The sequence below is a fragment of the Cervus canadensis genome, chromosome 19 (assembly GCF_019320065.1).
Source record: "Cervus canadensis isolate Bull #8, Minnesota chromosome 19, ASM1932006v1, whole genome shotgun sequence".
NCBI classification, from domain to species: domain Eukaryota; kingdom Metazoa; phylum Chordata; class Mammalia; order Artiodactyla; family Cervidae; genus Cervus; species Cervus canadensis.
Window position 1 is genome coordinate 59,416,933 of NC_057404.1, and position 60,948 is coordinate 59,477,880.

The 60,948-nt window shown below is 36.4% G+C and overlaps 1 protein-coding gene across 1 annotated transcript; it reads left to right on the top strand.

Annotated features, from left to right (window-relative positions):
- Positions 1-26,143: 26,143 nt before the first annotated feature.
- On the top strand, positions 26,144-60,285 carry BBS7 (Bardet-Biedl syndrome 7). The gene is made up of 19 exons (XM_043438373.1): positions 26,144-26,348; positions 28,169-28,234; positions 30,335-30,397; positions 31,875-32,050; positions 33,296-33,482; positions 35,184-35,256; positions 35,687-35,803; positions 37,129-37,259; positions 40,955-41,039; positions 41,827-41,929; positions 43,539-43,731; positions 45,072-45,146; positions 48,547-48,612; positions 53,373-53,512; positions 54,825-54,989; positions 58,176-58,285; positions 58,402-58,505; positions 58,656-58,779; positions 60,015-60,285. Exons 1-19 carry the CDS (start codon positions 26,313-26,315, stop codon positions 60,146-60,148), a joined length of 2,148 nt encoding a protein of 715 aa, XP_043294308.1. The 5' UTR covers positions 26,144-26,312; the 3' UTR covers positions 60,149-60,285.
- The last annotated feature ends 663 nt before the right edge of the window (positions 60,286-60,948 follow it).

Below are 60,948 nucleotides of genomic sequence, written 5' to 3' on the forward strand. Positions count from 1 at the left end.
TGAAGAGTGTTACCGATTACAAAGAGTTCTAAAGGATCAAGAGAAAGAGAAGTGAAGAGGAATGCTCAAGAAAATTCAGATGCTCCTGGGATGCTGGTATGATGGAAGATCAGCAGAAAGGAGAGCTTTATGGGAGAAGAGACTTGTGAAGGTACTTTAGAAATCTCTTTAAGAAATGTGGGCACATTGCCTAATATCCGGAAGGAATATTGGCTGAAGGGGTGGCTGACTCAGAAGCTGCAGGATCTACAGCCTACAGGTGCCTCCTACTCTGACCATGTGGAAATGTCAAGATCTATTATCTTACACTAATTTTAGCCACACCACCTTTAAAGTAAAATTAAGTAAACAGTATGATACGAAAAAGGCTGCATTTTATTTGGTACTATAGTATTCTTTTAAGAATATTATTTTAGGTAAAGCAATCTATAAACACATCTCAAAATATTTTTCTAATAGTTATATCTGTGACATCGGCAAATTGTTCCAACATAGTTGATCTGTTGATCTTTTTTTTTTTGAAATAAAATGATTTGGATGGCATGTGATTTGCTGGGTAGGGAAGGGAAAGTAATATACAGATTCTCAGTCCCAAAAAAAGAAAAAATTGACACAGCTTTTTGAAATCTGACAGATATTCTAAACTATACTCAAAATGACCAAATAAGCCAGTTTTCATGATCTCTATTATATAGTTGAAGGAATTAGGCTTACAATAGTTAAGGATGAATCAAACTCATAATTACTAAGTGATGAAGACCAATTTTAAGCTCATTTTTATGAGTTTTTTCTCAATGTTCTTTTCTTCTATAATATATTGCTTCTTCATTGAGGCTTATATTATGAACTTGATTATAACCTTTGCTAAGGACCAAATTGCAGCCATCTGAACATCTGGTACTTCTTTTCTCTGGCACTATGGTTTCCTTAAAGAGTTGGTAGCTGGAATACTAATTTCAACTCTGACAATAATTAACCACCAGCAGTGATTTTCATAGTCACATTTTATGAGAGGTTGCTACCAAAATAAAGATATTTGGATTTAAGATTAGTCAGAGCAGCCATTTCACTGTGATATACAAAAAAAGTAAAATATTTTTTATAAGAATAAAAATTTTATTTTCAATTTACTTTTCTTTTTGTGTCTAAAATCATGTTGACATGTATTTGACCTTTTTTTTTTTTTTGAGTTACTTTAGATCAGGATAAGAAATAGATTGTATACTATATAAGTATTTTAGAAACATTAGATAATATAAAAATGTAAAAGAAAACTTTTTTTTAAAAAATTATCTATCATCTATTTTTCCACCACCCAAAGTCAACATTAATGTGTACAGCATTTTAGTATATTTCCTTGAGTCTCAATGTGTTAATCTTTGCATGCATAAATTCTTTTGACAAATAGATATCGATGTCTCCTCTGTGCCAGACTTTGACCCAGACCCAAGCATTGAGCCTACACAATACACCAGATAAATGAGGTTCCTGTCTTCATTAGGCCAGTCTCCTGCTACCTCTCTTTGTCTCTGCCTCTCTCTCTTCAGTACACACTGACATGAATATGAGCATAGTAATATACCAGAGTATCTTTCTATTTCCTAGAATTATACTTTGGGTATTTCCCTATTTGAGGGCTTGTCTGGTGACTCGGTGGTAAAGAATTTGCCTGCCAGTGCAGGAGATGTGAATTCAGTCCCTGGGTCAGGAATATCCTTTGGAGAAGGAAATGGTGAACTACTCTAGTATTCTTGTCTGGGAAATCCCATGGACAGAAGAGACCGATGGGCTTCGTTCTATGGGTTGCAAAGAGTTGGACACAGCTTAGTGACTAAATGACATTTTCCTATTTTTAAATAATTCTTATGATGTAATCCTAACAGTGGACTGTTCAAACCATAACGGGCCACTCCCCTATCATCACAACTCATAATATTATATTATCAATGTAATGACTCAATTTTTATATCTTTTATTAATTACTTTCTGATCACTAAAGATGCTAACTTTATAAAATCTGAAAAATTCACAAACTGGAACAAAAGTAGTCACCCATTCTACCATCTTTAAATAATCATTGCTTATAATTCAATAAGATTCTATATCTACTGTTAACAGATTTGTCATAGAGCCTTGCGCTATGTTTTTAACCTATGTGCATTGTGCTATGTTTTTAGTTTTAATTGAAATTGTACCAACACTTTTCAAATTTATTCCCTAATTAAAATTCTTTTTAAAAATTCCAGTGGTTTTGAATACACTTCTTAATTAATAATGCCTGAAACTGTGAGTTAAATTTTGCCTATTGAGTCATTTTTTGCATTTTGTTTATTTACAATCTTTTAGCTATTGTGACGGTGAATTTTTTTTCATGATTTTATTAACCAAGGTCAGTTTCTTTTCTCTTCATGTGTATATGCAAATATATATATGTATAATATCTTTTAGAGCTAAATTTTTCAAAAGTTGTATAGACTTCTTAAATGTTGAGCTATGATGTAATACTGAATGTCTTCACTGATGCTTTTTTTTTTAATTAACTTTTAATGGAATATGGTTATTTTCCAGGGCGACACTAGTTTACACTGTACAGCTTCATGCACATACACCCCCTCGTTTTTGGATTTCCTTCACATTCGGGTCACCACAGAGCCCTGAGAGGGGGTCCTTGAGTGCGGACAGCTTACATATTGCAGTTGTAAACTCACACATGCAAGCAGAGGTATTGTATAACTTCATTGTCAGCATAAAATATAATTTAGATTTACTTTTAGGTATCTTTATGAAATGAAATTAGTACTATGTGTACAAAATCCTTCATTCAATGTATTCACATAGACCATAACCAACATCAACAACTTACTGTACCAACCTCTGTTCTGCCTTAATGGCTGTTATGTGAATTTGTGTTGGTGCTCCCCTGTTGCCAACCAGCAATAATAATGCACTTGATCCAACCGCTTCTCAATTTTCAAAGGTCTTCCTCCATAAATACCCCATTTTTCTCTTGCATGATCATAGTACTATATTATTTCCATCAACAAATATAAATTATCTTTCTTTAAAAATAATCAACCTACCTCACATGTCTACTTCTCTTTATAACAAAACTGTCTTGAAGAGTTGCTAATGCAAACTGTACTCATTTTGTATATTTTTGTTTTTTCTTGGGCCCTCTTCAAACAGGCAATTTATTTTCCCTATTGTCCTATTAGTACAACTGATGATATCCAAGTTGCCAAATCAACTGCAGTTTCTCAAAGTCTCTATAACTGAGTTATCAGCTGCACTAGATGTAGTTGGTTACCTTATTTTTTATTGAAACAATAATTTCACTACTTCTAAGGGCCATACTCTCTTTTGGTGTTTCACTTTACATATTTGGAAACTCTTTCAGCTGGTTTCTTCTCATTTTCTAGACCTTTGACCTGTTTCAGATCTCAGTCCAAGAAATAATCTTTTTTATAACTGCCTTTATTACCTAAATTTTTTCATTTAAATCTTTAGTCTAAGATTATGTACACATGATAATTAACACCAGATGTGTTTCTCCCAAGTCAAATTTCTTTCATGAACCACAAATCTGTGTATTCAACTGGCCACCCATCTTCTCCACTTGATGAATAATGGGTAACTCAATATTGAATTTCTAAAATCAAACTCCCTTAGCTTCTCATCTGGCTCTGTTTTGATTATGCTAATCATCAAATGCATTTGCCTAGATAAAAAGCTTTGATTCTTTCTCTTACAACAACCAATTCAGTGGCAAATTATATAATCTCTACCTTGAACACCTGTACTGTGAACTAATAAGCAAATATATCAAAGTCACAAGACAAAGGTCCATAATATTGTACAGGAGGCAGCTAATAAATCCATCCCAGAGAAAAAGAGGAGCAAGAAGGTTAAGTAGTTATCTGAGGAGGCTTTACAAATAGCTGAAGAAAGAAGAGAAGTGAAAAGAAAGGAAGAAAGAGAAAGTACACCTAACTAAATGCAGAGTTCCAGAGAACAGTAAGGAGAGACAAGAAGGCCTCCTTCAATGAAATATGCTAAGAAACAGAGGAAAACAACAGAAGCAGAAAGAATACAGATCTCATCAAGAAAACTGGAAATATCGATGGAATATTCATCCAAACATGGGCACAATAAGGGACAGAAACCTTAAAGACCTAATAGAAGCAGAAGAGATCAAGAAGAAATGGAAAGAATACACAGAAGAACTGTACAAAAGAGATCTTAATGACCCAGGTAATCACGATGGTGTGATCATTCACCCAGAGCCAGGCATTCTGGAGTGTGAAGTCAAGTGGGCCTTAGGAAGTACTGCTATCAATAAAGCTCATGGAGGTTATGGAATTCCAGCAGAGCTATTTAAGATCCTAAAAGATGATGCTGTCAAAGTACTGTACTCAATATGTCAGACGATCTGGAAAATTCAGCAGTGGCCAGAGGACAGTGCTCAAGGTCAGTGCTCAAGGTCAGTGCTCAAGGTCAATTCCCAAGAAGTGCAGTGCAAAGAAGGTTCAAACCCCCGGACAACTGTACTCATCTCTCAAGCTAACAAAGTTATGCTCAAAATCCTGCATGCTGGCTTCAATATTGTAAATATCTTTGTTACAATTAAATTAAAAAAAAAAAAAAACAGAATCTTGGACATGGAGTTGTTAAACCTTCACTGAGAAGCGTAGATCAGGACTTGTTCACTAGGTTGGCAGCAGAGGGCAGAAAGAAGTATAAAGGGAGGGCTATATATGGATGTGTTCACCTTCATACTTTGATGATAACCATGGATGTGTGTGCATCTCTTGGCTGTGCTATAGGGGTGCACTGTTAAGTAATTCAGTGGAAACATACCTCTTTGCTAATACTTTAATAGTTTAGATCAGATAATGAATCCTCTTAGAAGCACTGTTTTTTGTACTCTGATGCTTTATGTCTCATTTTTAATTGAACATTAAGGGATTATAATATTTTAATCATAACTCTGTCAGTATCTTTATCTAGAGGACTATTGCCATTTTTGTGCTTTTCTGAAATTTTTGTTGCCAAGAAAGGCAGTATTACATATTTTTCCTTCCAGATTGAATTGGTGTAGTGTATTCTTAGTTATCAAAATATTCATAATTTTGGGACTTTGAAATGGTAAATACTCATGATGTGTGAAACAGCATGATACATAACTGTGTGATCTGACTTACATAAAATGGACGCTTAGTTGTCAAAATACACGAATGAGACATAGAAAGATACATCAATGGTAAACTGCTTGTGATTATGAATGGCTGTTTTTTGCCTCTTGTGTTTTTTGGTTTCCTCCTATACACATGTTAACTTTTAAGAAATAAATGTTATTCAAAAACCCTTAAAAAAGAAGATGTGGTGTATACATATAATATTTCATTCGTTTCACGAAGTATTTCCCTTTGCAGCAACATGGATAGACCTAGACAATAAACTTAGTGAAGTAAGTCAGATAGAGAAAGACAAATGCTACATGATATAACTTCTATGTAGAACTTGCTTCCCTGCAGTTCAGCTGGTAAAGAATCTGCCTGCAATGCAAGAGATCCTGGTTCGATTTCCAGGTTGGGAAGATCTGCTGGAGAAGGGACACCCACTCCAGTATTCTTGGGCTTCTCTGGTGCCTCAGCTGGTAAAGAATCTGCTTGCAATGCGGGAGACCTGGGTTCAATTCCTGGGTTGGGAAGTTCCCCTGGAGAAGGGAAAGGCTACCCATTCCAGTATTCTGACCTGGAGAATTCCATGGACTGTACAGTCCATGGGGTTGCAAAGAGTCAGACACAACTGAGCAACTTTCACTTTCACTTTTCATACATAGAACTTAAAACATAAAACAAATACACACACACACACACACACAAACATATATATATATAAAACAAACTCACAGACAGAAAACAAGCTGATGATTACCAAAGAGGAAAAGTAGGAGGATAAATTAGTGATGTATGATTAACAGATACAAACCACTATACATACAATAGATAAGTAACAAGGATTTATTGTATAGAAAAGTAAATTATATTTGATGTGTTGTATTGACCTATAATGAAATCCAATCAAGAAAAAAAAAAATAATTGAATCACTATGCTAGGCACCTGAAACTAATACTGTAAATCAGCTATTCTTCAATTAAAAAAAAAAAAACTCATATTTATGAATTTCAATAGTTAATGTCTTGTAAAACACATATAATCTACATCATTTTATGCTATAGGACTATTTTTAATTAGAAGCTTGTTTTACAGAACTTTTTAGTGGTTTCAAGTTTTCCTTTACATAGAGTGCAGTGGCTCTATGCAAGTGCTCTTATCCTTTGCTGCCACCTGGTGGTTATAGAAAAAAATGAAGTGAAGTGAAGCTCAGTCGTGTCCACTCTTTGCGACCCCATGAACTGTAGCCTACCAAGATCCTCCGTCCATGGGATTTTCCAGGAAGAGTACTGGAGTGGGTTGCCATTTCCTTCTCCAGGGGATCTTCCCGACCCAGGGATCGAACCCCGGGATTCCTGAATTGTAGGCAGACGCTTTACCATCTGAGCCACCAGGGAAGTCCATAGAAAAAATAATCTAGACAATTTCACTTCCCTAATTTTTTTTAGGTTAACCATCTAGGGGAATTTAGAAAATCAGACTTCTTTTTAAAATTAAATATTAGATCACAATCTTAAGAAATAATTTTTAGAGCAAATAAAATAGTGAGACATACTTTCTTGTGCTAAAATATACATACACACAGATATGTATACATTGTGGACACATACACAAATAATATAGCCCTGTCTATATATAATATATATATACAACCTATATATATATATGATATAACTTATACGTAGAACTTACTACATATAATACACAAACTATCCAAAGCTATACATATCTACAAGGTACATATAAAATCTATATATTTATTTGTAATAGAAATATAGATGTGATATATGGATATATAATATCTTTTTATATATAGCTGTATATATAGGGGCTTCCCGGATGACTCAGCAGGTAAAGAATCCACCTGCAATGCAGGAGATGCAGGAGACACAGGTTTGATCCCTGGGTCAGGAATATTCCCTGGAGGAGGGCGTGGCAACCTGCTCCAGTATTCTTGCAGGAAAAATCCCATGGACAGAGGATCCTGGTGGGCTAGGGTGTATGGCGTCACAAAGAGCTGGACACGACTATAGCCACTGAGCACACCTATATAGAGAGAGACAAAGCTATTTGCTATTCACAATTTACCGAAATTTTCAGTCTCTCTCGGTTTATGAGAAAAAAATTAGGAGCAGGAAAATGAAGAGGGCATTACAGTCTTTACCATGGATCACTGATGCTCCTGTTCCCATCCTCCAGGGTGAGCTACGGCTGTAACCCAGGAGTTCTTCCGACGCTCTGCTCCCTCTCTTCCTCCCCAGCTGTATTCCTATATATAAGACTCACTGAGAGAGCAAAAAGTTCTTACCATTCCGTATTGTTGTTGATTACTGGCTGTGTCGTGTCTGACTCTTTTGAGGCCCCATGGGCTACAGCCCGCCATGCTCTTCTGTCCATGGGATTTTCCCTGTAAGAATACTGGAGTGTGTTACTATTTCCTTCTCAGGGGATCCTCCCAACCCAGGGATCAAACCTGTGTTTCCTGCATTGGCAGGCGATTCCTTTTCCACTGAGCCACCTGGGAAGTCCATTATTCTGTATAAGAATATACAGAATACTGATGAACCATCAATATCAATACTGGTTATTTTAAAAATTATAAACCAATTTTTCAAGAGAGTGTTGGCTTTAGACAACTTATAATCAGAGTGACTACAGAATTTAGAATCTAAATTGGACAGCTTTGAGTCTGAAAAGTTGAAGTATAAATAATCACACCAAAATAATCAGTTTACTTTGGGGTGTCCAGCTAACTAAAATATACCAACATGCTACCTAACAATATGCTAATTTAAATTGTTACATGCAAAGTGGGCTTCCTGGGCATGTAATCTGTAGTCTCACAGGTCACCATACTCAGAAGGAGCATATTTTTTTTAATTCTTTTCTGTTGCTATTTTGAAATTCTTAATAACTTTTGAACATAGGGCCCAAACTTTCATTTTGTACTGCATCTTGCCAATTATGAAGACAATCTTGGATACAGAATTTTAAAATTACCTCACTCTATCTCATAAGAAAATTTGGCTATCTATATCATATTTCCTCCCTCATCAAAAAAAGTCACACCATTCCAAAATAAAACTTCTACAGACACTTTGTCTAATTCATAAATACACATTAAAAACAAGTTGTGATTTCCTCCACAAGTAAATTACATAGAATAAATATTCCCTTCTTTTGTTCTATGTAGTCTTGTTCTATGTACTATGTTTTTTACTCTATATTTCCCCATTATTAACTTAAAACAAATTTTAAAAATATTCTTTAAGTTTAAAAACTTTTAATATACTACCACTTCTCATGCTGTATCATTCTGATAAGCACAGATTTGAGTTACTGTGGTTTAGTTAAATAATGCCAGTTCCCCAATAATGCTGTTCAAATTTAACTTACCATGCTCTGTTCACTGTGAAAAGTAACACAGATTCCTATGCAAAGATCAGATATGCCTAGGCAGGATCAAGATGGTGGAGAGGAAAACCCTTAGCTCATTACCTTTCATGAACACACCAAAACTACACATAGAACAGTTCCCTTTAAGAATGACCTAAAAACTAGCAGAGGACTCTTCCACAACCAAAGATATAAAGCAAAAGACACGTTGACCGTAGCAAAAGGGGAAGAGACTGATCTAATCAGGACCCACACATGCCCCATCCCCCTCAGGAAGCCACTCAGAGGAAGGAGGCTCAGGGATTTTCCCTAAGGAGCAAAGATGCAAGCCCCACATTGGGTACCCCAGCCCTGGGGCCTGGCACCAGGAAGGTGACTCCATTACCTGGCTTGTAAGTCAGTAGAGCTTACAGAAGGGATGTGGGAAACCGAGACCCTTCTCTTAAAGCATGCATGCTCTTGCTCCCCAGTCCCAGTGTGAAGGCAGCAGACTATAACGTACCTGCTGTTCTGGCCAGCCTGCCGAGAGACCAGCTGAATGCACTCCCCGGACTACACCAGGCTATGGCTCCTGCCTTCTGCTAATGCGGTAACTGTCAGCACCTGGGAGACTGACCCATGCAGCTGAAGTCATGCTCTCTCTACCCTTCCTGGGCCCAGTCCATTTCTACCAAGGCAGTGGCCCCACTAACACCCTGGAAGAAATCCTGGCCTGTGCAGGGCTCCAGTTCCTATTCCCACCCCCAACTCTGCCAGCTCTTTCCAAAACAAAAAAGCCCCAGCTTGCACTTACTTCAGAGCCAACCCTCTCACCGTGGCCCCTATCACATAAGGCTATGCCTTCAGGACCAAGATTAGATCATTGGTTTGCCTCATTTCATAGAGACAGATAAACATTCAAACATAATAAGACAAGAAATAAGTTCTAAATGAAATAACAAGATTAAATTTCAGAAAATAAAAACCTTAATAAAGCAAACATAAACCATTGACCTGAAAAAAAGTTCAAAGAAATGGCCATAAAAACATTAAGTGAATTTGGGAAAAGCATAAAGGAATACAGAGCTGTAATAAAGAATTTTAAAATATATAGATATAGATAGAAAAGCAATCAGAGCTGAAAATAGAATAAACAAAGTGAAAATACACTAGAAGGAATCAACAGAAGTTTAGTGATACAGAAGAAAAATAAATAACCTTGAAGACAGAAGGGGAAAAGTCACCCTATAAAAACAACAAAAACAAACAAAAAAGCTAACAGTATAGTTTAAGGGACCTGTGGAACATCAGACATACTAACACTCACATTATAGTGGGCCTAAATGGAGGAGAGAGAAAGGGCCAGAAAACATATTTGGTGGAAATAATGGCAGAAAACTCCCCTAACTTAAAGAAGGAAACAGGTATCCTGGTCAGGAAGCACAGAGTCCCAAACAAGATGAACCCAATGAGACCTGCACCAATATATATCAGAATTTAAATGATGAAAGTTAAAGATATGGAATTTTAAAGATAGCAAGATGAAAAATGAAAACAGAGAGTCATATACAACAGAATCCTCATAAGACAGGATTCTTAAGCTGATATTTCAGCAGAAGCTTTTCAGGCCCAAAGGGAGTGGCATGATAATATTAACAGTACTGAAAGTTAAAATAAAAGAAAAAAGACAACTCAGCAGGGAATTATTCACAATTGAAGGAGAGATGAAGACTTTTTCAGACAAACAGAAACTAAGATTTCATCACCACTGAACTAGCCTACAAGATATATTAAAATGTCTTTAAAGAAAATTTTTAAAAGGCCATAAAAATAAGAAAATATGTTAAGGAAAAAATTTCACTGGTAAAGGCAAATACATAGTATAGATAGTGGACAAACCACTGCAAAAAGCTAGTACAAAGGATGAAACACAAAAATTATAAAAATAAACTATTACTACAATAAATAGTTAAGAGTTACAGATAAAGATTCAATACATTACATCAAAAACATAAAAGTGGGGTGGTTTATATTATGACAAACATGTAGAGCTCTTAGAATGTGTTTGAACTGAATTTCAATCACTGTAAAACAAATATAGTTAAAGATTAGATGTATCTGTATGGAGCTTCCCAGGTGGCTCAAGTGGTAAAGAATCTGCCTGCAATGCAGAAGACCCAGGTTCCATCCCTGGGTCAGGAAGATCCCCTGGAGAAGGAAATGGAGCCCACTCCAGTGTTCTTCCCTGGAGAATCCCAGGGACAGAGGAGGCTGGCAGGCTACAGTCCATGCGGGTCACAAAGAATCAGACAGGACTAAGTGACTAATACACACACACACACACACACACACATAAACACAATGATAACTTTAAAAAAAAAAATGATGTACTATAGAACCAAAAAAAAAAAAAATAGAAGCACAAATATACCACCAAAAAATCATCAAGCCACAGTGGAAGAGACTCAGAAGAAAAAGAATAGAAAACAACTATAGTAAAAAGCAGAAAGCAAGTAACAAAATAGCAATAAGTGCATAACTATCAATAATCACTTTAAATGTAGATGGACTAAATACTCAAGTCAAAAGACTTATAGTGGCTGATTGGATAAAAATCAAGACCCACCCATATGCTGCCTATGAGAGACTCACTTAACTAAAGAAACACACAAGCTGAAAATGAAGGGATACAAAAAGATATTCTATGCAAATGAAAATAAAGTTGGGGTAGCAATGTTCATATCAGATAAAATGGACTTTAAGGCAAAGTCCATACCAAAAGACAAGAAGGGCATTATATAATGAAAATAGGTTCAATCCGAGAGGAATGGGTTCAATTCAATTGGAATGGAAGGGCAGCTCAAGGATGGAGAGAAAGGGAAGAAAGAAAAAAGTAGGCAGACCTTCACACAGCCCTGGGATACGGCTACCTCCTATGGGTGAGGCGTAAATGAAGTGGTATGGGGACCCAGGTAAACGCCGAGGAGGTGAAAGCTGATCAAGTAGAAGAAGCAGCAAACCTGTTCTCCGTTTCTCCAAAGAACAAAACTTGGACCAGTAGCCAAGAAAGCAGACTTTAGGCTCAATACAAAGGGATTTTTTAACAGCTATGGTTGTCCCAAAATAGACTAAACCAGCTGTCTGGGAAAAGTAACAGGGTCTGAATCACAGACCCTGTGATTTATTCAGAGGCTGCACAGTGGAGATCTGCCAGAATAAGTCACAATAAGTGGTATGAAAAATGAAAAACACATGATTTCCAAGGTCTCTTCCCTCCCCCAAATTCTGCTCTCTACTTCTAAGTCCTTTGTGCTTGTCCAAATCTGTCTTGTTACTTTATATTCATACTTTATGGATGGCTAAAATTCAGAGTATAGAACCCGCTGATGTCGATAAATGTTGGCTTCTCTGTAGAAGTAAATGAGAAGATGAATGTGAAAATGTCTGATAGAGCACTCAGCAATTGCTGGTTGAGTTTTGCAGTGCTCATTTATTTACTTGGCTGCATCAGGTCAGTCTCAGCATGCGGGCTCTTTCGCTGCGGCGCACGGACTCTCTTGCTGCGGTGCCCAGGCTCGGGAGTCGCAGCACGTGGACTTAGTTGCTCTGAGGCTGGAGCCTGTGGGATCTTAGTTCCCCAACCAGGGATCAGACCCATGTCCCGGTACTGCAAGATGAATTCTTAAACACTGGACCAACAAGGAAGTCCCACCAATTGTTAGTTGAACTTGAATCAGTAAAAAATAAGCAAGTTTAAAAAAAACACTCTGATGCCTTTTGGAAAGGCAGGGCATAGCAAATATCCAACCATCCAAATCTCAATCCTGTTTCCAGTCTTAATGGAGGGTTGAGAAATGAACTTAGATTTGTTTGCAAGAGATAATGTTTGAGGTAACTACCACCAAGCTTTTCCATACCCTGGACAGAGAAAATCCATAGTCCACTCAATAAAGTTACGATGTCTCCCTTAAAGAGTGATCACAGGCTCATTCAGAGAAATGTGGGTAATTCAAGGAGGCCTGTGGAATGTAAGTTAATTTATAGTCTTCCCTTGCATTAGTTTGACCCAGAGGGAAAGAAGATGATTTTGTTATTGACCAATTTAATTTTTGATACTGGCTGTGATTAAAGAATCCACTGGAAATCTAGGTAGAGATATTATTTTAAATGATACTTTTACTTATTACTCAGAAGTTTCATGATCCTTGCCTGCAGTCCCAGCATTATTTATTGGTTAATAAAGACTTTGCTTTATAAAAGAAGCATAAGTGCTAATAAGGAATAATAGTTATATTAATTAAGCACCTTCTATGTAATTTACTTATATTGTCTTTTACAAGATAGATTCTAACATTTCCACTACACAGATTATCACTAAGATTCCATAACTTGTAAATAACTCAAAGCACATTTAAATCCAGGCAAGTTGGTAGGTTCAGAACTGGTCTAGAGATTCCCAGTGAGCTCTGATGGGAGGTGGCTGGCTCCGACTGCAGGCGGCAACATGGTCTTAGACCATGGGGGTAGTTATCATCCTTTGTCATCAGTTTTGGGTTTATCAATAATTCTAGGACAAAAGGAAAAATCCTGTTTGACATAAGATTACATGTTGTCTGGCATCCTTCCTTATATGAAAGTTTTAAACTGTCTTAATATGGTTAGCGTCATCAACCTTTTCCTTATGGCTTATCCTGTCAGCTTCCGTGTAAGGATGATCCATTGTCCCAGAGCTATTTGTTGAGTAGTCTTTTCTTTCCCACTGATTTGTATTACTGCCTTTCAAGCTGCTTTTAACTGATAAACATTTGTTTTTTCTTTTTATAAGAATATGCCTACATTGTCCCCTAAACTTAATTACATACCTGATATGTGGACGTGTCATAGTAAATTGTTCTGGTGAAGTTTCACTGGAGCAGTGACTGTCTTCAGTGTTGCATCCGCAGTGTCTAGTATGGTACCTGGCACAGAGCTAAATATTTGGTGAATGAATGAATGAGTCCTGTTAAATCTACCCAGCTGTGAGTCTGTTCTAAGGTTCCGATTCCACACAACTCAACACGTTTTTTATATATTTTATTATGACTGATAATATGGCCTTTTCTTTCTTGATAGCTTGGGCTCCCTCTCAACTTATCTGAGACAGACATTTCGAATTATCCCGCATCTCTCCTTTTTACTTGACCTTGACATCTAGTGGGTCACTTCAGTTCATAAATTTTATTTTCTTAAAACTGAAGTATATTTTCCACCCTCACTATATCTGCATTTCAGTTCAGACTTTTTTACTTCATTATCTTTTGAATGTGATGTATGGTATATGCACAAGAATGTGTACAACACATGATCAATTATGACATGATCAATTACACACACACCTAGGAATCCCCCACCTCCCCACGAGAGAAAACCGAGTCTATCTGTTGCCTCTGCTTGGCTGCTGCTCCCGAGGCCACACCCTTGCCGCCACCTAAGGGGTAATCACTGTCCTGAAATTTGGGCTTCTCACCCTCTTGCTTTAGTTTTCTTTTCAAATATAGGCTTATTGCATATATGTTGTTTAGTTACTAAGTTGTGTCTGACTCTTTGCGACCCCGTGGACTGCAGCCTGCCAGGCTCCTCTGTCCTTGGGATTCTCCAGGCAAGAACACTGGCGTGGGTTGCCATTTCCTTCTCCAGGGGATCTTCGCAACCCAGGGATCGAACCCTAGCCTCTGGCATTAGCAGGTGGATTCTTTACCTCTTTAACACTGAGCCGCCAGGGAAACCCTAATACATACATATATACAGTCTGAAAAATGCACTATGTAGATTTACTTATTATTGAGTAAGCTTTATGAGAATATAATTTCATATTTAATGAAGTCTGCAACTTGAATTTTTTTAATTCAACATTTATGCTTCTAAGATTCATCCATACCGTTGCGTGTGGCTCTGGTTCATTAAGTTCACTAATTTCACTGGTGAGCACAATGACATTACATTGTGTAATATACCATGATTTGTCTCTTTGGCTTTGTTTGGATTGTTTCCAGGTTCTTTGTGTCTCAGACAAGGTTTCTATAAACCTCGTCTATGTCTGTCTCTTGGTCCACACGTGGCCTTTCTCTAGGCCTTGTACCAAAGAGTGGACTTTCTGGGTGAAAGGATATGCAAGTGTTTCACTTTAAAAGATAATGAATTTGATAAGGGATTAAGAGGTACAAACTACCATGTATAAAATAAGCTGCAGAGATATATTGTATGGCACAGGGAAAGATAGCCATTTCTTAATAACCAATATTAAATCACTGTATTGTATACCTGAAGCTAGTAGAATATTGTAAATCAACTGTATTTTAGGAAAAAAGATAATGCCAAATTGCTCTTCAAAGTGATCTTATACCCATGCCAGTAAAGTACAAAAGTTCCATTGATCCACATCCTTTCCTCCACTTGGCATTGTAAGATCTATTAATTTTTCCCTTTTTAGATATAAAATTGTATCACTTTTTGTCTTTTTTCCAGTTTTATTCAGATATAATTGACATACAGCACTGTATAAAGTTAAGGCATACAGCATAATGATTTATGTACATCATAAAATGATTATCATAGTAAGTTCAGTGAACATCCATGATCTCATATAGATTTAAAATTAAAGAAATAGAAACAATTTTTTTTCTTTGGATGAGAACTCTTCAGATTTACTCCCTTACCAACTTTCATATATAACGTACTAGAGCATTAGTCATATTTTTTATGTTGTATATCATGTCCCTAGTACTTACTTATCTTATAACTGGAAGTGTGTAGCATTTGACTGCCTTCATCCAAGTCTCCTTTCAACCACCCCCCTGTATCTCTTTTAATTGTAGTTTGAAGTTCCCCAAGAAAGTATTTTGAGATTGTTTCATATGCTTGTTGACCATTCACAATTCCATTTCAGCCAAGTGCCTATTTGTTTTTCGCCCATTTTCCTGTTGGATTATTTGAATTTTCCTCAATAAATCTCTTCACATATCTTTGATCCAAAGTCTTTACAGGTTGTAAGTGTCATCAATATTTTCTCCTAGTGTGTAGCTTGCTTTCTTTCTGGTATCTTTATAAACAGAAGTTTTAATTGTAACGAAGTTGTGTTTATCAATCTTTTCTACTATATTAGAATTTTTAATATTGTTTGAAAAACATCCAGTTGTATACTAACTTTATATTATTATATACTTTCTTTAAATGATTTAAAAGCTCGGACTTTCATATTTAAGATGCACATGGGATTCACTTTTGGGTGCTTCTGTGAAGTAGGGCTCAAATGTAATATTTTCTGTATGGATAAACAATTATCTTGTAACAGCATTTATTTAATTTGAAATATATTCATAGTATATATTTCTGTGGGGGGAAAACATAATATAACAATGTGTGGTATTTAGAAAACATAATACCTAAAGTAATTAGTATATATACAAAATTTTTAAAAGATGTTGGAAAAACATACACTAAAATAACAACAATGATTATCTTTGGCTGGTGGAATAATTGATGAGTTTTGTTTATTTTTTGTTCTATTTACTCTCCAAATTCTCTGTATTTAGCATAAGTTCACAGATTTTTTAAACAGTGAGAAATATAGTAGTGTCAATAGATGATAAGTGTCTATAGATGACCTAACAGAAGCAGAAGATATTAAGAAGAGGTGGCAAGAATACACAGAGGAACTGTACAAGGAAGATCTTCACAGCCTAGATAATCCCGATAATCCTGGTGATCACTCACCTAGAGATAGACATCCTAGAGTGTGAAGTCAAGTGGGCCTTAGGAAGCATCACTAAGAACAAAGCTAGTGGAGGTGATGGGATTCCAGTTGAGCTATTTCACATCCTAAAAGATGATGCTGTGAAAGTGCTGCACTCAATATGCCAGCAAATTTGAAAAACTCAGCAGTGGCCAGTTTCCAGTTGAAAAGGTCAGTTTTCATTCCAATCCCAAAGAAAGGCAATTCCAAAGAATATTCAAACTATCACACAGTTGCACTCATCTCACATGCTAACAAAGTAATGCTCAACATTCTCCAAGCCAGGCTTTGGTAATATGTGAACTCTAAACTTCCAGATGTTCAAGCTGGTTTTAGAAAAGGCAGAGGAACCAGAGATCAAATTGCCAACAATCACTGGATCATCATAAATACAAGTGAGTGCCAGAAAAACATCTATTTCTGCATTATTGGCTACGCCAAAGCCTTTGACTCTGTGGACCACATAAACTGGAAAATTCTGAAAGAGATGGGAATACCAGACCACCTGACCTGCCTCTTGAGAAATCTGTATGCAGGAAGCAACAGTTAGAATTGGGCATGGAACAACAGACCGGTTCCAAATAGGAAAAGGAGTACATGAAGGCTGTATTTTGTCACCCTGCATATTTAACTTATATGCAGAGTACATCATGAGAAACGCTGGGCTGGAAGAAGCACAAGCTGGAATCAAGATTGCTGGGAGAAATATCAATAACCTCAGATATGCAGATACCACCCTTATGGCAGAAAGTGAAGAGGAACTAAAAAGCCTCTTGACGAAAGTGAAAGAGGAGGATGAAAAAGTTGGCTTAACGCTCATCATTCAGAAAACTGAGATCATGGCATCTGGTCCCATCATTTCATGGCAAACAGATGGGGAAACAGTGGAAACAGTGACAGACTTTACTTTTTGGGCTCCAAAATCACTGCAGATGGTGATTGCAGCCTTGAAATTTAAAAGGCACTTACTCCTTGGAAGGAAAGTTATGACCAACCTAGACAGCATGTTAAAAAGCAGAGACATTACTTTGTCAACAAATATCAGTCTAGTCAAGGCTATGGTTTTTCGAGTAGTCATGTATGGATGTGGGAGTTGGACTATAAAGAAAGCTGAGTGCCGAAGAATTGATGCTTTTGAACTGTGGTGTTGGAGAAGACTCTTGAGAGTCCCTTGGACTGCAAGGAGATCCAACCAGTCCATCCTAAAAGAGATCAGTCCTGGGTGTTCATTGGAAGGACTGATGCTGAAACTGAAACACCAATACTTTGGCCACCTCATGCAAAGAGCTGACTCAATTGAAAAGACCCTGATGCTGGGAAAGACTGAGGGCAGGAGCAGAAGGGGACGACAGAGGATGAGATGGCTGGATGGCATCGTGGGCTCAATGGACATGAGTTTGGGTAAACTCCGGGAGTTGGTGATGGACAGGGAGGCCTGGTGCGCTGCAGTCCATGGGGTCGCAAAGAGTTGGACACAACTGAGCACTGAACTGAACTGAACTGAAAAATGACAACTGCAGGGGAATCCCTGTCAGTTCAGTGGTTGGGACTTCTTGCTTCCACTGCACGGGGCAAGGGTTCCAATCCTAGTTGAGAAACTAAAATCCTGCATGCCTTGCAGCACAGCCAAATTTTTTTTTAATTGTTTTTAATGAAAACTACAGCTTTCAACACTGATGAGTTGCTATTAGATCTATCTACACAGATAAGAAAGGGCTAAACTAAACTGTTGATGACCTCTGAAGCCATTACTTGATTAATGCATGGAATCCCAAATCTGAGTCATAACAAAGGTATGTGTTTGTAGCACCAAAATCTAACAATGTGTGTTTGGGAACCAGCAAAAAAATCCAGTCATGGTGATTTAGAAACAGTCTCAGAGATAGGACTGTAATTAAGTTTTAGTTTAGAAAGCAGAAACCTTATCAGTTGTGCCATAACCTCCCTGAAAACAAAAAAATTAAGTGAAGTGGGGAACTAGGCCACCATGACAGCTTCAGAAAAAAGGAGCTGTTTTCTAAGTCCTTTTACACAAAAGAGGAAAACGAATTAATGAGAATTAATGAATTAAAGAGAATTTACAGTTTTGGACAAAGTTCTAACTAAAAGAGTGTATCATATATAATGTAACCCCCTCATTTAATAAATATGTTTCCCATATTGATAAATACAACACTTGGTGTGGAGGTTTTCCATAACTCAGAAACAAGGAAGAAACATATGGTAGTAGGGACGCAAGAGGAAGCTCACTGGCTTATATAAGGTCCAAATATGATACTAAATGGTGTGAGAATCCATTTCTTCCACGGAAGCCTTGTGATTTATAATTTGATCAGTTTATTTCCTATTGCCATATGTGAAAGGAAAATCACCTCCACTTTTTTGCCATGAAAAGATGAAAAGAATCAATAAGTGTTTTGTATGTATTCTTGAAGAAGAGTTAGGATTCCTTAAAATAAAAGGTTCTGTCTTTTATATAATAAAAGAGCATGGATTATACTTTAAAACATCATAAAGATACCAGGAAGTATCATAAAAGATATGTTTTACATGTGATTCTATTACAAAATGCTGTTAAAATGTCAGTGATTTGAAGAATCATTTCTTGGATTCAAGATAAGTTCATACCCCAAAAGTTACCTTTCAAGGTCAGTGACATCTACATTTCAGTTCTTTGCAAGAGAATCCAGTTTTTAATTGAAATCTACACATTCTCAAAATTAAATTCTCAAGCTAAATTATGGGAATAGTTGCATTTTAATAGCCAGAAGTTTCCTATAGCCTTCTGTGTATGTAAATCTTTCACGGTATCACATCTAAGCATCTTAATTTCACCATTGCTGCTTGTCTCCTTCTATTAAATACATCATTGCCTGTGCCACACAAACTGATTTGTTTGTTCCCTGACTCCATAGTCATCACCATTGGCTTCCCTAAGAAAAACCTTTACTCTTTTTCCTTCCTTTTCCTTCCTTCAACCTTAACCTCAAATATACTGCTTCCATGTGAGCATTTGCCTATTAAATAGATTGATTCCTTTTTAGTAATATTTCCCTTGACTAGGATTCCCTTCTAGCCTAGCAGTGGGAGATGATCTATATAGGTGTTTAACCCTTATGGCTCAAGGAGCCAGAAGAACTCCCTGAAAACAGAAAGGAGTTGCCCTGATTATAGATTACATCCTGATTATAGATTACTAGTTAAATCTGCCATCTGGGAAGCCCCAACAGATAAATCACCCAGTGTTAAAAATTGGTTGAGCCAGGACAATAGTTGACGTTTACTTTTAAAACACAGCTGGCCTACTGTTATAGCTTTTTCCAAAGTCAGTGCATTTTTAAAAGCTAAGCATTTCTTAAGCATTTTAAATGAAAAAATCCAAAATAATTATGTTGGAGACATTATGCTGCTGCTGCTGCTGCTAAGTCACGTCAGTCGTGTCCGACTCTGTGCGACCCCATAGATGGCAGCCCACCAGGCTCCCCATCCCTAGGATTCTCCAGGCAAGAATACTGGAGTGGGTTGCCATTTCCTTCTCCAATGCATGAAGGTGAAAAGTGAAAGTGAAGTCATTCAGTCGTGTCCAACTCTTTGCAACCCTATGGACTGCAGCCCACCAGGCTCCTCCGTCCATGGGATTTTCCAGGCAAGAATACTGGAGTGGGTCGCCAGTGCCTTTTCCGGAGACATCATGAGACGAATGTATTCATGTTGTATGAATTTCATTCTTTGTCTTTGTTTTTTTTTTAATCCAAAGAGCAAATTACCGACTATATGTTTTTAATACAAACACTACAGATGAATTAAAAAAAATCAAGCAAGACATCTCCAGCCTTCGTTATGAACTTTTGGAGGACAAGAGACAGGCAACTGAGGAATTAGCCATTCTAATTCATATGCTCAGTGGGAAACTGAACCCCAGCATGCTGAGATGTGAATGACTCAGTAACCTGGAATTACAGCTTTGACTATAGCACCACAGTGGGCAATAATATTTCTAAGTATAAAGTATTTGAAAAACTATGGTGTAAATTTTTAGTATTAACTACCTTTATCATGTGAATCTTTAAAAGTTAGGTTTTAATTATCTTACTATTTTATCACATGCAATGGTCTTCATTTTAATGGCTTGCTTTGACACTACAAATAATGACATGCCATTGCATTTAAAGGCCCAGTATTAGCTACATTACTGACACTTTTTGTCCATTTTAGAATAAACACTATGTCTTTGCACTACCTGATTGCCTACAAGCGACTGTAAGCTCCTTGGGGACAGGAACCATGTCTTATTCATCTTTATGTCTCCAGGACCTAGTACAGTGCCTGGCACACAGTAGGTGCTCAATAAATGTTGTCAAAACCAACCAAACTGCCAACAAAATACAAATAAAACTTCAAAGGCCATCACTATGTAGCATACCTTCCCTTGTGCAAATGCTGAAGAGGTGTCTTTGTTTTTTTTTTAATAGAAACTGAAAAAATTTATGAATAGCTATGACTTGGTCAGATTTTCTTAGATTTTTGGCATCACTGATATGCTTAGAACCTTTGAACCCTGAATGAAGAATTTCACAATGAAATGGGTTAACAGAAAATATAATTACATTACATATTTGTTTCATAGAATTGTTCAAAGCAACACATTAAAGGTTTTTCTAAAGCATATGCTGTTTGCTTACTGTCTTAGATTTTCATTTGTTGTTTTTCAGTAATGTGAATTTAGTCAGCAGGGTGGTGAAGTTTCTTTTAAGTTAGGGGGTATGCAGGGTTGTTAGTTATAACCTCCTAATTTCTGCATCTGATGATTTAATGCTAATAAGTCATCAACAACTGACTTCTTATCTTGGCTGTGAGTGCCACTCCGAGTTTTGGAGCAAAGGCCGCGTACCTGGAGAGGCGCGGCCAAGCATCACCAGGGTGCTTCCCTTCCCTTAGAGGCATCTCTTGTCATCATTGCTTTTGCTGAGTAACATCTTTTTTTTTTTAAACAAGGCATTTCAGTTACACTTGTTACACAGAATAGATTGTGATATGTCTGTATCTGACTTACTATGTAAGTGGGCTGAGCACTGGAAATACTGAGGCTTCTTGACTACTAGGAAAGGGGATACAGGCTGGTAAGCTCCCTCATCTCTTCATAGACAATAAAATATGCAAAGTATTTTTTTTTAACCAGCTAGGTTTAAATCTTTCATTACCATCCTGATTCTCTTCCATCTGTTCCTCTCAAATCTATGCCAGAATACAAATTATGGTCGTAGCTCAAAGATCATTTTATAGGTTCTAAAAGTCAATTAAATATATAATATTTTAACAGTCACTACATCACACAGAAAGGCTTTCTAGACATGAAGACAAAAATGAACATTAAAGGAACTACATTATTTCTTAATTTCTACTTTTGGAGACTTAATTAAATTAAGAAAAGAACTTTATACATTTTTGCTACCATTGTAGGATATTTCATTAACTTTTGTGCTATGCTAATAGTATTTTGTCTTAAACATTTTTAAAACTTTATGTATTTTATGTTATGCCTCAGAACTGAATAAAATACTGAATTTTTTCATCGTTATATGTTACCATATTTTATATGAAAACAGTAAACATACGAAGTTTCCATGATAGACAACACTTTGTCTTACATATAGTATTGTTTAGGATTCCAAGTGTGAATATTTTTTATTACAGTTATGGAGCAGAATATTAAGTAATAGTTTGGGGTGTAAAGATGTTGAACGTAAAAGTGTCAAATTCAGCTAGTTTAGGACTCTTAGAGTCTTGAGTGAAGATAAAATTCATGTGAGTCCATACATCTTATATTTTAGTCCTTTTGCAATTCTAGAACTCTCAACATAGGTTGTTTTTCCATTATGTTTGTGTAAAATTAGCATTTTTTTCAGTGTTTATGAATTAATTTATTCAATCAATATTTATTGCATGTTAATAGGTGTTTAATAATGTTCAAGGGAAAAAATCAGTGCAAAAAGCAGACAAAAATCTCCAGTCTCCTGGAGCTTATATTGTAGATTAATCACAGTCTAACATGAAAATAATATATAACAAACATTTATGTCACACAGAAGCAAAAGTTTCCTGCTGGTGGTCTGTTACCTTTGAGTCTCTTCTTGGGTCATCTCCCCAGGGGCTCCGATCTCAGCATCGTGTGCAAAATTAGTATGTTACTGATACTTCACATTTTTCCTCTCTTTATACTTTCTGGGTGAGCTTCAAGAGAAGGATGTGATGCCAAGGCGTGGTAGATGCTATTGCTACTACAGATGCCCCCCTGCCCAGATCCCTTTTAACGGACCAGTGCATGTGTCTCTGAGATCCTGAGTCTTTGCTCCTTAATAGTTCCCAACTATCCTGTTCCCCAGGGAATTGCCATCAGCTGAAAGAAAGCAGCCTCGTCCTGGTCTGGTAGTAAACAACCAATTTCCATGAAAGCATGAAGCGCTGTTTTCTTGTGTCAAGGTAGGGCTAACTCTTTTGGTCCGAGTCATGCTTCAGAACTCTGGAAAGGATGTAGGCTTCGGCTAGATTCCAGCTGGGCTTCCCTGGTGGCCCAGATGGTCAAGAATCCACCTGCAATGCGGGAGACCTGGGTTTGATCCCTGGGTTGGGAAGATCCTCTGAAGGAGAGCATGGCACCCCATTTCAGTTTTCTTGCCTGGAGAATCACATGGACAGAGGAGCCTGGAGGACTACAGTCCATGGGGTCGCAAAGAACACAGCAGAGACTCCAGCTGAGACCAGGTCTGTTTAGCTTCTTCCCTGTCACCACTTTCAATGGCTGCATAACAGCCCACAAAGTGGATGCACTATTTCCCTTTTTAGTGGATAGTTAGGTCTCTGTTTTAAATAATATCTTGAGTGTGGCTTCTAACCTATTTTTTGTGGTTTTCATAGACTAAATATCCAAAATTGGAATTATGAGTTAAAACTATAGCCACATAATTTGTAGATTTGGATACATATTACTAAGTTGCTTTTGAAAATGGTTTTATTAGCAGTTTAAAGCATCATGGTTGAGCTCATGTTCTCTCTACAGCAAATATAGTGGTATCATTTAAATGTTTTTCTCATTCGAAAGGCAAAAAACTGTATCTCACTTTAATATTAGTGATTACAAGTGAAGGTAACACGCACGGTTGTGTAGCAGCCATCTTTTTTGTGAATTGTCTGTTCATGTTTTTCTTATTGGAATAATTGTATTTCTTTTTAAAATATTTGTAAGAATTGTTTATAAGGATACTAATTACACACATTTATCCCATTTATTTTTATATTTTCAAATTTTGTGATATATGAATTGTCTAATCTTTATTTTTCATATCTGTTTTCTCCTTTGTGGCTTCTCCTATTCCTTTTGTTGTTGTTGATATAAACTTTTTTCTTTGACATCCAGTGGTCGCCCTCCAGCTGCCAGAGTCCCTGCTTCCCTCCCAACCCCTTCTGACACATGTCCTCTGAGAAACAGCCACTGAACTCCCACAGACCAACCCCCCGCCCTGCTCCTCTCCTCATCTCCAAATTCATCTGTTGAAGTCCTAACCCCTAGTACTTCAGAATGTGACTTTTTGGAGAAAGGACCTTTAAAGAGATAATTAAGTTAAAATTAGGTCACTAGGGTAATCCTTTATCCTTCACGACTGGTGTCCTTACTAGAGGAGATTAGAACACAGAGGGAAGATCGAGTGATGACACACAGAAGGTGCAGTGTATGCACCAAGAAGAAAAGTGCCTTGAGGACTGGTTTGGCTCCCTACTGACACCTTGAGTTTGTACTCCTAGCCTGTGAGGTCGTACGGGAAAATAAGTTTCTGTTCTGTAAGCCACTCAGTTTGTGGTACTTTATTATGGTGGCCCTATTTAAGTAATGTACCTTCCAACCCCCTACATTCCATAAAATTCTATAAATTTTCTATTTCATCTTCTTCATGGCTTTATTTTTCTATTTACTTCTATAATGTATATGTATTTTTATTGAGTCTAAATTGATATTTTCTCCAAATTGCCACACAGCTAAACCATCTTCAAGCATCGTCATATATTTCCAAACAGAGTTATTTTAGCCTCAGAAAAAAATTGTCCGCAATACCCCGGGACCGAGGTAGAACCGTCTCTGATCTTTCTGTAGGAAATCATTTTTTTTTTTTAAGAAACTCTTCTCAAGGCATTAATTCTTGTTTCACAAACATTTCTGAACTCTCCTTTAGTAGACCACAGAAATCGTTTGTGAACCCTCTCCTCATAGACCATAGAGACCACTTATTCATTTGCAGTATTTCTGCAGGCAGAGTATGATAGGCACAAAGGACGGACTGATGAAAGTCAGTCAAGGAATGTCAGTGCCCAGACCTGGGTCACCACTACAGGCCAGCAGTAGTGTGAGGATCCCTTAGGCCTTTTTGGAGATCTGTGATTTTGAAGGTATTTTCATAATACTAAGATCCTATTTGCCCTTTTCACTGTGTTTACATTTGTACTGATGGTACAAAAGCAAGGGTTAATACTGGTGGTGCTTAAGCCTGGATCAAGGCAAGGGCTTTAAACTGCTGTTGTAGTCATTTTGTCCTTCTTTCCTTTGTTACCGACAGGAAACAAATGCTTCACGTATTAATAAAAATGTCCTTTTGTGAAGCAGTGGAAATAGTTAATTTTAAGTCTCTATGCTGGATTATCTTTTTCAATATTCTGTGGGGTGACATGTGAAGTATGCACAAAGAATTTCTAGTGAATACAGAAGTACATTAGTTGTTTCAAGGAAAAGCACTTGGAAGATTATTTGAGTTGCTGGCTGAATTCACTGATTTTTTTCATGGTACATTTTTTTTTTAAAGCATGACTGACAGGCAAATTATGATTATTTAGACTTGGCTACTTGGCATGCACTTCCTTGTTAATTCAAGAAGGGAAACTATCATTTAAAGGAAAATAATTGACATTTGTTGCCAATGCTTAAAATTCAAACTTTTAAGCACAAATTAGAATTTGTGTCCATCATCTGAGGCTGAAAACTTTCCAACACTTCAAAATTTTTCTGATGGAATCTTTGATGACATATACAACATCCTCAAAAAGTCTGTTTGTTAAATGAAGCCACATTCCACACTGCAACTAACTTTTCAAAAACTACCAGTTGTTGAGTTTGGATCTCATTTTCTTCATATACTTACAGTAACAACAACAAAAACTACATATACCAATAGATGGTATGCAGAAGTAGATCTGGGACTCCCTTGCTTACTCTTCAGGTGGGCAGTCAATAGATTTGCAAACAAAGCCAGTCTTTTTACTTTTATTTTAGAAAAGAATGATTTTTCATTAAAATATATACATGAGTTCATTATTTTTTCAATATTATTTTTAGAAATTTAGTTCTACTTGGTATCAACAGATAATTCATATAAACAAACGTCTTTGGAGTCCTCAACAGTTTATAAGAGCTTTGTAAAGGGGTCCTAGGGCCAAAAGTTCGAGAACTGCTGCTTGTAAACTAACTCCTACGGCGGTGAAACATATTTCTGTGAGGGATCCGTTCCAGGGGCGGTGAAAGAGGTCAGAATCTACCCTTGATTCAAGTCAGGGCTCCACATACAAAGACTTAGACGGGGCTCAGGGCAGTAGCGGCGTCGTAGCTCGTCAGCGTCTCGGTCTCCCTGGAAACCACTCTTCTGAGGTCTCCTGAACCCCGCCCTCCTTTCCTCTCCGCCTCTCATTGGAGCGGGTTCAGTCAGTGGGCGGTCTGTCGGGAGGTGGGCGGGGCTTAATCCCTCCGGAGCCCACTCGCAGGAACGTCCTGACGTCACGCAGGACGCCGCTGCCCCGACGCTCCGCCTTTGCATCCCCCACTGAACCCGCAGTAGCTGGCGTTACCCCTCAACGGAGTCGCCAGCATTGTCCCCTGAAGCCTGGGATACCGCGCTCTTTGACCCACCTTGCCTGGCCCGGCGCTGTCCGCCGCGTCCGTGCCGCCGTCATGGATCTGAATCTAAACCGAGCGGATTATCTGCAGGTAAACCTGAGGGGTTGGGGCCGACGCTGCGCGAGGTGAGCCCGGCTCTAAGAGAGGATTCGATCCTTCCACTGCCGTTTGTTGCGGTCTGTGGGAGCCGAGCGGCGAAGGAGCGGGTGTGAGTGGAGCCCTCCAGACGCCGTCCGCACAGGCTTGTCCGCGGGGCCGGTCCACCGGCGCTTGGGAAGAAGGAGAACCGCCGCCCCGCCCCGTGTGCCGGCGTCCTCCAGATGCTCCGAGTGTCCTGACGCGATCCCGGATTCCTCACCAAGGCCCTTCTCCGCCCTTCTGGCTGCAGCTACCTGTGGGGTTCAAACTCCTGACTCTCCTTCTCTACCCAGTCTCTTGTCCCCAGGGCCAGACACGTATTTCTTACTGTGAGCTGGACCTGGCGACCCGGATCGTAATAAAAGCAATGGTAGTCGTTTTCGAGGGTCTAGTTTATTCTCAGAGCTTACCTTTTGTACATATATTTTATTGTTGTTCGTCACTCAGTCGTGTCAGACGTTTTGGGACCCCGTGGACTGCATGCAACACGCCAGGCTTCCCTGTCCTTCACTATCTCCTGGAGCTTGCTCAAACCCATGTCTGTTGAGTAGGTGATGCCATCCAACCATCTCATCCTCAGTCATCCCCTTCTCCTGCCCTCAGTTTTTCCCAGCATCAGGGTCTTTTCCAGTGAGTAAGCTCTTAGCATCAGGTGGCCAAAGTATTGGAACTTCAGATATATTTTCCTTCACAAAAATTCTCAAAGTCAGTACGTGACGATCAAAGGGATTCAGAGAAGGTAATTTGCATAATAGCCAAACTGATGCGGTTCCTCAGTGAAACAAAGTCTCTGTTACACCACCCTGCCTCTCAGTATTTCAGCCCTAGACTTTCCCTCTTCTCCATCCCCTTTCCCAGTAATCCTCTTTTGGCTAATGGTACAAATATTTGTCCTGCCACTTGAGACTTATGCCGGATCCATATACATCTGGGTCACCACATTTTGCTGTTTCTATCTCGAAAGTATCTGCTAAATCTGTCACGTTTTCTCCCTCCATCTCTGTTATCCCCAGTTCAGTCCTCATCTCTTGGATAATGGAAATAGCCTCCATCGTCACCTCCCTCCAACCCATCCTTCACAACACTGGCTAGACTGATGTTTCAAAAATACAAATCTAAGTAGACTAGTTTAAACTTTAACACTATTCCATAGAATACAGAATAAAAGGATAGATCTGTATGTACAATATGTAAATTCTTTCATGGTCTATTGTCTCAATTTCTCTCCCTTTGGTCCCATTCTCCTCCCCTAACCATGCCCAACTAGTGACATTTCTTTGCTGAGCAAACCATGCTGTTTTCATCTTCTGTACCTTTTGTAAAATGATCATCATCAGTTAGATTGGATATCATTGTCATCAGCATGTTGGTGTCTTAGCAAAAATCTCTGTTCCATTTTCAATAATCTATTTCTAAAGATTTTTCATTACAAACTCTTCTTTAATAGCTGTATGAAGTTGTAAAAAAAGGCTTCTAGATATAATTTTTGTGTGTGAAGTACCTTACCAGTAATGTCACATAATTATGTTTGACTTGACAACTTTATAGCGTGAATTTTACTGCTTTTGATTGTCTCCTATATTCTGACTTTTGTGGCATATTTCATTAGAAAATAAGTTCACTGCTGATAACAGTTATTTCATATCACTAATTGCAATTAAAAAACTAAGGCTTACTATGATTAGAATCTGCTGGTCCTTTTACTCTTTGAGGTATGACTTTAAATTAGTGTCTCAGAAAACATTCACTAGGCAGTTGATGTGTTTCCTTAGGTGGGGGTGACCTCTCAGAAGACTATGAAGCTACTTCCTGCCTCAAAACATACAGCCACACAAAAGGTAATGTAGAGACACTGATTCCGCCATATCTCTCTAGCTCTTACAGAGGAGAGGTTTATATGTCCTTCTTTATTGGTAAGTTTTTTTTTAATTTCAAAGCTAAAGTGGAAATGGATTTCTGTTAATTTGAACAGAGGTTGGAATACCAAGGGACACTTATATACAGTAATTTTCTTGTACATTGTAAGTATCATGTACAATCAGTAAGTAGTATTAGCAAACTAGTTGAAAACTATGTTCCATTTTTCTGGGAATAATTTTCCCTGAGTGTACTTGTGCATACCAGATTGTATATATGAAAAAAGAAATATAAAACACAATATGCTGTAGAGAAAATACTTTTTAAAAACTTTGTCATATTTTTAAGAGTAATTTTTTTAAACTTTATATTTAACTAACCATATTGATTATTTTTATAGAAATATTAATCCTGTAATTTCTGTAAGACAATATAATTTCTTAGTAGACTAATGGCATTCTTTAATAGCTGCAAAATAAATGCAGTATTACCATCTAATACATTTTATCAAGATAAATCAACAGATTTTTGATTATCATTTCTTGTATTCAGTCTACTAAAGCAACACTTTTCAAACTTTTTGGTCTTAGGACTCATTTATAGTATTTTTAAGATCACTTTATTATTTTGTTTATTTTTTATTGAAATATAGTTGGTGTACAATATTATGTAAGTCACAGGTGTGCAATAAAGTGATTCATAATTTTTAAGCATTATATTCCATCTATAGTTATTATAAAATATTGGCTCTGTTTTCTGTGTTACACTGTATATCCTTGTGCCTAATTTTATACATACTGGTTTGTGTCTCTCAATCCCGACTCCTGTGTTGCCCTTGCTCCTTTCCTGTCCCCACTGGTAACCCCTGGTAGTTTGTTTTCTATATTTGTGACTCTGCTACTTTTTGTTATATTCACTAATTTGCTTAGCTTTCCAAATTCCACATACAAATGATATATGGTTTGTTTTTCTCTGTCTGACTTATTTCACTTAGCATAATGCCCTTTAAGTCCATCCATGTTGTTGCAAATGGGAAAATTTCATCCTTTTTTATGACTGAGTAGTATTCTTTATCCATTCATCTGTTAATGGACACTTATGTTATTTCTATATCTTGGCAATGATAAACAGTGCCATGAACATTGGGGTGCATATATCTTTTTGAATTCATGTTTTTGGTTTTTTCAGATATATGCCTAGGAGTGGCATTTCTGGGTCATATAGTAGTTCTGTTTTTGGTTTTTTGAGAAAATTCAATATTGTTTTCTACAGTGACTGCACCAATTAATATTCCCACCAACAGAGTACAAGAGTTCCTTTTCTCCACATCTTTGTCAGCATTTGTTATTTATGTTATTTTTCATGATAGCCATTCTGACAGGTGTGAGGTGATATCTCATTGTGGTTTTGATTTGTATTTCTCTGATGATTAGTGATGTTAAGCATCTTTTCATGTTGGCTATTTGCATTTCCTCTTTGGAAAAATGTTTATTCAGGTCTTCTGCCCATTTTTTAATCAGGTTGTGTTTCTAATATTAAGTTGTATGAGCTGTTTATATATTTTGGATATTAACCCCTTATTACTCATATTATTTGCAAATACTTTCTCCCTTTCGATAGATGATTTTCTTTTCTTTTTTTCTATGGTTCCCTTTGCTGTGCAAAAGCTTTTATTTAGGTAAATCAACTATATTCAATAAAAATTAAAAAAACTAAAAAAGCTTTCAAAAATATCAAGTAGGTCTGTCACAAACTTATTTTGATAATGTTTTAAAAATTAATCTTACAACATTCTTATGCCCTGGTGATGGGGAAAAAGTCACCTCCTTGCCAAATCCATCTGTATTCTCTCGTTCTCTTTACCTTGTAGGAAACCAGCTACTTCTGTAACTCCCATGGGCTTCTCTTTGGCCCTTTCTTATAATTCTTTAGTGAATATTTTTTTGTAGGGCTGTCTTTACTAGGTTTTCTGATCTCTATTTTTTAAAATTATAATTTATATATTGTGGATCTTGTTTTCCCCATATAAGTTAATAAGGCATAATAACAGTAATTTTAAGATTCTCTTTAATCTGTTACAGGTGGTTGTTGGGGATCATGATGGAGTAGTTATGTGCTTTGGCATGAAGAAGGGAGAAGCAGTGGTATGTGTATGTTTTGAATACTCCCAGGTTGAGCTTTTTCTAAAGCACAATGAAAAATGGGTTAAAGGAAGTAGTGATATGAAGTATGAGACTTCAGGCAGCATAAGAGTCATTTGCTAGCTGTTTGTAGAACATCTTTGACATTCTAAGGTGATATATTAGTTTTTTTCTGCTTTGTAACAAATTACCTCAAATTTAGGGGCTAACAATGAAACACATTTATTATCTCTCAGAGACAGGAATCCAGTCTTGAGGCCTCATGTGGCTGCAACATACATGTTAGCCAGGCTCAATTTCTTTCTGCAGCTCAGGGTCCTATTCCATGCCCACATGGTTGTTTAAAGAATTCAGTTGTTTATTTTTATTGAACTGAGATCCCCACTTTATTGCTGTCTATAGGCCAGGCCTGCTTTCATCATGTGAGGCCCCCACACTTCCTGGCCATATGGTCTTCTCACAGGCCCTCTCACAACATGGCAACCTGCTTCTTCAGGCCAATGGGAAAGTCTGTCCAGTCTGCTAAGATAGAGTCTTACATAACAGAGCGCCACCTGGACGTGACCATCGCATCATCTTTACCACTTAATACAGCCTCGTCAAGGAGTGATTATTACATTATCATGTATACAGACTGTAGTTTTAAAGTGATAGGTCTGAGATGTGAACGCTTACCTTCATTATACCTTATATGGAATTTGCAAAAAGATGAAGCTGGTAAAAACTATCAGAAATTCAGTGTTTCCATTATCCATATATTCTTCCAGATACTTTATTCTCTGTGTATAAAGGCATTGAGGGTGAAGGAAGAAACCGATGCCAATAATAAAATAGAAATTAATAATGCAAGTACTTCCAATTAGAGAGAGATGAAGTTATACACTCGGGTTTTCAGTAAATTCTGTATTCCTTTGTTTATACTACCAAAATTTGTAAAATTGTAAGGGAACCATGAGAAATTAGTTTTAAAAAGATGATTAAAATACTGGAGGAGGTAGCCATTTCCTTCTCCAGGGGATCTTCCCAACCCAGGAATCAAACCCAGGTCTCCTGCGTTGCAGACAGATTCTTAGCCAGCTGAGTCACCAGGGAAGCCCATAAAAAGATGATTAAAGTGTAAAAACATGTCCATTGGAACCAGATGGGGAATCTCGGTAAAATGCAGATTCTCATTCAGCAGATCTGCAGTTGAGCCTGCATGCTGTGCTGCTGCTTAGTGAGCCCTACTTTGAGTTGCAAGAAGAATTTAGATTTTAATGATGTTATTGAAATATGTGTGGGAATAAACATTATAATGTGTGAAGATATTTAGCCAAAAAATCCACAGGACGATTGAAGTAAGCACATTTGTATCTACAAGTTTTCCTATATAGTAAAACTATAAACTTTTGTAAGTTTAAAATCACCACATTTTTTATGGTAAAGGAAAATATTTACAATAAGTTTGTTTACTTAATTTTTCCCTTAACAATTTTTGCAGACAGTGTTCAAGACTTTACCTGGGCAGAAGATTGCAAGATTGGAACTAGGAGGGGTTCTTAATACACCCCAGGAGAAAATTTTTATTGCTGCAGGATCTGAAATTAGAGGCTTTACAAAGAGAGGAAAACAGTTCCTCTCTTTTGAAACAAACCTCACTGAAAGCATTAAAGCTATGTATGTTTATTCTCTCTTTATTTTTACATGTCCATTTACAATATTTTGGATAGGTGACAAACATCTGATTAAGTATCATATCTTAATATGTTATCTAGGAAATAACTAAAAATACTTTATGAGTCAGAAACTGAATTTGACCTGGAATCAATATATAATCAATTGGTTATGGAAATCTTTTCAAGACATTTATAGTATTTATATTCATTTATGATTCATAACCAAAGTATAAAAGAAGTGAAAAAACTCTCCAGATATTTACATTCAAATAAATATCCTCTTTATGATCACAGGTGATGATAGCTATCTAATGAAAATATATACTAGTATATAATTTTTGTCAAATATTTTACCTCCCCCAATGAAAACTTGATTCATTCTGAGAATTAGAATATAGTTCTGATTATATAAATTTTATTAAATATAATTTTAAATGAACTTATTTCTTTTTTCAAGTTAAAATTCTAATGAAATCATTTTTTTCCACCGTTTATTATTTAGTTTCAGGTAGATTCAGTTTAGATAGCCTCATTCTATTTAGTGTGGTAGTAAGAAAGATATAGAGTAGGAAATGGCAACTCACTCACTCATTCCAGTATTCTTGCCTGGAAAGTTCCATGGACAGAGTAGCCTAGTGGGCTACAGTCCATGGGATTGCAAAGAGTCGGACATGACTGAATGACTGAGCATGCAAGAAAGGTAACTGTCGAGTTAAAGCTACCTGAGTTGCAATCCAATCTACTGTCTACTGTGCGTTTAGGCAAGTTACTTCACATTTTATTAATATTATTCCTCTTAAAAAGGGATAATTGTATAAACTAGGAATCATTGTTCCTAGTTTATAGAGTTATGAGGATTGAGCTAATATATTTAAGTCACTTAGGACAGTGCTTGGCACATAGCACACATTAAAAAGAAACCTACTTTTTGATATATTAATTGTCTTCAGGTATAGACAGGTAAATTACCGTTATCACGTCTTTGTTTACAGTTTTTCTGAACTCAATTTTTGAGAAGCTCGAGGCCTTAAGAACCTCATTTTCAGCTTTCAAAATCATGGCTATACCAAAAGGCTAGAAATTAAGTATGGGAAATGAAAACAAACTGTGTTCTCTGAGTCTGTGATAAAATGATAGTAAACTGTAAATAAATAAACTTTTGTTTTCATCTCTGAGAATAATTCAGGAGTCTCTTATGCTTATTTTTTAAAATGTGGATGTCTTAAATTACTTTTCATACTCTCAGGCACATATCTGGCTCAGACCTTTTTCTCTGTGCAAGTTACATCTATAACCATTATTGTGACTGCAAAGACCAACATTATTACCTTTCTGGGGACAAAATCAATGATGTCATCTGCCTTCCAGTGGAAAGACTCCTTCGTGAAGTACCGGTGTTGGCCTGCCAGGACAGAGTACTCCGAGTTCTACAGGTTACTATTGTTTGCATTTTTATAGTTTTTCATAATTTAGGCATGTAAATATTGGTGAACAATGTATAATTGAGATAAATTACTTTAGTGACCACTACCACTTTAAATATCTTAAAATTATATCTGAAAATTTTTTTAATGTTTTACTTGACTAACTTTTTTTTTTACTTGAAGCAAGTGTGTTGAAATCTTTAGCAAGTTTTTAGAGAGGCATATATGGAAAAAAGGACACTTTTGTCCCCTTCACCCCATACATGATATCTGAGTTAGTTCAATTAGAATGTAGTACCTTTGCTACATTTACTTCCCCGCTTTTATTTTTTTTTTCATCTGTCATCCTCAGTTCAGGTCAGTCTCTCAGTCATGTATGATTCTTTGTGACCCCATGGACTGCAGCACACCAGGCTTCCCTGTCCATCACCAACTCCCGGAGCTTGCTCAAACTCATGTCCATGAAATCTGATGCCATCCAACCATCTCATCCTCTGGTGTCCCCTTCTCCTCCTGCCTTCAATCTTGCCCAGTGTCAAGGTTTTTCTTAATGAGTCAGTTCTTTACATCAGGTGGTCAAAGTACTGGAGTTTCAGTTTTTTGCATCAGTCCTTCCAATGAATATTCAGGACTAATTTCCTTTAGGATAGACTGGTTGGATCTCCTTGCAGTCCAAGGGACTCTCAAGCATCTTCTCCAACACCACAGTTCAAAAGCATCAATTCTTTGGCACTCAGCTTTTTTATAGTCCGACTCTCACATCCATACATGACTACTAGAAAAACCATAGCTTTGACTATACGGACCTTTGTCGACAAAATAATGTCTTTGCTTTTTAATACACTGTCTAGATTGGTCATAGCTGCAGTCACCATCTGCAGTGATTTTGGAGCCCAAAAAAATAAAGTCAGCGACTGTTTCCACTGTTTCCCCATCTATTTGCCGTGAAGTGATGGGACCGGATGCCATGATATTAGTTTTCTGAATGTTTCTATCACCCTCTCCTTTCCCCGAAAATCAAACTAAAAGAGGAAGTTTGAATGTGCCCCAAGTTAGGGCAGAAGAAAAAGCTTGTTCCTAGAAAGTTTTGATAGGGAAATATACCAGTGTCAAGTGTTCATGCAAAGTACCTAAAGTGAAAATTATTCAAAGTGGAGAATACTTGAAATACTTATTTCCTTGCTCTTTATATATATATATATATATATATATATATATATATATATATATATATAAAACGAGTCAACATGCAAAGTTGCTAACAAATAAAAGTTAATATTCACAATCTAGTTTTTTTCAATAGTTTTATTCTAGAGTTCTTTATATGAATATTGATGTTATCTATGAATCCTTTTATTATCATTATTTTCAATTTGTATTCTGTTTTAGTTTTAAAATACTTGTTCTCCAGACTTTTGAACTCTGTGGGAGAAGGTGAGGGTGGGATGTCTCGAAAGAACAGCATGTATATTATCTGTGGTGAAACAGATCACCAGCCCAGGTGGGATGCATGAGACAAGTGCTCAGGCCTGGTGCACTGGGAAGACCCAGAGGGATCTGGTGGAGAGGGAGGTGGGAGGGGGGATCGGGATGGGGAATACGTGTAAATCTATGGCTGATTCATATCAATGTATGACAAAACCCACTGAAAAAATAAATTAAAAAAAAAAGGAAAAAATAAAATAAAATAAAATACTTGTTCTCCTTCAGGGATCTGATGTGATGTATGAAATTGAAGTTCCTGGCCCACCTACTGTTTTAGCCCTACACAATGGAAATGGCGGTAATCAGGGTTTGATTTTTGACAATCAAATGAGGGAGTGAGTTATGTTATTTAAGTTTAGATGTTTCAGGGTTTTAATCATTTAACTATATATTAAGTGAAAACGGGAAACTGTAAAAAGAACTTGAACTGAAATAGAGAAAGTTGTCTTCTAACTTGCCGGTAGCTAACCGTAATGAGTCACTGAACTTTACTTTTCAGTTTCCTCATCTTAAAATTAGTTAATGAGGAAACCATCTCTTATGGTTATAAAATTCTGTGAATGTATAACTATCTTTCTAAAATAAGTAAATTAATTAAAATCTGTCTTTTCATAATATTTTAAATGAGATTTTTATATGGAATCCAATATATATGAAAGTATTTTAATTTTAAAGGAATAGTGTGAGCTGTGAGACAACTGTAATATGTTGACTTTAATTGTAACTAGGTGACTCTGGAGAAGACCTTTTGTTTGGAACGTCAGATGGAAAACTTGGGCTTATTCAGATCACTACAACCAAACCAATCCACAAGTGGGAAATTCGAAATGAGAAAAAGAGGGGAGGTATGTTTTTTATGTAACTCAGATTCTGAATTTTAGTGATTATTGAATAGAATATCCTGGGAATTCCCTGGCAGTCCAGTGGTTAGGACTTCACGCTTTCACTTCCAAGAGCATGAGTTTGATCCCGGTCGGAGAACTAAGACCCTGCCTGCTGCATGGTGCTCGGCCCCAAACAGGTAGATAACTAGATCAACCTGCATTGCATAGTTCATCCTGCTTTCTTTATTCGTAAGGTAGAGCAGACCTAGCAATTTACAGAGCCACCACATGTTTATTTACTATTTGTGTATTTAGCAGGTCTATCAGTTCTGCTGTAATTTTTAAAGTAAGATGTACTAATGGGGCTTCCCAGGTGGCTCAGTGGTAAAGGTTCTACCTGCCAGCACAGGAAACATGAGAGATACTGATTCAGTCTGCGGATCAGGATGATCCCCTGGAGTAGGATGTGGCGACCCACTCCAGTATTCTTGCCTGGATGGTCCCATGGACAGAGGAGCCTGGTGGGCCACAGTCCAAGGGGTTGGAAAGAGTCAGGCATAAGTCAACTCCTGAGCACACACAGGATATACTAACAGTAATTTGGGATGGGTAGGCTTTTATGGGCTAATGTTTATCTATAACATTAATCTCTGCTCAAATCCAGTTTTCATTGTTTGCTGTAGGGAATTAATTGGAATTTGGGAGTACTTGGTATGAGTCAAAGAAGTACAATGAGATCAGAGAATATTCCTTTTTTTCTAAGGAATTTATACCTTTCTAAGGGGAATTTTTATCTGACTTGGTAAATTTGGATGGCTATTTATAAATACAGCATGAAATCTGATTGATGAGAAAATGTGTTAACAATGCAAAACATTTAAGGGAAAAAGAATGTCTGGGAAGAGGAAAAAATAAAGGCAGAGAACTTGAGGCAGAGGTAAATTCAATTCATTTGAGGAGCAGAAGGAAGACCAGTGTGGCTAAATATGGCATGAAATGAAGTCAGAGGTAGGCTAAGGCCAAGTCATGTAGGTCCTTGGGAGCCTTGTTAAAGGGTTTGAATTTTAGTCTAGGTGCAGTGGGGAGTCATTGGAAAACTGTAAGTAGGAATATGATGTGATCTAATTTACCAAAACTCAAACAAAAACACTCCATAGAGAGTGGATTTGCCTGGAAGCAGGTCGAAATTAGACACAGGGAATTGAATTAGGAAGTTATTGCTATAGTTGTAATTTACTGGTTTTTTTTTCCCCTACTCTGATATATAGATTTTTTTCATTCATAGTTAGTATATTTGACAGCAATATCAGTATTATTACTAATTTATCACTTACCTTTTTTTAAAGGTATTTTGTGTGTTGACAGCTTTGACATTGTGGGTGATGGGGTTAAAGATTTACTTGTTGGAAGAGATGATGGAATGGTGGAAGTATATAGTTTTGATAATGCCAATGAGCCTGTTCTACGATTTGATCATGTAAGTTCATTTTTAAGAAGACTATCTATGTTTATCATTCATCAAACAATTATAGAAATGACTGACATTTTGTGTTTTATTAAACGATTATATTAAAGTCTTGTGTTTGGCTTAAAATATTGCTGCTTTGATATTATCAAAATCTTGTCTAGACTGCTCTTATGTTTAAATAATAGATATTGCCCTCAAGCTGAACAATAAATTACTTTTTCATTTGATTTCTAAATATTCTATATCTAAAGTATTAAATATTTTACCTTAGTTTCTTTCATGCATAATGTATTATGGTAGTAACATTTATATGTTTGGGTAACATAAATGAGATTGTGTTGTTTTAAAGTAATAAGGTTTGGAGAGTAAACTTTATATTGTTAAGATGATATAAAAAATATCCTTAAACAGAGAGGGTGAAGTAGCAATTTCACTTTTAGTCACCCAAGGTCCACTGTATAAGAAGAAATACTAGATAAGAGTAATTTTTAGCTTACAAATTTTAAGCATAATTAGGCTTCTTTATCCCAAGGTATGGAGTCACATGGAGATGCATTCTCGAATAAACTGAATCTTTCATATTCATAAAGTGGTGTTCTCCTGTCTGTTCTCCTGTCCAGGGTTTCCCTCTTCTGCCTCACATGTGATGTGTTGTTTAAGAACAACAAAAAGCCACAACTCAGTATCAACTTTTCTTTCTTTGTCTAGTTTCTCTAGTTGTGATAGAAGTTCTCCCAGGACCTCCTTTAATTGCTTGTCAGTAAATATAGATGTTTTGGTGCACAGATAAAGTATAGTATTATATAGATAACATGGGGATAAAAACATTATACAACATATTTTCTAGATATATTTCATATTCATCTTACTTTGGTATAAAAAGTCACCTTGATAATGATGCAAATAATAGTTTAGGCTTAAAAGTACATAATAATCCTGTGTTGGGGATCTCTTGGTTTTTCTCATTAACCCCTGGGAAACTTTCCTATTTAGACCCCAAGTCTCCTCTTTGACTTCTTTTCCAAATGCCAGTAATGACATAGCATATGTCCCCTCTGCCAGGTGTGGCACTAAAAGACAGGAATGTCTTTCAAGTCTTTCTTCTGTTTGATGATAGAGGTACTGCTTTCACATTATGTTAAGGCTGCAAATTTGTTGTCTCATCTTCATTCATGATGTCACTCACTTTGTTGTCTTTCTAATCAGGAGAAGTCCTCTTTTCTGACACAGTCTGGATTGACAGTTGGTTAATCAAAAAAGTTAAGGAGCAGATCATAAAAAGATAATATACGCATACCTTAAACACTGCATTTAAAAATATATTTTTTAATTAATTTATTTTTGGCTGCACTGGGTCTTCGTCGCCATATGCAGGCTTTCTCCAGTTGCATTGAGTAGGGCTGCTCTCTCGTTGGGGCGCGTGGGCTTCTCCCTGTGGTGGCTTCCCTAGTTGCAAAGCATGGATGGGCTCGAAGTGTGCAGGTTTCAGTAGTTGTGGCGTGTGGGCTCAGGGATTGTGGCGCAAGGGCTTAGTTGCGCCTGCCACACCATGTGGAGTCCTCCTGGGGCGGGGATCGAACCTGTGTCCCCTGCATTGGCAGGTAGACTCACAGCCACCGGACCACCTGGGGAATCCTAAACATCACATTTTAACTTAAACTTATAAATATGTATTTACTCACCAATATTTTGCACCGTGACCATGGTCTTTTTTTTGTGAATTCCCCTAATTAGCATACTATGTTGTTACTTAGATAAGCCATGTCTATACTATGTTGCCTAGGATCTCTTGTTTTATGATGTGTGACTGGTTTTACAAAATATAAGTTGAATTAACTAATTCTGCAACTCTAGTACTTTTATAAAAAGATACTTGAAGTACATAAAGTAAATGAATTTCATTAAAATGTTGTATTGGCAAAAAAATGTAGAAATTACAGTTTTTTAAATTTTTTAACTTTTTCTGAGTACATTAGGTTAAATAAGGTACTTCTAAGTGAGGAGAGAGTAAGTTATAATTAATAGTCACTTGAGGGGGTTTCCCTGTTGCCCCAGTGGTTAAGAATCCGCCTGCTAATGCAGGGGACATGTGTTCAATCCCTGCTCCCGGAAGATGTCACATGCCTCGGAGCAGCTAAGCCCGTGAGCCGCAGCAGCTGAAGCCCGTGTGCCTCCAGCCTGTGCTCCACAACAAGGGAAGCCACCGCAGGGAGAAGCCCCCGCACGCCTGCAAAGGGTGGCCCCCACTCTCCGCAATTAGAGAAAGCCCACAAGCAGCAATAAAGACCCAGCGCAACCAAAAATAAATAGATAAAAGAAGAGAAGAAAGGGAGGGAGGGAGGCAGAGAAGAAAGGAAGATGGCTAAAAACAGTAACATAATGAAATAATAAGAACATAATTCTTATAATATTGGTGATAAGAGAATTTCCTGAACAAGATTAAAAAAAACTTCAGAAGTCAGAAAGCAAAGACTAAAAGTTAAATAATTTAAATATGGTAGTGATGAAAATCTGAAAGTTTAAAAATGTACACAGAATGGATAGTTTTGTATTTTTCAGAATTAACTTTAGCAGGAACATGAACAAACAAGTTCAAAGAATTCTAGTGTATATTAAGTACACTGGGATGCTCATTAAAAATGCACTTACACCAAAGACTTCCCTGGCAGTCCAGTGGTTAGGACTCTATGCTTCTATTGTAGGGGGCATGGGTTCAATCTCTGGTAGGGGAACTAAGGTCCTGCAAGCCATGCAGCCTGGCCAAAGGAAAAAAATGCACTTATGAACCTAACTTTATGCAAATATTTAATCAAGCCTCTGTTACTTGAATCCCTCAGGTAGTTAGCTCAGGAACAGCTAAGATAGTCTGATTTGTGGAATAGCTCAGTGGTTTGCCTTCTACATTTTTGCTGCTAGTGTCCATTCCCTCTACCTTCTCCTTTAGAACAATGGTTTTGGGCTTTGCCTAGTAAGAGTTACCTAGCAGAGCTGCTGGTCAAACCCATTAAAGGGTTGCCAGCCCATTTTTTTTCTTAATGAAAGAGAATAGATTAGAATATATCAGAGTACAATACTTAAGCCTTTTAAGTTATTTCTGTTGTTGTGCAGTATAAAACTTATTGATTACTTTTCAAATAACTTGAAAGCCACTGACCTAGAGTGTTTGTTAAAAACATAGATTCCTGGTTGACTCATCCAAGTAATTATTGTCAGACAAGTTTGGGAAGTATTGCTTTAAAGAGATATAAACTCCTGAAAAACATGGTTTCTATCCATAATAGCAAATTCCCTAAAGGTCCCATGTTAGCTATCATTTTCTTTATTCTAAAAAGCTACTTGGAGAAAACACATGAGAGGTGGTCTGTAGAATTCAGATAATAAACTAAATGTGTTAAGAGTTTTGCTTATGTAATGTTTTTTTAAAAAGAACTTCCTCTTATAAATAAATGATCTTTGCTTATTGATGACTACTGTAGTGGGGTGGTACACACAGGTAGATGAGTCATTCTTAGTCTCCTTTCCTCATATTAAAAACACTGGAATTTCTGGCCACTTGTGCAGGATTTTCACCTTTCAATCTCAGTGTCTTAATAAGTATTCAGTAAAATTATATTGAATGTTGGGAGATAGGAAAATAAGTTTTGTAGCTTATTTAACTTTGTGAAATTTTATTGATGATGTGCTTGATCTTAAATTCATTGTAGGCATTGTCTGAGAGTGTCACATCAATCCAGGGTGGTTGTGTAGGGAAAGACGGCTATGACGAAATCGTGGTATCCACATACTCAGGTAAAGCAAATGGAAATGGTAATAGCTCATTGAAAGAATCAATCATAAAAAATATAAATTTGATAAATTGCTTTTGAAAAAAATATAAATTTGATAAATTTCTTTTGATTATTTTTTTAAAAAGTTTATTAGTAAGTAACTCTTACCTCTAGCATTAAAAGTTTTATTGGTTAAAAATAAGAAAGAAAGGAGTGTTATTGATTTATAAAATAATTTCTTTATTAATGCTTTTTAAAAGTGTTTAATAAAAAAAAAAAGTGTTTAGTATATCTCTAGTATCTTTGAAAATTAAATGATATCCTTTGACTTAAAAATTATTATTTACTGAAATTTAGTTTGTTTTGTTACTATGTACATTTCTTATAAAACTTACTGTCTTCTGAGTTGGTCATTTTTTTATTTTCACAATAGTTATATGAGATTTTAACTTTCCATGAAAGTAATTTTTGAAAGGCAACTCATACCCATCAGCTCCTTTTTGCATCTGCTAGACTATGTTGACTTATTTCATCCTTGAAAACTAAAGTTATAAATTAAGAAAGGATTTCTTTAATTGCAGTATTACAGCATTTCAAGCAAAGCAAAAATGGTATCTGAAATAATTTCTTTATAGTTTGAATATCTTCCAGCTTGATTTCTTTGGTATTTTGTTTTGTTTTGCGTATGCTTTTTTGAAAAAGAATAAGTCCAAAACTAAATGAGGTTGATGTTGGTGGACAAAGGAGCATGTATTTTGTGTTTAACACTGGCAGCACTTAATGGTACATGATTTAATTCATCTCTGCAGGGTGGGTTACAGGTCTGACAACACAGCCTGTTCATAAGGAAAGTGGACCAGGAGAAGAATTAAAAATTAATCAGGAGATGCAGAATAAAATTTCTTCTTTACGGTAATTTTGGACTTTGGTTTGCCTTTTTTTTTTTCATTTCATGAAGTATGTGATTATTGTTTTTTTCTTACTTATTGGTACCATATATTTTACTGGAAGAAATTATATAATTAATTAGTTTATCACCTTTTTAAGTGAAAGTTTATCAGTTTGAGAACATTAGCAATAAGTGCTGACTAATATTTGGAGTTAGAAATACACTTTTTATGTGTTTTTTTCTATGTTGATGTTTTCTTAGATTCTTGATCTAAGAGAAAACAAAACAAAATACAATCTAGATTCTTAGATCAAGAATCTAAGAAAAATCTAAGAATATGTTTTTGCATTTGTCTACTGTAGAGTGTTTTTTTTATAGACATTAGAAAGTAGCCAATATAGATGGCTCTATTCCTCATTAATTCTAATATTCACTGCTATTGTGGACCTTTCTAAATCTATAGCTTTGGCTTATAAGTTTTCTTACTGGAAATGAGTAATGTTGACTCCTTTAGACACAAGGATCACTTTCACGGCCTGTTCAGTTTGACAAGTCCTATGACAAGGGGCTCAAGGAAAATTGCTTCATACAGTGAAGAAGTAGGAGTTGCTGAAACTTTTAATGATTATTCTCCTTACTTCAGCCCTTGCCAACTTCTTGGGGGAGTGAAAACCAATCTTTTTTTGGTGGTAGTTGCTACAGAAGTTTTTGAGGCAACAAATTGCCACAAGTACTAGTTCACTAAAGCCACACCACCAGTTCACCACAAACCTGTTCACCAGAGTCACTAGGAGAGAAAGCTCTAATGTTCTGCAGTAAGGATACCAAGTAGAGTTAATGAATTGCTATCTTATGCCCTCAGTACTATACCTTATATTTATAACTGAGTCAACCCCTTCCTGATTTCATTGGAATGTATGCTTATGAGAAGGTTATGTCTATTTTGTTCATAGAGTCACTCAGTAAATATTTCTTGAGTGAATGAATCTTTTCCTTGGTTAATTGCACAGATCTCTTCCAAGATCCTTCCCAGACTTTCCCCCTAAACTTGGGGTAGCTAAACCTCATATTGTTCTCTCCCAGTTACTATTTGCTTCGTTTGCATTTGGCCTTTCCATTTAACTGGAGCAACTCAAAGCAGTCACAGTTCAGTCTCCAAGACTTGGTAGAACTTCAGCTGGCTCTTGATTATCGTTGATACCCTGCAGTCTATGTTGTCTGTCTACTCTAATGTTTTTCTGAAAGGTACATGTTTATTGATTTCACACATTTTGTTTCTTCTCATTAAATCTAAGGTATTCTACCCCAGAACAATTAGTTTGTCTTCTGATTAGTACTACATGTAACTGAAACCAGACTCGTGTATATTTACAGCTTGCCTTGATTCTTACAACTCTTTATTAATATTGCTGGTATGGGGCTGAGAAGATATTTTAGTTTTTAGATTATAGATAAATAATATGGAACCAGTTGGTCAGTGATAGGCAAAAATTTTGTTTCTATTTGTGTTATAGTTCAAATGCAACCAATTAAAAAATCCATTTTGCAGAAGTAAATGTCTGTCAAATTTTTGTGAACATTCTGAAGACCTCAAATAGTATATAGGTGACAAAGTTGTATATTTTCCTCTAGGACTGAATTGGAACAGCTGCAGTATAAAGTGCTACAGGAGAGAGAGAAATATCAACAGTCTTCTCAGTCAAGCGAAGCAAAATCAGCAGTACCTTCATTTAGTGTAAATGACAAGTTTACATTAAATAAAGATGATGCCAGCTACAGCCTTATCTTAGAGGTGCAGACAGCGATAGATAATGTCTTAATACAGGTAAGTAAAATGCATAATTACTTTGTTTTATGACTGGATCTATTTTAGTGTCCACTAATTATTTTGGACACTTTTAGTTTTAGACAGTGATTTTAAACGTTTATCTTAATCTTCCATTAGATAATTAAATTATATCTTTACTTTCACCCTATACATATTAAACAAAAGGCCAGTGAACTTAAGTTTCAGAAAGATTCAGGAAGGACATTTAGGATTTTTTTCTTTGGATAGCCTTTAGGAAAATTTTAACAAAGATGTGATTTGTAAAACTTCAGTATTTAATATCCTGAATAGGATCTTTAAGTTCCAAATACTAAAATAAGAGTTTACAGTACAGACTGCTCATTAACTTTCAGTTTCCAGATGGGTCAATAGGCAAAGCAGATGATTTCGAAGGGTGAAACCTAGAGATAATAATCTATAGCACCATTTTTCAATATATTTAATTATTTTTTTTCTTATTCTAGAAGATAGAGAGTGGAAAGGGATGATAGTAGGATGAAGGGAAAATAAGAGTAAAGAGGAAGAAGAAGACAAAGTTTGAAAAGATATGGGGGAGAGGGAGGATTGTTAATTAAAACTTACAGGCAGAAATTTCTCTTAAGTAATGTTAGCTCAGGGACTGCTACACTGAGAAACTCTAGGTGCATCATTTATACAGAGCACAGTGCAAACTCATTGTCCTGGAAGCTACCTCTCCAGAGTAGATTAAAAATCACCCTCTTTCTGTGTTACAGGTGAAATAAAAAATTATAAAAATGGACTGATATAAATAAGCATTGGCTTCCCAGGTGGCACTAGTGGTAAAGAACCCGCCTGCCGGTGCAAGAGATATAAGAGACTCGGGTTCAATCCCTGTGTCGGGAAGATCCTCTGTAGAAGGGCATGGCAACCCACTCCAGGATTCTTGCCTGGAGAATCCCAGGGACAGAGGAGCCTGGCTGGATACAGTCCATGGGGCCGCAAAGAGTCAGACATGACTGAAGCGACTTATCATGCAAGCATGCATAATAAACATGACCATATGTAGCCCATGGTAGCATTTTTAGCACTGACAGAAAGGTCTAAGAAGACTATACTTGAAAAAGAGCAGTGAGAGATTAAATTCTGTAACCTCTGATTAGTCCAAATTAAAAAAATAAGTCATAATATGACATTTATTCATATTATATTTATTTTCTAGAAGTACATATTGTCAAATATAAGTTAAGAGAGTTCATACTCTCATATTTAGAGATTAACATAAACTAGAACCAAAGAGAACTGTAAGAGAAAATATGCATTGGAAAATTTCTAGTTTTCTGCCTGAACCTTTCTTTTTCTTTTAATATTGATTGTAGAGTGATGTTCCAATAGATTTACTTGATGTGGATAAAAATTCTGCTGTTGTCAGCTTTAGCAGCTGTGATTCTGAGGTGAGTAAAAAATATAAAGAATTATTTAGATGCTTTCATTTTCATTATGCTATTTTGTATAAAACCTGTAAATGCTATTAGAGTCAATGTTCCTTCAATATTTCCTTCCATAACCTTTCCCTCAAAATCTGTTTGTATTCTCTTTCTCTGTATTCAGATAATCCAGAAACTGGAGTGTTCTTTTAAATTCTTTCCTTTTTCTGATCTGTTTAATCCAAGTATAGTGGATCCCTCCCTCTTTTCTGCTGGAGATACTGTGCATTCTAAAAGCCCCAGTGGATGCCTGAAATTACAAATAGTACGGAACCCTTGAATGCTGCTGCTGCTGCTGCTAAGTCGCTTCAGTCGTTTCTGACTCTGTGCGACCCCATAGATGGCAGCCTACCAGGCTCCTCTGTCCCTGGGATTCTCCAGGCAAGAATACTGGAGTGGGGTGCCATTGCCTTCTCCGACCCTAGAATAATACTGTGTTTCTTTCAGTATCACTACTTTTGCACTTTGGAGCTATCAAGTAAAACATGGGTTACTTGAACACAACATGTCATCTGATAACAGAGATGGTTACTAAGTGACTAACGGGCAGGTAGCATATACAACATGAATATGCAGGATAAAGGACTGATTCATGTCCCAGATGAGATGGAGTGGGATATTACAAGTTCTCATCACACTACTCAGAATGGTGTGTGATTCTGTAAGCAACACTTACGAGTTGCTTATTTCTGGCATTTTCTGTTTAATATCTTCAGACCGCAGTTGACCATGGGTAACTGAAGCCCCAAAAAGCAAAACCACAGATAAGGGGGAGACTACTGTAGTCACTGATTTCCGTCAGGTCCCCCTCCTGCTCTTCGCTGTCTGCTTTGTTCAATTCCCCTTCCTGTTAACCTTCCAGCTCTCACCACGCTTGCCTGAACTATTCATCCTCCAGTTTCTCTGCCTTCAGTACTGCCTCTCAATCACAGGAGGTGCTGTGCGCCGCCATCCGAGAGGCCTTCCTAAAGCACAAGCATCACTGTGTCATTTCTTTTCTCAAAACCTTTTAAAACCTTTCCTGAGCTGCATGTAAGTCTAGATCTCTCACTGTAGCATAAAAAACTTTCCATAATTCAGCTCTTGATTACAACTCCAACTTAATCTCTCACCAGCTGCTACCTTCCCTCCCATGCACATGATTTCTGCCAAACTGAAGTTCCTAAAATTTCTTCAAAATGCTATATAGTTTCGCACATTCCTACAGTTAAACACGATCTGTTCCATCTGCCTGCCTTTCTGCACTTTTTCTTGCTGACTCTTGCTTACCCTTCATTCAGCAGACATTTGTTGAACACTGACTCTGTGCAGAGTGCCTGGGATGAGCCCATATCCAAGCTTTTGGATGCGTTTGCTGCATCATTCCCTTTGCATGGTACTAGCCGACTAGCCGTCTCTGCGCTAGGTGTAGCTTCTGAGGAGTTAGGGTACAGAGAAGGTCTGGAGAAGGCAAGCCAGAGAAGAAAGTGTGACTGGAACTGGCATTAAAAAGAGAAGGGTAAAAAGAATAAAGAACAAAGTTGACAGTTATATTAGGGAATAATTTTCAAAATAATGGCAGAGTAAAACTTTTTTTTGACAAGAGATTTAATAGCAGTTGTCTTGTTATCATATATGCTTTGCCATCCCTGTTTGAGAATAAAGTACAAAAGATTAAGACCTACGTTTTTATGATCATTTAAAAAATCAAGTTAGTATGAACTTCAGATATTTAATTCCTAAGTTACAGTGAAAGATTAGCCTGTTTATATCAATGCAGGATTCTTTGAGTGTTTTATACTAATTTAAAACCTGTTTTCTAGAATGGTGACTTAAAAAACAAATCTTATAGAGATTTCCAACATATACAAAAGGAGAAAGAATAGCACAACCTCCATGAACTCATCGCTAACTTTAACATATGGCCAGTCTTGTTTTGTGCTCTTTACCCTCTGTCTCCCCTTCCCAAACCTAACTCCAGACATTTTATCTCTTTTAATTAGTCATTTTATCTGTAAACACTGAAATACATAACATTTGTTTTTAATTACACAAAAGTATATTTATTTTTAAGTTGACTTATCCTCTGTGCTTGCTGAGTTTAAAACATTTGAATTTTCTTTTTTTTTTTTTTTTGAGTTCATTCACTATTTTTTTTTAATTTAATTTTTTTTTTTTATTATTATTATTTTTTTTCCAGTGGGTTTTGTTATACATTGATATGAATCAGCCATGAATTTACATGTATTCCCAATCCCGATCCCCCCTCCCACCTCCCTCTCCACCCGATTCCTCTGGCTCTTCCCAGTGCACCAGGCCGGAGCACTTGTCTCATGCATCCCACCTGGGCTGGTGATCTGTTTCACCATAGATAGTATACATGCTGTTCTTTTGAAATATCCCACCCTCACATTCTCCCACAGAGTTCAAAAGTCTGTTCTGTATTTCTGTGTCTCTTTTTCTGTTTTGCATATAGGGTTATCGTTATCACCTTTCTAAATTCCATATATATGTGTTAGTATGCTGTAATGTTCTTTATCTTTCTGGCTTACTTCACTCTGTATAATGGGCTCCAGCTTCATCCATCTCATTAGAACTGGTTCAAATGAATTCTTTTTAATGGCTGAGTAATATTCCATGGTGTATATGTACCACAGCTTCACCACATTAACAAATTGAATTTTCTTTTAATATTAGCATTCTTTTTATTTCTTCAGGTATTTATTAAAAATAGGGAAATAGTACATGAAAATTGCATACCAAATAGTTCATGTTGTTTTGTCTGATTTTGCAATTTATGTACCCAGATATACTTTTTTTGTTGTTTTTAGTAGTTTATTATTCTATTTCAAGAAGTTATATTACATGGGGTAACCTCTCCAATTTTATTCAGCAAACATTTATTGAATGCCTATGGTCTACTTGACACTGTGCTATTTGCTGGAAATACATAGATGAGATATTTCTAAGTTGTCTGTAAGTATGTGTGAAAATCAAATACGTTCAACACTGAACATTTATGTTTTTTGCCTTTATAACATAAACATTAGGAATTTGCATTATCATTTAAGTTTTTGGAAGGACAATTAGTATTTTAAAATGCTGTGGGAGAGACTCAAGATGGAGAGAGCACTGAGCTATAGATTTGAGTTTGAAGTCCAGTTATTACTCACTGGCTTCAGGAAAGTTACCTAACCCTTCATGCCCGGTTTTCTTCATCTGTTAAAACTTAGCACACAGGGTTGTTGATAGGAATAAGCGTAAAACTCACAGCACAGTGCCACCCAATGACAGGTGCTCAGTAACATGGTAACAGTCATTGTTGTTGATGCTATTGTTATTCTTAGAGACATGGATTCATTCTTCTCACCTTTTGAATTATTCCTAGTCAAATGACAATTTTCTCCTCGCCACTTACCGGTGCCAGGCAAACACCACAAGGCTAGAGCTCAAGGTAAAAATGTTTGAAATTACCTTTACTTGAATGTTCGAACTTTCTTTTTCCTTGGTAAATCTTGCAGCATGTGATATCATGTCTTTGCATTAAATTTCCCCCTGAAACAAGCATTCTGAATAATGTCTATTGAATGACCTGTTTTGGAGAATCTGAAGTTGCTGTGTTGTGCTCTGCTGTGCTTATTTGCTCAGATGTATCCAACTCCTTGCAACCCCATGAACCATGGCCCGCCACGCTCCTCTGACCATGGAATTCTCCAGGCAAGAATCTTGGAGTGGGTTGCCATTCCCTTCTCCAGGGGAATCTTTCCAACCCAGGGACTGAATCCAGGTCTCCTGCATTGCAGGTGGATTCTTTACCTATTTGATTTTAATTCAGCCCAAACCACTGTCACTTCTATTAACACTCAACTAATCACATTCAATAAAATTTTTACCAATCCTAAATTTCCTCTAGTTGGAAATATTTTTTCTAATTTTCTATTATGGAAAGTTTCAAACATACATAAGAGTAATGATTCCTGCTTAAGCAATGATCAGTTCATAACAATCTTATTTATGCTGTCACTATCTGTTCCAAATTATTTTGAAGCAGATACAGGATGTAATTTTTTTGTAAGTATTTCAGTATATATGTTTAAAAGATAAGAACTCTTTTTAAACATAATCACAACAGTGTTATCACACCAAAGAAAAATTAATAATTCCTCAGTGTCATCAAATGTTAAGTGTAGTGGTTTTTGCTTTTAATTTAACATTTGATTCAGTCATAGTCCAAATAAGGTAATTTGGTTACTGAAGTATCTGGGCATTTCCCCTGTATTTTCCTATTTGGATTTTTCTGATTGCATTCTAGTGATGGCATTACTATCTATTCCAGGTAAAATCTTTGAAGTTTCCTTTTGCAATGTACTAGGATAATCACTTTTATAATTAAATACTGTTTGTAGCACACAAATATATTTTATTTATTTAATTTTTAGTGTGAGATTAAAAAATTTTTTTGGTACATTTGTGATCCAAAAATTAAGGACTATATAACTTTTTCCTGGTATTGCTGATGTTCTGAGACTCAAAATAAGATTTTCTTCAAGAGAGATGCTGTTACACAATAACTCTTTCACATCTGGTTAAGGAACTTCCAGTTTCTGCTTGTCTAACAGATTGGCACAGATTTAGAGAAAGCAGTATCATTAGTGATAGGATGAGGAAAAGGACACTGTCAGTCATAGCTGAGAGAAATAATTGTTATAGCCACTTTGGTAAAACAGGCTATAGTCCTACTTGTTGGAATCTATTTCATAGCAATAAAGTCATAGTATTGTATCCACAGATATGTGTATAATTATCTGAAGCATTGTTTGTAGAAGCAGAAAGGTGGAACCAAAGTGAACACTCAGTATTTAATGTTTGAATAAGTAGCTGTTTATCCATTCCATAGAATATTGCACAGCTGCAATAAAGAATCAGTTGATCTATTCCTTTTGTGAGTGATAGTTGCTCAGTCATGCCTGACTCTTTGCAACCCCATGGACTGTAGCCTGCCAGGCTCCTCTGTTCATGGAATTCTCCAGACAAGATTAGTGGAGTGGGTTGCCATTTCCTTCTCCAATTCCTTTTAACATAGAGCAAATTCCATGAAAAACACAAAATACAGATAAAACTTCTCTCTCTATATATATATACATATTATCTAAATATGAAGAAATATATAAAAAGAATCATAGCTGTCTGATATGATAGGTCATACGATAGGGGGAAGGTTTGGGTGGGATGGGAGGGGGAGGGAGTATTAGGAGAGGCAGAGATAAAGGAAGATGTAGTTATTAGAAATAAAAAAGATGTCTATGATATAAATAGAATTTATTCATGTGAAATTATACATTTATTTTTGTACATCTTCATAGAGAGATATATGAAAAGTTGACTTCATCAAAATAGCAATAATGATCATCTCTAGGTGGTAGGATTTCAGATGACTCATATGTTAATCCTAATTTTTCTTCATTGTTTGGATTTTTAAAATAATGAATATGAAGTATATAATCAGAGAAAACATTATGACTTTTTAAAAATATTATGAACAATTGTGTTCTTTTTTAAAAATTATACTCTGTTTATAGTTATTATAAAATATTGGCTATATTTCCTGTGTTATACTAATTACAACATTCAGAAAACTAAGATCATGGCATCCAGTTCTGTCACTTCATGGCAAATAGATGGGGAAACAGTGGAAACAGTGGCTGACTTTATTTTTTGGGGCTCCACAATCACTGCAGATGGTGAGTGCGGCCATGAAATTAAGACACTTACTCCTTGGAAGGAAAGTTATGACCAACCTAGACAGCATATTAAAAAGCAGAGACATTACTTTGCCAACAAAGGTTCATCTAGTCAAGGCTGTGGTTTCTCCATTAGTCATGTGTGGATGTGAGAGTTGGACTATAAAGAAAGCTGAGCACAGAAGAATTGATGCTTTTGAACTGTGGTGTTGAAGGAGATTCTTGAGAGTCCCTTGGACTGCAAGGAGATCCAACCAGTCCATCCTAAAGGAGATCAGTCCTGGGTGTTCATTGGAGGGACTGATGTTGAAGCTGAAACTCCAGTACTTTGGACACATGATGCAAAGAGCTGACTCATTTGAAAAGACCCTGATGCTGAGAAAGATTGAGGGCAGGAGGAGAAGGGGACGACAAAGGATGAGTTGGTTGGATGGTGTCACCAACTCAGTGGACATGAGTTTGGGTAAACTCCGGGAGTTGATGATGGACAGGGAAGCCTGGCGTGCTGTGGTTCATGGGGTCACAAAGAGTCAGACACAGCTGAACCACTGAACTGAACTGAACTGATACTAATTATGAATTTATTGTGGAAAAATTTATGTGCCAGTGTAAGCTTACCCCTTAAAAAGAAGCTCTAAAGATACAGCTTTATCAGATGGATTTTTTATTTTCCTCCTGTATTTTTCTTCTTTAGCCTTTCCTTATGTTTTCTCTCTTTGCATTCAGAGAAATATTTTCAGTGTAACATTTGCAAAAAATTCTTGTTTTAAACTTTTGTTTATATTTTCCATTTAGGTAAAACATTGATTTTTTTTTTCCCCCTCACATGCCAGGGAAAGCATGAGTTGATATGTCAATTTGATTAGAGAAGCTGCCTTTGTAATATAAGAGGTTCTACAGTCCGTTTCATGAAGTGGAGCAGGGAGGAGCTGAAAGGGGGGGCAGGAGAGAGAAGCTGGACTGCTTTCTAATTCCTCTAAAATTAGGTCTTCACAGTTACATGAATTAGAGTTTTCTATAAGTGTTTTAAATTTTCAGGATATCCAACTAAAAGGTACAATGAGTTTCCTAATCCAAATATGTCATAATTAGATTATGAGTATGCTTCTTTGTTTTCATAGAAAGTCAAGAATTAAGTTATTGGAAACATTTTCTTTTTTTTTCTGGCAGTATATTTTTTAAAAAAAATTTTGGCTGCACAGGCTCCTTATTGCAGCATGGTTTCTCTAGTTGCAGAGTGAGGATTTCTCTGGTTGTGGCACACAGGCTCTAGAGAGCTTGGACTCAGTAGCTGCAGCTCACAGGCTTAGGTCCTCTGTGGCAGGTGGTAGCTTAGTTCCCTGACTAGGGATTGAACCCGTATCTCCTTCATTGGAAGGCAGCTTCTTAACCAATGGACCACCAGGGAAGGTCCCTTTCAATAGATTTTTACAAGAATAGCCATATGCTGTAATACCCCCATTTCTAAGAGAATGAAGTGTTAGTTATTGACTCACTTATCCTTTCAACAAAAATGTCTAAATTTTTACCATTTTTTAATGTGAATCTTATACAGTATACTATACACCTATATTTTTAGATGTGATAAGGTGGTGTATGAGAATGTTTATCTTTCAGAATGACAAATCTATAAATACTGTGGTAGGGATGACTTCAGCTCTATTCAGTTCAGCCACTCAGTCATGTCTGACTCTTTGTGACCCCATGGACTGCAGCACACCAGGCCTCCCTGTCCATCACCAACTCCCAGAGCTTACTCAAACTCACATCCATCTAGTCGGTGATGCCATCCAACCATCTCATCCTCTGTTGTCCCCTTCTCCTCCTGCCTTTGATCTTTCCCAGCATCAGGGTCTTTTCTAAGGAGTCAGCTCTTCTCATCAGGTGGCCAAAGTATTGGAGTTTCAGCTTCAGCATCAGTCCTTCCAATAAACACCCAGGACTGATCTCCTTTAGGATGGACTGGTTGGACCTACTTGCAGTCCAAGGGACTCTCAAGAGTCTTCTCCAACACCACAGTTCAAAAGCATCAGTTCTTCGGCACTCAGCTTTCTTTATAGACCAACTCTCACATCCATACATAACTACTGGAAAAACAACAGCTTTGGCTATATGAACCTTTGTTGGCAAAGTAATGTCTCTGCTTTTTAATATTCTGTCTAGGTTGGCCATAGCTTTTCTTCCAAGGAGCAAGCATACCTCCTTTGAGTGTTTAAGTGTCTCCTGTGGAGGTCCAGGTCAGAGGGATGACTTACAGATGGATTAATTTTGCTTTGGATTGCTAAAATCTTTTAAAATTTTCTTTTACTATAGTGGTAAAAAGTTCCTGTTGAATAGAATGTCATTATTTCCATCAGCATGTTACAGAAGAGATTAAGACCTAAGTACTTGATTACTTGTGTTGAACATTTTAAAGATAGCCATTATGTTTCTAGATTATTCTTATTTTCTTTCCTCTTTTGTGTTGAATCAGATTCGCTCAATTGAAGGCCAGTATGGCACACTTCAAGCATATGTGACTCCAAGAATTCAACCCAAAACATGTCAGGTCCGCCAGTACCATATCAAACCCCTTTCACTCCATCAAAGAACTCACTTTATTGATCAAGACAGGTAGGACAAAGGGAGAGTTTATTTTCAGGATATTACATGATGCATATAAACTTTCTTGTTATTTTAGTAGTATAAATTCTGGTAGCAAATTTGTACTTAAAAAAAAAAATGCTATGTACAGGTTTCCCCCGCTATCTGAAAGTAGGGCATTTTAATGAAACCCTTCATAAGGCAAAATAGCAGAAAGCAGAGAAGCCATTACCTTAGGACAAATCTTGCTAATGGATGCTCCGAATCAATTGCGATAAAGCACAGATGCTCAGAGTTCAGAGCTGTGCCGCCTGGTGCTCAGAAGCTGAGTGTAGCTCCTGGAGGAGGGGCTTGGTGGGGCCTTTCTCGGTGCTGCTGGGGTGCAGGCTACTTCTCTAACAGCTTGCTGCAGAACAGACACTGAGGCTATTTTTGCTTTGTACCTTTTTTTGTAAAAGCAAAAATCCTCTTTAGATTTTTTTTGGTTACTGAAAATAGGTACTCATGTAGGCCTTTCGTAAAGTCAAAGTGGCATAAAGTGAGCTTTCAAAAAGTGGGGGATACCTGTATTAATATTTCTAATAGAGATGTATCTTTGTCTTCTTTTAGTGGCTGATTTGAGCTGGGCTCTCCTTGGATTATAGTCTTATATATGTTCCTACATGACATTATGGAAATAATTTAACTCTCTGGGTTTTGGTTTTTTTATATCTGAAAATAAAGTTGGTGTGGAGATCTCAAGAGTTTCTTCTATTCTGTATTCTCTTAAAATTCTTTCTGTACCTTTAATTCGATAAACTTGTGTTTTCTTAACTATCCATTTGATTCATTTTACATTTATTTAATTTACTTTACAACCTTTTATGTGTATGTGTGATTTGCAGGATTAATTCCATATCCTTTCAAAATAGAAGGTGTCATTCCTTAACTTTTCTAGTGGCATGCAGCTAGTGTTTCAAACCCACGTCTGTCTGTCTTTAAAAAGCCCAGTCCTTTGCTTTCACATTATGCTGATTTTTTTTCCTTAAATGTGTAAGTATCTTTGTAGTTTGTATAATAAAAATACTAGATGAACTTATGAAAAATGGAATTGACCTAAGTAAACTGAATTTTTATTTGTAAAGGCACGTTATAATGAAAACAAGCTATTTATGTCATTTAACTGTTAAAGTACAGGTATAGCAATATGTTTATCTGATGGGTAAGGTTAACCTGAGAAAAATTAAATGGCTGCTTTTATGTTTGTAACTACTATTGAAAAATTCTGTTTTTTAATGTATTAAGTATATATGATACCTTCATGTATTCCCACACAAATATGTGTACTTCTATTACATTGCAGACCCATGAATACGCTGACTTTGACAGGCCAGTTCAGTTTTTCTGAACTTCACTCTTGGGTGGTTTTTTGCATGCCTGAAGTTCCTGAAAAACCTCCAGCAGGAGAATGTGTGACATTTTATTTTCAGAACACCTTCCTGGATACACAACTTGAAAGTACCTACAGGTGAATAAAACTTATTTGTGGTTCACATATATGTGTTTTTACATAAATGGAACTTCTAAATTTTCATATGTTTTAAGACAGTAATTTGCAAATAATGTAATTTGAAAACTATACTGTTCAAGAGAATCTATTGAAAAGCAAGTGGGATTAATGATTGACTAGCAATAAATATGAAAGATCAATACGTTTTCCATTCTTAACCATGACCAGTTAAAAAATAAATTATTTTTAAAAAATGTTTCAGAGCAACAATAACAAAATATTCATAAAAATCTGTGGGAATGCTCTTTTTTAGAAATATGTAGAACTTCATGAAGAAAATGTTAACATTTTATTGACATAAAAGACTTGATTAAATGGAGTAATATATTCCATGGTTATTAATGTGAAGACATTGTAAACATTCAAGTCCTTCCCAAATTGACTTGAACATTTGTCCTAATTCCATTTTGAATTACAAGAAGAATGACCATTGAGTTTCTTTATGCAAAAATAAGAAATGGCTCAGAATTTGAAATCTTAGAACATGCAGGCTTTTGAAGCTACCACGTTATGATATGAAGGCCATCATCCTCTCATACTCTTCCTCAAACTCACAGTTGCCCTCCTGCCCTCTTCACTGTCCCTCCCTCACATAGGCTTCCCTACTTTCTGTTTCTGGATATAGTGGAGGCCAAAGTTTTCTTCTCTTGTGTTCTTTTTCTGAATGTGTTGGGTAAGGCTGGTTTCTCTGTAATCTGCTTTGACCTTGTACCCTTAAACTTTTTCTTATTCTCTCACAGCTGTAGGTTGGTACTGTCTGTTTGATCTTTTGTTTTATTTTAATTTTGTTGTTTGGAAGGGAGAGGGCTTCTTATCTTCCCTCTGTCTCTGTCTCTTAAGATTGTTTCCCTGAGCAGTTTACTGAGGTATTGTACTTCCTGCTTTCTAGCTGAGATTTTACCACGCTAAGTTTAGCAAACAGCAGTGAACACATAATTTTACCTTTGGGACCAAGAACACTCCAGAAATCTAATTGGTTTTATTTTTTTATATATTTATTTCCCCAAATCTTGCTTATATAATTGGTTTTAGCATCAGTTCTGAGGGGCTATTTCACTGTACCCTCCAGGGGATCTTATCTGTGTCTAAGCCTGGAATCATGACTCGCGTTTTGGAGTATGACAGCGAACCTCACACTTTAATCATAGTAGACAATTTGACAGGCCCCTGGCATTTTATATATTTTTATAGTAGCACATCTTTGCTTTTTATCGTTCTGTATCCTTAAATATTCTTAACAGTCAAAACTCTGCTTATCTTTGAAGGTCCAACTCAGTAGCTACATTTTTGAAGTTTTCCTGGATGCTCTTCTCTGCTCCCATAGCATTTTATTCTTACCTGTCTTAGATTTTTATTGTTACTTGTTTGAAGTATGTAATAATTTTTATGCAAGCTAGTCTCTAAACCAGATTGTAAGCTTCTGGGCAGAGTTTATTTCTTTATTATTTTTGTTCGTATCCTTACGTGTCTAATACGTGGCTTTGAACATAGTGTTGTTTAGTTGCTAAGTCGTGTTCAATTCCTTTGCAACCCCATGGATTGCACCTGGTCAGTCTCCTCTGTCCATGGGGATTCTCCAGGCAAGAATACTGGAGTGGGTAGCCGTGTCCTCCAGGGAATCTTCCCAACCCAAGGATCTAACCCAGGTCTTCTGCATCGCGGGCGGATTCTTTACCACTGAGCCAGCTGGGAAGCCCCTTGGACATAGTGGTACACTCAATAAGTGTTTTTTGGCTACCTGCTTAAGAAATATATATTAAAGAACTATAGGAGTATATACTTTGGAGACAGACATGCTTAGGTTTGCATCTGGTCTGTGACTCACCAGCTATTCGACCTCAGCTAGGTTACTTTCTGAGTTTCAGTTTCTTTTCTGAGGAATGGAAATAATTGCACTTACTTCACTGAATTGTAATGCTTAAAGGAAGATAAACTGTGTAAGTCATTCTACAGTGCCAGGTACTGTATATGTATTTAATGTGAAATTTCGTTAAAGCTGAAGACTAATGGGAAAAATCTCATGATATCTAAAATGTAATTGGGATCAAAATAAGTGTGTATTATTAATCTTTCTAGAAAAAAAGAACTAGCATTTGTCTACAGCTAGCCAGGGGCGATGGAGCCTGGTGGGCTGCCACTTATGGGGTTGCACAGTTGGAGACGACTAAAGTGACTTAGCAGCAGCAGCAGTCAGTATGAAACCAAATAAAAAGGCCGCATTGAATATGTAAAGATAGTATATATTAATTAGGTCATCATCAAAAGGAACCAAATGTAAGCAGGCTTAACCAAACAAAAGGAATTTTTCAGCTTGTATAACTAAGTAGTCTGCTTCAGACACAACTGGATCAGAAGCTTAACTGATCCCTTTACCCCTCTCCATCCTAAGACTTCATCGCTTGTCACTGCTGAACTCTGATTCTGTCTGCTCTTGGTTTTCCTGTGTGGTGCCACGGAGGCCACCAACAACTCCATCCAGCTTTATGTCTTTTCAGCTACCATAACCTTGCTTTTCCACTAGTTCCAATAAAAGCCCCACGATTATCATCATTAAACCATGAACCACTGTGGTCATGAAGCACATGTAAAAGCTTCTTGCCGAAGTCCCAGAAATAGGGTTGAGGCTAATGAAACTATAAGGATTGAGAAGGAGGGGAGAGGACAAAGGAGTTCCCTAAAGAAAAAGAAGGGTCCTGTGATTATAGATGTTACTCTTAGGTTTGATATTTAAGGATGAAGCATGGAGTCATGCTGTTCATCTATGTGTTACATAAGAACTGATATGAAAGTAAGCAATTCTAAATGTATTTTATATATATAAAGTATTAGCTATTGGAAATTTTATTAGTGAAAATGAATAAAAAAGTTTTAAATGAAGACTTAAATTGTCATATCTTTAGGAGGCATATGTCTAACATCTTTTACTCAGTTTTACAACTATGTTTAGAACTTGAATTACTACAACAGTAATAGGTTACCTGTTTAAATATGCTTTACATTAATAGTGAGATGTGTATATAAAGAAATTTAAAATTAAATGAAGTCTAAACACAAGGTTCTAGTCACAAAATATGTGTTTACGGGACATATTTATTGGATGTACTTCTTTCTAAAACTATTTCTTTAAAAATATTAATTTTATAGAAAAGGCGAAGGAGTTTTTAAATCTGACAACATTTCTACTATATCCATCCTAAAAGATGTGCTCTCTAAAGAAGCTACAAAAAGGAAAATTAACCTCAACATATCTTATGGTAAAAGAAAAGCATAAAAAGAATCATTCTTTCTGTTTTGGGGGGGTTGTTGTTAGAATAAGAATGTTCCTGATCAAAGTGACTTATCTCATTGTGCCTGCCTCAACTTCTTCTAGAGATAAATGAAGTATCAGTCAAACACACATTAAAGCTAATCCACCCAAAGCTGGAGTACCAGTTGCTTTTGGCTAAGAAAGTGCAGTTAATTGATGCTTTAAAAGTAAGTATGCCTGCCACGGATTCATGATTATTATTTTATTGTGATCGGATTTCTAAAATGGTAAAGAACTGAAATTTTTATACTTTAAGTCCACTTTACACTGGACTGAATTTTGAAATTAAGGTGCTTTTATTTTTAATTTTAAATAAGGAATTGCAGGTTCATGAGGGAAACACAAACTTTCTGATACCAGAATATCGCTGCATTCTAGAAGAGGCAGATCACCTACAGGAAGAATACAAAAAGCAACCTGCACATCTTGAAAGACTCTATGGTTAGTTGACTATTCTAGCATATCTTGTCATATTCTTTTCTATTGGCTGTTTGTAAAGGATCATATGAGGGAAGCTGGGCGGAAGGAGACAGGGGAAGATCACAGCAGTCATGACTGAGACAGGAACAGCAGTGTACTGCAAAGTATATTTTGTCAAGCTGGTTTTAATGTTTAATATTTTTACTTTAGAATATACAAGTAAACATTAACAAATGAAGTAAATGTAATGCAATTAATTTATATATATGAAGAAACCTGGTTTGATACCTTATGAAACATAATTTAGGCTATATTTCATACAAATAATATTCAGTTTTCATTGCTATTTTGAAATATCAAAATACAGCATTTAATATTTTTATGCAAAACTGAATAAGGGCTATATATGTGTTGTGTCAGTTTATAGTTTAGAACTCATTTTGCTTTGGTGGAAAGAAGTTGAGTGTTTCACAATATATTGAAAAAGCAAGAGCAAGAGGGAGATGTGAGGAGGCAGAGAGAGAGGAAGGAAAGAACAGCTTAAGGAAATTTTTTTCTTCAATCTTTACATAAGACCTGATATGCATAGTATACCTATTTATTTATGCATCTTTATAATCAGGTGGGATATTTAATCCTTACAACAGCGCTGCAAGATAGATGGTACTGTCTCTGTTTTTTCACATTTTTTAAAACTGAAATCTGAACTTAAGAATTTGCCATATAAGTAGCTAGTGGCAAAGCCTTCATTAGGACCGCCTTGCCCCAAGATGCATGCTTTTTGCACTGTGCCAAGTCATCTATGGAGTCAATTGGTATCATCTGTCCATATTGATCCTTAAGATCTTCCTAATAATTTATTTTATGCCCAAAGACTTGCTCAGAAGCTATAACAATAATATCTGATATATTAATATTTGCCACATGGCAAGCACATGATCTTTTATCCTCAAAATAACCTAGAATATGGGTGTTACAGAGCTGCCATCTCTTATCACCAATTTTGCAGTCCAGAAAGTTTTAAAATCAAAAGCATGTAACCAGTTGTTAGGAGAGTTATTAGCCAAATGATTTATATTTTGAAATTTGCCATAAAATCCCCCCCAAATAAATATTTTTTAATGCACCAATCCTTTTAGGTGTGTATGTTAATACAAATTACAGGTGTTGAGAAATTCTCAAGCAATCACTTTCATTAAATAATGTGTGGTTAATCGATTCAATCAATGACAGAAAATTATCTTTTTTCTTTGTAGGCATGATCACTGATCTTTTCATAGATAAGTTCAAGTTTAAAGGCACTAATGTAAAAACCAAAGTGCCTCTTTTACTGGAAATTCTGGACAGTTATGACCAAAATGCACTGATTGCTTTCTTTGATGCTGCATGAAATATAAACAAGGTAAAGTTCCAAAGAATTTGTCTGTTTAAATGAAAATTGTTAAAATAGAATTACAAGCTAACTGTACATACTTTTATTTCAAGTGCTTTTTAATACCATCTAAATATAAATGAAGTATAACTTGTTTTTTGTAGTGCTTTTTTTTTTGACAAATGTAATTTTTTAAGAGAATTTTTATTTTTTTTTAAATGGAATGATTATAACAGATTTTAATGAATTTTTTTTTCAAGTGGCTGTTTTAACTTTCAAATCAAAAAATATTGTTTGGAAAATAGACACATTTAAATTTTTAACAAGCTAACACATATGTATAAACTGCTTTACAGTTTTCAAAATGTATATACATATGTGACCTCGATTGATCTTCACAGTATGTTGATTATTTTGTCAAATCATATAAGAAAACTGATTCTCAGTGAGACTGTGTTTAAGAGGACATGCTGTTATTTCATAAATGTGGGACCCAAGTTCTGGTGCCTCAATTATGTTTTGGTTACTATGTGTGTTGTCAACTAGGTGATATAACCTATAAATTTTTTAATTGAGATTGATTTACAACTGATTTTGCTGTTGCTTGGTAATGTTTTGTGACTCGTATTCAGTTTGTTAAATACTTGGGTTGGCTCACTGCTTTAAATTGTGGCCAGGGAAATCAGACCTTGCACAGACTGGGGGGATTTTAATTTGATGTGCTGTAACCAGTAGGGCCATACAAATGTACTGCATATGAATAGTGCAGAAATAGTGCTGGCTTCTTAGATTTTCCCGCACTAGTAAATACTAATTTC

What these genes read in the sequence shown, in the direction of transcription:
- BBS7 (XM_043438373.1), top strand. Translation starts at nt 26,313, where the DNA reads ATGGATCTGAATCTAAACCGAGCGGATTATCTGCAG. An exon ending in AAATGAGAAAAAGAGGGGAG is followed by an intron (nt 35,804 to 37,128) that starts GTATGTTTTTTA and finishes CTTTTTTTAAAG; the next exon opens with GTATTTTGTGTGTTGACAGC. An exon ending in AGTTAATTGATGCTTTAAAA is followed by an intron (nt 58,506 to 58,655) that starts GTAAGTATGCCT and finishes ATTTTAAATAAG; the next exon opens with GAATTGCAGGTTCATGAGGG.